Raw genomic sequence first — 60116 nt, 5'->3', positions numbered from 1 at the left:
CCAATAAGGATCTATTTAGATATGAAAATATTAAAATTCAGTTGAAAATGTCAGTTCGTATGGCTTAATGATGTATAAATATGAATTTTAAGCAAAGGTCAAAATCTAGAACGTCCAATTAACCTATGACCTTGACCTCAATTTCAAGGTCATAGACTAAACATCTCAAATAAAAAGACACTAGTTCCTTAATATGTATGGTTCATGAGTAAAATCACTTTACGCATAATTCTTAATATAAGAGGGGCGAAAACTCCCTTTTATTGTTTACGCACCCTCGCAACCAAAATTTATAAGTTACGACATGTCGCAACTAACAATTTAGTAAAAAAAAATTGTCGATATCTTATAAGGTTAATGAAAATAAGTGAAAATAAGCCAAAATCAAAATTTAGAATTTGACCTTGACCTTTGACCTTGACCTAATTTTCATTTTTTTGGACCAAGGATCTTAAATCTAAAGACCCTAGGTCTCTATCACTTATGGTTTACCAGTTAGATATGCATATCACTTATATCATATAAAAAGGGGGGATAACTCTCATATGGAGTCTCCGTATAGCTTCGGTCAAAATAAAACAGATCATCCTGAGGACTTAACGAGCAATTTGGAAAAATAAATTTGTCGGTTTTTTATACGGTTGCAAAGCCTTAGAGGACACAAGAAAAACAGTGTTCGGGGAGATAACTCTTACAAGGTGAAATTTTTTGTTACGCGGTGTCAGTTTCAGAAGCGTATTAACTGTTCGATATCATATACCATATATCTAAGCGACATCTTGTGAAACAAAAAAACAGCGAAGGAAAAAAAAGTTGGCGGAAGAAAAAAAAAAAAAAAAAAAATAATAATAATTAAAAACCAATTGTTCAAAGAACAATTGAAGGTCTTTCAACCAATAAGGATGTATTTTGATATGAAAATATAAAGATTCAGTTGAAAATGTCAGTTCCTATGGCTTTATGATGTATAAAAATGAATTTCGACCAAAGGTCAAAATCTAGAACGTCCAATTTACCTATGACCTTGACCTCAATTTCAAGGTCATAAACATAGGATCCCAATTTAAAAGACCCTAGGTCTGTATTATGTATGGTTCATGAGTAATATCACTTTACGCATAATTCTAAATATAAGAGGGGCGAAAACTCCCATTTATTGTCTACGCACCCTTGTAACCAAAATTTATAAGTAACGACATGTTGCAACTAACAATTTAGTAAAAATCATTTGTCGAAATCTTATTAAGTAATTGAAAATAAGTGAAAATAAGCAAAAATCAAAATTTAAAATTTGACCTTGACCTTTGACCTTGACCTTATTTTTATTTTTTTGGACCAAGGATCTAAAATCAAAAGACCCTAGGTCTCTATCACTTATGGTTTACCAGTTAGAAATGCATATCACTTATATCATATATAAAAGGGGGGATAACTCTCCTATGGAGTCTCCGGATAGCTTCGGTCAAAATGAAACAGAACATCCTGAGGATATAACGAGCAATTTGGAAAAATAAATTTGTCGGTTTCTTATACGGTTGCGAAGCCTTAGTGGCCACAAGAAAAACAGTGTTCGGGGAGATAACTCTTACAAGGTAAAGGTTTTTGTTACGCGGTGTCAGTTTCAGAAGCGCATTAACTGTTCGATATAATATACCAAATATCTAAGCGACATCTTGTGAAACAAAAAAACAGCGAAGGAAAAAAAAGTTGGCGGAAGAAAAAAAATAAAAAATATAAATCAATTGCTTTTAAAAAGCAATTGTAAACGGTCTTTCCCCCCCTTAGAAACATGATTGTTTGTTATGTGTGTGTGTGTGTGTGTGTTTGTTTGTTTGTGTGTGTGTGTGTTTGTTTGTTTGTTTGTGTGTTTGTTTGTTTCTGTAAGGGGTCTATATTATTCCGGGGAAGTTTCATGTTTAGTTTGGAAAGTTTTTATTTTATTTTAGGTACAGCGCGCGCGCCAGATTGAGGAGACATCACGTGACTTGGGTTTATAATAACGAAAACTTAGTCTTTTTATTTCTCTTTAGGTCGGGATGTTGAACAGACAACATGTATAGAGACGGAATGTACACAATGTAATTTCTTTTGTCATTGTAGGAAATTGACATTTTGATCACAGTTCACCAGCAGTGCATGTTTTGGATTCAATTTATTCGGTGTAACTTTAAAACACATTTAAGGACTATTTTCTGATAATGTACATTTTTCAGCACCAGTTTGTAACACAGATAAGTATTTCAATCTAGGAGCGGACATTTTATTGTAGCATTTCACTGAGATTTACGGACCTAGCAAGCAATTTTTACGGCATTGCAATTTTTTTTCTCTAGGAAAAGTCATGAGAGATATCTACACCACGTTGTTTTATGAACCTTAAGTACATGTATGCCCTGCTGACTGCAAATTTTGGGGTCGATTGGACTTGTAGTTTCCGAGTTCAACTGATAACAAACATGTGGAATTTTTTTTTCAGAAGAGATGTAAGAACAATATTAAACTGTCAATTGTTCTTGAACAATTGAGAGGTCTTTCCTTTTTTAATGTAAAATACATGTTCCAACAGACGTAGAATGTATTGAAAAGGTCAAGGTCAACCTTAAAAAGCTCGAAAACACACTAAAAATCCTTTAAATAAGGTTAAAAACACTAAATTCGCTATCTGGGACATGACCTTGACCTTTGACCTTTTGACCTTTGTCAAGGTCATTGGTCCCCAATGCCATTACTGAAGACCTTAAGGGTCTAGGACCTTTGGTTATATAGTAAAAGCTGATTTTGTCTTTTCAAAAACCTAAAACAGGGGTTATGCCCCTTATAGAAAGGTCAAATCTCTTTGGTCAAAATGTAACAAAGTTGCGCCATAATGACCCAAACATTTTCCACCATTTAAAACTTCTGTAAGTATAATGGTTTCTGAGATTATCCCATAACAAGGTGTTAGGTCAAAGGTCAAGGTCAACATACAAATTTGACCTTGAGGTATTTTTTAAAGATACATGAAATGATGATGATTGGTGAAGATCCTATGTGTCTACGACTTACGGTTTCTGAGTTTTGGTGGCCAACCGACACCGGTTAATTTTCAAAGGGGCATAACCCTACCAATGAGTCGTTGAATCTTTTCGATCCAAATGTAACGAAGAACCGGGGTCTGGTCCTGAACAAATTTCACCCTTCATTTTTTTTCTACCTATTACGGTTACGGTGTTGGAACGATAACAAGGTTTTTGGGTTTCGGAGGGATTACTCCGAACCGACAAAATATTTCGACTCACAGGGTGAGTTCCGGATAGGTATTCATGACACCGATACAAAGTGTGAACATGAAAGCGACATGGTGTACGGTTACGGAGGGAAATTTTGTCAAAGTTTGGCGGAACAAGAAGAATAATAATAATAATAATAATAATAATAATAATAATCAGAAGAAATACAGTAAGGTCTTTCCCTTTAGTAAAAGGAAAGACCTTAATAATAATAATAATAATAATTAAAAACCAATTGTTCAAAGAACAATTGAAGGTCTTTCAACCAATAAGGATCTATTTTGATATGAAAATATTAAGATTCAGTTGAAAATGTCAGTTGCTATGGCTTTATGATATGCAAATATGAATTTGGAGCAAAGGTCAAAATCTAGAACGTCCAATTAACCTATGACCTTGACCCCAATTTCAAGGCCATAAACCAAGGATCCCAAATCAAAAGACCCTAGGTCAGTAGTATGTATGGTTCATGAGTAATATCACTTTACGCATAATTCTAAATATAAGAGGGGCAAAAACTCCCGTTTATTGTCTACGCACCCTTCCAATCAAAAATTTTAAGTTACGACATGTCGCAACTAACAATTTAGTAAAAAGAATTTGTCGAAATCTTATAAAGTTAATGAGAATAAGTGAAAATAAGCCAAAATCAAAATTTAGAATTTGACCTTGACCTTTGACCTTGACCTAATTTTCATTTTTTTGGACCAAGGATCTTAAATCAAAAGACCCTAGGTCTCTATCACTTATAGTTTACCAGTTAGAAATGCATATCACTGATATCATATATAAAAGGGGGGAGAACTCTCATATGGAGTCTCCGGATAGCTTCGGTTGAAATGAAACAGAACATCCTAAGGATATAACGAGCAATTTGGATAAATAAATTTGTCGGTTTCTTATACGGTTGCTAAGGAGTAGTGGCCACAAGAAAAACAGTGTTCGGGGAGATAACTCTTACAAGGTAAAGTTTTTTGTTACGCGGTGTCAGTTTCAGAAGCGTATTAACTGTTCGATATCATTTACCTTATATCTAAGCGATATCTTGTGAAACAAAAAAACAGCGAAGGAAAAAAAAGTTGGCGGAAGAAAAAAAAAAAAAATAATAATAATAATAATAATCAGAACAAACCCTATAGGTCTTTCACCTGAAAGGTTGAAAGACCTAATAATAATAATAATAATCAGAACAAATACAATAGGTCTTTCAACAGAAAGGTTGAAAGACCTAATAATAATAATAATCAGAACGAATTCAATAGGTCTTTCAACAGAAAGGTTGAAAGACCTAATAATAATAATAATAATAATAATAATAATCAGAACGAATACAATAGGTCTTTCACCTGAAAGGTTGAAAGACCTAATAATAATAAACAAACGCAATACAGTAAGGTCTTTCCATTTAAGAAAGGAAAGACCTTAATAATCAGAACAAATACAATAGGTCTTTCAACTGAAAGGTTGAAAGACCTAATCAGAACAAACCCTATAGGTCTTTCAACCGAAAGGTTGAAAGACCTAATAATAATAATAATGATAATCAGAAGAAATCCAATAGGTCTTTCCACGGAAAAGTGGAAAGACCTAATTACGTTCCCATTGATAAAACTCAATGTTTACATTTAGTGTAAATCATGTTTTGTCTACATGCAGTCGATACTCGATGTAGGCCTTGTGTAGATTAAGTGTACACAAAACTAGGCATTTAAAACATTAGTTTCACCGTGTATATTTAAGGAAGAAACGATTTTAAATAAAATTGATACTTATAACAATTATTAATAAAGTTCTTTTCAGAAATATTTGTCTAAACTTTATATATTTATTTGTTTTATTAAGCCCTTATCAAGAAACAAAGCAGCATCATTTCTGAACACATAATTCATTTGAAGATTAAGGTCTTTCCGAATCGACTTGACTCATACAGAAGTATTTGCCACTGGTCTTTACTCAAATGACGATTCAGTCATAAATGCATTACTTAAAAAGTGTGAGGTAAATATATTGTTTGTTTAGTATCTCGGATCCGTTAAATTACACTTTAAAATAAATAACCTTACTGCTAGAAAAGTTGTCCGAAAACTTTGCATTCGGCTCTACGTAATGAACATTTAAATGACATAGAGTTTACAAGTGTGAACAAATCTTATGTACAGGTAATTAAACAAGATGTATAGATGTGAACAAATTTAATGTGAAACCAATGTCCAGTACATTAAAGTACACGGAGTTTGGTGTGAACACGGCTTAAGATGGTAATTTTTGTTTGAATAGAAGTAACTATTTAATCAGGTTGTAAACATTCGTATTTATATTCATGCAGAAAACATTGTCGTAAGATGAAAAGTCAAGTAGGAACTTACATTTATTGAGTATATTTTACAATTTAATCCTGTTGTTACTTTTTGCGTATAACTACCATATGTTTCATAATGCGAAATATATAAAAGGAGTACTTCTCAGTTCAAGCCAAAGATTAGCCAACATGAAGCTTAGTTGTATAGTCTTGGTGCTCTTCCTTGTGACCTTAGCAGCTTATATCGGTAATATTTTATTTCAATAACTTAGTTTTATTGTATGATATATATAACGGGCCTACACGAACTAAACTATCTACGATGATAACCAACTTTGGTTATTTTTTCAACAACAGGATTGTTTGTAACACAGAATGTTATTGAATGTATTTGTTCCTAAGAACATCTTACAGGTTTATAATTAATTTGCAAATATTTAGTAATATTCCGAAAATCGAGCACAAAGAGACAGTTTCGACTTGTCTATGGAATACCTAAACCATGTTCGAATTTTTGTTACACAAATATCAAATATGTTGTTTTTACCCAAAAAAAAAAGTGAATTTGAGGTTGTGCGATAAAAAAAAAGATTTACACGTTAGATTGGATAACGGTCAAATCTGTAACACGACATGACATTAGAAATATGTGAACTTCCACTAATGGCACACCTACATTGAAGCTATTAAATATTAAGGTGACATTAATATGTTATTATTAGATATTATATGAGACATTTCAGTGAGCAGTGTTGTACAGAGCAGCTAGTTCTCGAGCTAACTTTATTAAATACCAAATATGTCATCCAAAATAAAAGAAAGATGAGACGAAACACAAAAAAATAAGGGTGCGGAAATACAACAATCAAAACTGTTATGGTAATTTTTGATGCGGCGAGTTTCAACCTTAGATTTTGAACAGAACATAATAACTGGGCAGAACCTTTTTAATCTTTTAAATCATGACAGTCTTACCATGATAATATTACCTGATCTGATTGAAATATCCTGAACTGTGCCATTGATTTGTCTCAATTTTGCAAGTCACCACAGAGAACAACCACACATTTAAAGCAAACCAACGGTTAACCTAAACAGCTATATGTTCACGCTATAATGTCGTGTTCAGTTTCTCCTTCCTTATACTAGGCCCGATGAGTATGGTTTCAATTCATATATAGTTCTACATACTTTGCTTTATATGTTAATTTTGAATGAAAAAATTGGTTTTCAATAAAGTCAGCAATATGACAGTTCTTGTCCATTCGTTTTTATGTGTTTTGTCGTTTGGTTTTGCCATGTGATTATGGTCTTTCCGATTAGATTTTCCACTGAGTTAAGTACTTTTGTGGTTTTTCTTTTTACTAGCTTCAGACATTTTTTTCTTATCTTAAAACAAAAGTTGTTTTCATTATCATACATTATGCAAAAACTAAAACAACCAGTACTGTAATGAGATTCATTATTTTTGTTTACCATAAAATTAAGTTTTGTGTTTAAATTTTATTACTCAATAATACTATCCTTCACACAAGAGGAATAACATGAAATATAAGTACAATATAAATAGAAAAATTCCTTCCTTATAATTTTGATATCTTTGATAACTATATACACTTTTATCAAGAAATTGTTTGGAAGTATAATTGATTGATTAGTTTAACATGCAATATTAATCACTATTATGCTATTTTGAGGCAGTAAATTTTATTAATTGGGTTCCCGGAGTGTCAAGAGAGAACCACTAACCTTCGGTAGGAAAATTGACAATACTAGTCAATAAGGATTGGACTCGACCACTTTATCATGTGCAGGATTTTAACTCATTCCTTTGTGTTGACAGGCTAGTGATACAATAGTTCGATTACCTGGACCGCACGGTCACCAAAGCTCCGTACAAATATGAAGAGCAGTTGTAGGTTGGAGCAGTAATGAATATCAAAATTATTCTTGAAAATAAACAAGTTTTGACAGTTGTGATAAACTTAGACCAATATGATCATAAAACGATAATTGAAAAAAATGATAATGCAATAAAATCTCGATAAATCAGCTAGCTCTTTGTATACAAACATATGTAGAGAAACATAAAAAATGAAGGCAGTAATCTAAGTCATTCATTTTCAATCGATGAAAAAGTAAACCGAATGTATTCTGTTTGATTTTTATTAAATAAAACGAAATTTATAAATTCATATTGATCTTAAACATCAGTTTTAAGGGCCATTAGCTTTGCCGCCACTAGTGTGTAAAAGACATGATGTTCGTAGTGTTTTCAATCAACAGAAAAAAATAAAATTGGAATATCATAACGAAAATGTAGGAATTTATAATTATTTTGTATTGATGAATTAAATTGAATAAATAGTAAGAACATGTTTTCTTTATAAAACTATTTTATATAGATAAGACCTTTGGTTTACCCATTTGAATGGTTTTCGCTAGTAAATTTTGGGACTCTTTATACATTGTAGCTTGCTGTTCGGTGTGAGCCAAGGTTCCGTGTTGAAGGCCGTACCTTGCCCTATAATGGTTTACTTTTATAAATTGTTACTTGGATGGAGAGTTGCCTCATGGCCACTCATACCACTACTTCCTTTATCTATATACCAATATTGACAATTTAAATTTGTTTAAGTAAAAGTATACAACTACAAGTCTTTTTATGAAGTAAGAAAATAATGATTACATTGTGAACCCCGAAATTAAAATGTCTGCATGACATTGTTGACGAATTCTAAATTAAGCACACATTTATATATCTGTGAACTGTTTTATGTATTTTGTAGATGTAGGCTCATCGAGTTCTGAAGTAAGTATACTTTTTGACAATAATATAATGAATAATTCGTCCAGTAAAGATTGAACTCACAAAAATTTTGAAAAAAAATCTGCATTTTTTATTGTTTTATATTTTAAACAAAGCTATAATGGGTTTGTAACTTTTGATAGCCATACAAGTGAGAGTTTTAGATTTCTATAAAACCAGGTTTAATCACCATTTTCTACATAAGCAAATTCCTGTACCAAATCATGAATATGTCAGTTGTCATCCATTCTAATGATGTTATGGGCTTTTGATTTTGCAATTGGCTCTTTTGTTTGTATCTTTTTTATTGAACCTTATTCAGACATTGTATGTTATTAAGGATCTTTATATGAGTAAAATATTCATTATTCCTGTCAGTTTGTATATCCCTCAGCCGAGAAAACAAGTCAAAAAATATAAATACTGTCTTATCAAAGAAGGATTGCAGTTGCCGAATCCAAACTGTCGTTTCGTCATCTGTTTATACAACATCTATGAAATCTACTAAAATTATTGAATTCTATTCTTATAATAAAAAAAAGTATTTAAAAAACAAAAATTGTAATACAAACTTTTTAATGGCAATACTACATATATAATTTAAATAGTGCATAATTACGGTAGTAAGTTCATAGTTCATCAATAAAATCAAAAAAAATACCAATAGTTGATTCTTTGATTAATTTGACAAACTTATGAAAATATAATAATGGTAACAAACATGGACAGTCGAAATGGGGAAGATATTTGTTTTACTGAAATGTTAACTTGTATATACTTATTGTATAATTTGGTGCCGGCAAGAATACTCTCGTTAGGTTGCTTTATTTGTATGAAATATTATTTTTTTCATTTAATAAATTGTCTTTAACGATAATGTTGTAAAGCTGTAATATTTTAAAATTGGTCACCTCTCATCTTTGATCAGTATATTCAATATTTAGTTTATCATGGGATGTGGTTTCTTATGTAGTTTATATTAAATTGTGCTGCATTCTTTACAGTGTAGCCTGATATATTTTTTCTTCAGGAATACAAAGGTGGTTATTACCCAGGCAATGCGTACCACTATCATTCAGGTGGTAGTTATCACGGATCCGGATATCATGGAGGATATAAGGGAAAGTATTACGGAAAAGCAAAGAAATACTATTATAAATATAAAAACAGCGGAAAATACAAGTATCTAAAGAAAGCTAGAAAATACCATAGAAAGGGTTACAAGTATTATGGAGGTAGCAGTTAGACACTCTTGATAGAATGACAACTATATGAAGATGAATCTAAAGAGTACAATGGTATTGTTCAGCAACTATTCCAAATATGGTCATCTTTAATCGACAGGTTGTCATAAAAATACAAATAAACAAATATATTATATATTGTGACATTTTCGTTATTGTACCAAGGTAATTTTTGGTATTCTTGTCTGCCATTTTGGCGTATGTGCTCTGTCCATAGAGTGTCTTTAAGCCATTTTTGTTTTTCTTTGTTGAAATGGCCATTGTTATATTATAGTTTGTTTCTATGTGTGCTACATTTTAACAATGTGTTTCTGTTGTGTCGTAGTTCTCTTATGTTTGTTTCGTTTTCCTCAGTTTTAGTTTGTAACCCGGATTTATTTTTTCTCTATTGATTTATGAATTTCGATCAGCGGTATACTACTGTTGCCTTAATTAAAATAGTTGCTGTCAATGTTATGAAATTGTATGTGACTGTCATACAATTGAGATGTTAAGCTAGCTATAAAACCAGGTTTAATTCACCATGTTCTACATAAGAAAACGCATGTACAAAGTCAGGAAATGACAATTCTTTTCCAAATCGTTTGATATATTTGAGATTTTGACAATGGATAAGGGGATTCCCATTTTAAAATATTTATTTTTTGTTATCTTTCTTTATATAACTGTTGACCACTTAAACTCTTGATCCAAGACAAAATAAAATCACGATACTGAAAATAAATAGCAAATTAACAACAATTATCATTATAAATCAAACACAAATACTTCAAGAAACTGGTGTCTGCAAACTAATGAACACACATGGTTCCTCTCAATTGAATACTGATGTTTCATATGGTCATATATACAGTTGAAATATTTCAAACAAGTGAAGTATGTAGTGATAAATAAAGTTGTAAAAACATATCATAGATTAATGCAACCGTGTAAAAATTATTGAAAGGATTCTAAATTTAGATATGCAGTATTTTTTGTGTACTTAGAATACAAAACTGTTTTTAAATGGGTTGTGTGTCACACCTACGTGAATATAGGATACTGATATAGATATTTGCGGTAATGCTCTGTGTGTTTTTAAGTTATTTCAGTGCAAAGGTTTCATCTAAAAGCATCAAGCAAGAAGAGTATGATGATATAGCATAATAACAAAACAATATACATGATATATAGATGGGTTTTTTTTTATTATTAATCTGGTAACTAGAGTTTTGTTTCTGTTATCTGGTCCCTTTTCAGACACTGCTCTACAGGACAATAGAGATCTCATTTCGTCGCACGGTGTCCGTCGTAAAAACAATATTATAAGAACTTTAATTATGTTGATAACTGACAATGTTATATTTGCTTCTTGTTTTGTCTTCAGTTTCGCCTCCTGTTATGAAACATCTACCTTATGTTAGACAACAAAATATGATTCTAAGTCTATTTATAAGTTAAACAATTTTTCTTTATGTCTTTCTGTGTTATAAATATACTTATAATTTGCTATTCATAGTCTAGTATGTATACGTACTTGTCCAAACCAAAATAAAGTGTAGACATTGAATTCACTTCTTTTGATTTTGAACAGAGGTTTTTATGGTGCAAAGCAATGTCGGACCAAGGGTTGGTTGATTAACGTCTAGTGTGTGTAACAAGAAGGGTGATAACAAAGATAATCGCAATTTCTTTTCCCTCGAGTATTACAATATATACTAGTATATGAAATTGCACCAATGTGTTTTTCTTACCATTATTTATTATCATGTTTCAGTAAATTAAATACTTATTCACCATTTGTTAACTAAATTATTACAACATGTTACTGTACCAGTATATAGAGAAATTAAATAATTAGTCATTTACCTGTTTCTTCCTCTCTGCGATGTCTATCCCTTTTCTCGTATATGTCGTAGTGAAAATGTGTGTTAAATTCAGAGCTGGATGTTTTATTGAGAATCATCTAATGTTATTCAATCAATTTTATTTAATTAGTAAGACCACAAAGGAGTAGGTCCGGTAAGGGCCGATTTTGGCCTCAAATTTCAGGTTCATCTAACGAAAGATTTTGGACACTTTTTAAACACTTAAGTGTCTATTTCAATTGATTCAATTAGTAAATGTGAAAGATTTAGCTGATTAAGTCATTAAAAACCCTCCGATTCAAGCAAAAATATTAAATATCTATCAAATATACAAAAAATCGTCACTTTTCAGATGGTTTTTGTTAAAAATGAAAGTGGCCGGTTTGGTGTTTATCCTCAACCTTTATATATGTCATGTATCATCATAAAATACAATTAACATTTCAATATTATGAATGAACACGAATGCGGCCACTTTCATTTGAGACGAAAACCGTCTAAAATTTAACCAAAATGCTAAAATTGTGAAGATTTCAGTAATTTAGCATGACTTAATGATGTTAGTACCCGATATATGTGCATTGTATTGTCAAAAACAAACCATATTTGTGTAGCAGAAGCATTCTACTTTCCAATAAATAGCTAAAGGATTACATTTTCACAATTTTGCAAAACTGCTATATTTTGGGGCCAAAATGGGGTCTTACTGAACCTTCTCCTTTTGAACTTAGATTTCTTAGCTGTGCTTCATACCCTTTGTATATTGCTCCAGATTGTAAGATGTATATCTATCACTGGTTCACTATATAAATGCGCGTTTCAAATTTATAAACTTCATCAGTCGCGCTCAAACAAAAACAGTTGCATAGCAAAATTAATTATTACAAAGTTGACGGGACCTAATATTCTGAAAAATGTACCAAAATATGACATTATCGTTTGTTAATGTAGATCTTCTCGGTGTAATTGTACATCACTTGATTTATTGATTAATTTCTTTTTTTCTTTTACTCCGGGATTTCTTAATTAAGTTTTATTCAGAAAAGCACTACATGCGTTATTTTCATTTTGCCAATGGCATCTGTTATCTTAAAGTTCGTTTCTGTGTGTGATGCATTGTCGTTTTGGTTTTTTGTTGCGTAAAACACTTTTGGCACTGTCTAAGGACGGCGTGTTATCTTAATTCTGCTATCAATGACGAGTTTTTATGGAATGTGACTAACTACGAACTGTATATTATGATTTTGGAACAGTTTCATTGCAGCCTTTTCCTTTATCATGTTTATTATCGAAATGCGTTTGACTTTTTAAATGCCTAGATCGATAAGATATTTTTTTTTTCGTGTAACGGGAGTAATAAAAGATTTTCTACACGCTTCGTCGTCTTCCGTGTTCTACCAAAGTTCTGGGATACTGGATAAACTACGTAACTACAAACAGCGTTAAACTACTGTTGCCTATTGATATGTTACTGCATATATATCTGTAAGGGATATAAGCCGATAACAGTCCATTCTGTAAAATATTGGACAAGTCTGAGGCCGCAGGCCGAAGACCTGTTCAATATTTTACAGAATGGACTATGAGAGGCTTATATCTTACTTAAAACATTGTTTAACACGTCAAACAGGTAAAACAAAAGGAAAAGAAAGCAAAGATTTCTTTTCATTAAGTATAAAAATTGTTTTGTGAATAAACTTCTTTACATTAAAATATATCCTACATGTTGGCCCCTATAAACAGTAGCTCAACTTAAACAAATAGACATAAAGAAGGTACAGCTAAAGGTAAACAACATGTATTGCTACATGAAGAATAAGACACAGAGTATACGTATCATGATTTTTTCGTGTGCAAAGACAGCTCATAGTTTCCGCTCATAGTTTCCGTGAATACATTTACATGCGTTTTGCGTTTCAAAATGGATAAAGTGATGAAATTATATTCTTAATTCAAAAACGAAGAAAGAGATGTCGTTATTGGTTATGGCGTTATTCAAGCTTTGGATTAATATCGAATGTGTATTCAGAATCTATTCAGATACATTATTTCAGTATGGATTACAAAGAGGATATAGTAAAAAGCAGCTAATAATGGCAAGTTTTATATATATTATATTTCAAAATGTAGTCCTCTCCTATAAGTTTCTTGTTTCTTCTCGGGTTTTATTCTTTACAGGGTTAATGAGGGAAAAAAGAATAGCATATGAGACAGGTTCTTGTTAATCCATATCGAGTGCACTGCATTCGATTTTATTTCAAATACATAATAAGTATGAACAAACGAAGAGCTAACAACATGCAATCAGTTATATTCTTTTGTTGGAATTTTTAATAGACTGTTATTAATTACCCAAACGGTACCACCTGAATACCACCCACCCCCCTCCTTTTTCTGTTTTTTTTTTCTTTCTGCAAGGTCGTATCGCTCTTTTTCGTTTATTTGTGTATTGAGTCCCTTGTGTTTTTAAATAAATAAATTTGGTGAATTTACTGTCTTCTGATTGGTTAAAATAATTAGCTTTATTTTCAATGTTATCAATTTTTATGGCGACACGCCCACTCTAACGTTGTGTATTCATACGCAAACATCTGTGTACGTTGTTATTCGTATTAATATATATCTTTGAGCCTTATTTTTGATAGAAATTTATTTATAATGAATGGCAATAATTTATTTTGAATTTATTGAACCATAAAATTAATTTTTGACTCTTCACATTTAACATAATCCGCTTCGCGGATTATTCAATGTGAAGAGTCAAAAATTAATTTTATGGTTCAATAAATTCAAAATAAATAACAGCCATTCATTAAATGTTACCGAAACGTAATTTTGTCTCGATTTTCTTTTGAAAAAAAACTTTTATAAAATGATCACTGCGAACAACGTGCGAATCGGACACACGATTGGTTAGTTGACAGATAAAATGTGGTAATGTCATCCTTTTTTCTGCTTCCCATATTCATCGTCATTCATTAGCGAAGTGTTGCATTATATTCATATTTAAACAATCACTTAAAAAATCAACAACTTGTAAATCAACGCCAAAAACTGAAAACTCTAAAAAGTATTATAACTCCCTAGTTCATGAATGAAGTTCTAAATTCGCATATTGTATACAGGATAAGATTAAGGTTGTTGGTGGCCCTTGTATTGCGGCATGATCTATTAAATTTAAAAAGCATGACTTTATTGCTTTTTCATTTCAATTGTAGTTAAAATGATGTTAGGAAGAACAACAACAACACCAGAGGTCAATTTTGATTACCTACAGAAGGACGAGGATAAATCATTTGAAAAAAGAAATTCATAAAGGCAACAAAAACAAGACTGGCAACCAAAACAAGACTTACAACGAGCATAATCAACTTATTGAATTAGTGCAAAAAGTGACAACCCAAAAACATGAGAAAAATGGTTGTGATATAAGTATTGGTAGTGTTAAAAAGCAATTTGAAAGTGATTTTTTCCTCAAGAAACTGTTTTGATGAGTGACAAAATTATTGTATTGGAAGTTGACTTTAATAAAATGTTGTTTTTAATTGTCATTTGTTCTTTGGTTGTTTTTTTCTTTACATGATGAAAACAATTAGGGTAATTACTAGTTTTTCTATTTTAGTGATTGAACTATCATTCACCTGTTAGAATCAGTTATGCTACCTTTAGCTGTCCAATATTTTTAAGAAAGAAGAGGGCTATTCTTAAAAATATTGGACAGCTAAATGTAACATAATGGTTTCTTATAGGTAAATGATAGTCCAATCACTGAAATAAAGAACAGTTAAAACAATAGAATGACGTCACAACAATGTTTTAAATATGTATATTTAGTTTGTTTTCAGGTTCTTTTTTTGTTTATCTAATAATTGCTGGAAGTCTAAACACGTTTGGAATTTTGTATATACCCTTAGTCCTTAAGATTCTGAAACGGACTAATAGAAGCTGTTAATTCCGGCAACTAATGAGAGTGCTGTCAAATCCTTTGTTATCTCTTTTTGTAAGTAATCTATCGCTAAATTATCTAGTGATGTATGTTGATCAGGTTTAAGTGATGAAATAAATTATTTCATTATATATTTGTTTTTAAAGGAAACTATTGTTTCTTTTTGTGATCTAATGGGACCTTTTGTCAATTTTCTGGGATGAAAGTTTAGATATGAATTTAATATTTTACATTGCAAACATTTCAACTCTCGATTCATCTTATGAACTTTTTAGGACCTTTTGTCAATTTTCTGGGAGAGAAGTATACATATCGGAAAGTGATGATGATCGGGAGTTGTCTGGTATTACTGGGATATACTACAAGTGCTTATGTACGAGGAATAAAGATGTTCTATTTATCTCATGTGGTCATTACAGATAAGATGATATGGAAATAGGATTCTATTTTGAATTATTGAATATACAAAATACTAAATACATTTTTGATTGTTAAATTCGTTTAGAAAGCGTTTTGTGTGTGTATCTACTGACAAAGCAGCCAACAAAATGATCACTGTGTGATGTACGTACCAGATTGATAATCAGAAAATTACCAAACATTTGATAACTTTTATTTTATAAGCGTCTGTAGAAATAAACAACGACTGAAATGAAAGCTATGTAAGACGACCACCAGTTTCTTACTCTTTACTTACTTCCTTGATTACACAAGAAACCGTGGCATGTGTCTGTTAAACCAGTATCCGTTCGACATAAACCAACTTTTTTTTCTTCTGGATAGTAATGTGTCAATCGTTGATAAATTCTTAATTAATAATTGATCGAAATATATAGCGGCAGTATTTGTTGTTTAACTGTAAAATATTCCGGATTTTGTTAAAATAGAGTTTGTTTTCCGGAATCAGTTCAACCATCTGATTCATGTTCACAAGTTTCAAATTAACACATCGTCAAGCATGTCACAAGTGTGGTAATAACATGGTTCTTTATCCATAACCTTAAAATATAACTTTATAATGAGGGGAAAACGTTGAAGAAAAGGTCACCTAATCGAAATTATGTTTTCAAGTGAACATCAATTTGCTTATTTTATGTTTGGAAGCAAGGATAGTATTTGTTGTTTCTGCATTTAAATTAGTCATTGCAAAAAACATAATGTCGTTCAGTACATGTACTATTGATGACGTTCAAGCATGACATAAAAAGAACCGATATCGATATATAAGTGTAGGATATAGTATGATTTTATATATGAATTTTAACATTTTTATACCCTCTGTTAGTCAACTGATCGGAATAAAAAGGGGGAAAGTTAATTTAAAACGATCATAGAAGAAGCCATATGAAAAAGTATCAGCAAGATAAAAAAAATCTTAATTTTTTTAAATCAAATATTTTTCTTTCAAAATGAATTGCATAATATGATATATATAGATACTCAATTCTAGAAATGGCACGTATGTTTACTCTATGCTGCCGCCATTATCATGTAGACATCGACTAATTTCACCAAGCAATTTTTCAAGCAGTTTTTCAACAAATACTATATTGAGTAAAGGAATAACCAAAACCCCGTATTTTACCTAATACAATATATCTGAGTATTTATTTGGAGAAGGTCTTGGCTATTATCTAAACATGAATGATAGGATCTCATGCTTTAAGTACATGTATAAGTACATATTCATAGTCTATCTTGACGTCAACCTCATTTCTTCTTTCCATCTTTTATAATTGTCTTGTTTTAATGATTTTTTTCATCTTTAATTTTGAATGAACAGTGATAATTTTGTGTACACAAATTTGATGTACAATGTAGATGTTTATTGTATTCGACGGAAAGCATAAGTTATAGAAAATCAATTTAAACGACCAAATTCTAAATAAGATAGAATGTAATCGCCAAGAAAAATCATCGTGTACAAACATTCTTTTTTTAAGGTGCTGGCTTTGGACTCATGTTATCACCTTGCTCTACAGTAGTTAACTTTTATTTCCCAAAGAAAAGAAGTCTTGCCAACGGAATAATGGTGAGCTTTAGTGGTATTGAAGGTTTTTGCTTCCCATACATGTACAGATGGTTGATTGACAAATATACTCTTCATGGAGCATTTTTGTTAAGTGGAGCTTTTATGTTTTACTCATGTGTCGCAGAAGCGTTATTACTACAACCACACCAACTCGTAGAAAAACAACGATCGACTAACAGAAAAAGGATCTCTTGAATTACTTATGTACGAGAGGCAAAACAGCAAATTTTCAAAATTGGACTTTTTAAAATGCCCAAATAAACAATTTGTTTTACAGCATTATGTTTCCAATTTGGGAATTTTACGGGAAATTTGATAGCTCTTACAGGTCAAGTTCGTTCGCTTGACCTTGGAAAACAGTCTATAGTGCAAGTTTTATCAGTAAACGGCGCAACAGAAATAGTATCGAAAACATTGCTTACGTAGTTTGCAGATTTGAGCATGATTAAACAAACGAATTTACGTATGATCAGTTTTTTTGTTAGCTCATTGATTGCCTTTGGTATCCCACATCTGCCCTATAAAGAAGCACTGTTAGTCTATGCAGAACTGATGGGATGTTTTTCCTCTACCTTTTAGAGTTTAATTGGTGTGATGTTGGTTGACTGTGTAGGACTTGATTTGCAATGGGGATCGTGATTTGTGTTTCACAACCAGTTACAGGTATTTTTAATGTATTCATATTTAGTAGCTAATAATATTCATTGAAGGAAAACCAAATAAAAACATGGCTACAATTTGCATTGATATCATATTATTAGGCAAAAATTGGCCAGAAGTGCTTGCTTATTATAACTTGTAATATTACGTTTAGTTAACTATAAAATCCAGTTTATTCCACCATTTTCAACATAAGGAAGTGCCTGTACCATATGAGGAATATGACAGTTAGTATTAACTCGTTTGATGTGTTTGAGCTTTTGATTTTTCCATTTGATAAGGTACTTTCCGTTAAGTATTATCCTTGGACTTCATTTACTTCGGTGACATGATAAAGACTGCTGTCAAAATCAGGATGTCCAGCTATAAATCGCCCCATGTCTTCCACAAATAAAAACTGCTGGTCATTTAGCTCCTCAATTAAATAGTTTTAAGTGGTTTTTCATATATGGCTTGAAAATAAATGAATATGTGCGTTCCTGATGACGGTTAATCTGGATAAACACTTCTGACGTAACACTTATTACGTGTTATTTTCTAAATGAGCATGGCATGTAAATCGTATCATGCTTTATCTACCACTTTTATATTCAAGGAATTTTGCAAATAACAAGCTTCTAAATCAGTTGTCCAGTATTTAAAACTCAAAACAAAAAGTTATGTAAAACAAAAATTTCCACACATGGTGCTATCTTTCCTATTTTGGAAACTTTTATTCTTTATTCTTTATTTAGTTTATTATACATAAATTCTTTCTTATTTCTATGCTGACTTTAGACATTATTAACAATAATTTGAATATTTGAAGGATGGATAGAAGATTTAACTGGAAGCTGGGATATGTCCTTCCGATTCACTAAGTGCCATCTCCTGCATGTGTCTTCTTTTATGGCCAATGATTGAACACATGTCATGTTTTCAAAACGACCGAAAGAGTAATGTGAGTAATATTAAGAAGCTAATGAAAGAGAATAATAGTGGGGTCATTCATATGGAAGAAACTGAAGACTTGGTACTCAAAGACTGTTTTTCTTAAAGCATTGACAAAGAGTTAAATGTAACAACTATACAAACAGAAGAAGTATATTCATTATATCCTGAAAAGAATGAATCATGACGCAATTGTTTTCATGTTTTGACAAACTATATTTTGTTATTAAAAGCTACTAGAACATACATGTTTTTAATTTCATTTCGGAGTTTAGTATGACGTCCATTGTCACTGAACTAGTAAACATTTATGTTAAGGGGTCAGCTGTTGCACGCCACCTGGTGCAGGACCTTCTTGCTGCATTAAAACCCCATTGGTGGCCTTCGGTTGTTATCTGCTCTTTGTTCGGGTTGTTGTCTCTTCCCCATTTCCATTCTCATTTTTATGTAATTTCTTGTTGACATTTGTATGGATTCTGTCATCTGAAGATTTGTTTTCCACTTCAAATTAATCTAAGTTATTACATGGTGCATAACATTTATAGATCGCTGCAAAAAAAATTCATTGTTAGAAGTAAAATGTGATTATAAAAACACACTCGGTGTAAAATGCGTCAATGAGCGATTGACAAACTTGAGAGTAATGTCGAAGAGTTGGAATTAATCAAATTTTCAGCACCATGATTGGTAAACAAAATTTGTGCGTCTTGTCTATTTTTATCGTAAGTGAAAACATAAAACTACTAAGTTTGATTGCAAATTCATTTTTAGACAGGCCTGAGATACTTAAAGGGGCACTAGCTGTGAAATAAATGCATGTTTACCGATTTTAATCAAATTCTCATATTTGATTTATATCAATGTAAAACATTTAATCAAACAATTAAAAGTCTAAAATAAACAATAAACAGGGCACTGGCATAAAACAACGTAGCTTCGTTTCGTGTGTATTTTAGTCTATACGCCATCTAATTAACCATCGAGTTGACCTCTAAATTCATCCGATGACCATATAAGCGATGTAAACATAAAATCAGATATAAATAGATTAGGCAAAACTCATGCTGTTTGATTTTTCTAGGTTTAGTTAATTTTATATGATCAATGAAAAATAAATGCTTATCAACGTTACTTTATAAGAATGGTTTTTGTGGATCGAATCTGTCAATGGAATGATTTACCTTTGTTTCACTTTCAATGTTGACATTCGTTTCCTTTAAATAACTTTACACATGCAGTTCATGTGTTATCCTTCTCAAGCTAAGGGGTTAAGTTGAAGTTCACATGAATACGAATTCAATGAGGTCAAATCATTCACTTGCAAGTGAATAATTCATATTCAATATTTTGTTAGCTTATTTTGACAAAATTGAACCATACTGACTGCTAAAAGCGAATTGTGATTTCAATAACGATTGAGCAAAAAGAAATTAATAGATATTTCATATATCTCGTAGCTAGCGCCCCTGTAAGGAGAATAAAAACTAAAAAGATGAAGGGAAACAGACAAAATCATGAAATACGACTAAAGGTAAACAACAGGCTACTTAGAATAAATACAGACAGAGCAATAAAAAAGGGGAAACAAGGTAAAAAAAAATAGAGGACAAAGTAATGAATGTGACAGCACCGGAGATTAGACTATATTTTTTCGGAAACTCTTGATAAAAAAAGATCGGTAAATCACGCAATTGTCTAATGTTTAACAACTGTCAGATCCTCTACAACCACTAGTGTCAAGCTATCCAGCAATTCTCATCCTGAAATTCTCTTAAATTATAAAAAGCTATCCTGCAGTTCGTTATCCTGTATTTGCGTTTTGAAAATAACTTTATCAACAAATCATGGATTTTTGACTTTTTTTGTTAAAAAAATCAGAACGTTTCATATCTAATAAACAAATTTAGTTTAAAGATTTCTAACTCATATTTACGGTTTTGTTACCAAAAATACCAAAAATATAGACGACGATTGAAACAAAGTATTGTCTGTTAAGTCTATGGTGAGATTCGTATTAACGCCTATTTGAGCCACATTTGCAATTCATTAACCCACATAAACGGTTACAAAATGTTGAATTTTGATGTTAACATATTTTTTTTTCATGGAAAACCAACAATACAACTTCTTTTCGCCGTTTTAACAGGTGAGTCAACCGAATTTTAAACCGTCTTAACTGTTCAATTTTATAATTAACATTTAATAAATATTTTTGATTTTTGTTTCCTACTTTGTCGTTAACTTGAAACTGTGAATCGTCGAAGTTTAGATATGTTCCCTATTGCCATGTTATTACAGGGGACCTCAATATCGTCCAGGACAGAGAAGTTAAAAACTTTTTGAAAAAGAACCAAAATATCGTCCTCCATCTAAAATAGATTGGAAAGAGTGTCGTCAAGTCACCAAAGATGCTATTTCCTGGTTTTGTAAAAAGTGGTGTAAACGGGAAAAATCTGATAAAAAATCTCTTGATTCTTATCTAAATAAATGTATGAATGTTGTAGATAAGAGAATATCACATTTCGAAAAGAATTTAAAAGTAAATAATAGAGTACATAATACACCTATTTCCAGAATAAGAAATAAACTTAAAGAACTTTCAAAGTGGTTTGTGATTGTACCGGCCGACAAAGCAGCCAACAATGTGGTGGTGGTATGCCGTTAATACTACACGGACGTTCTTAAGAATGAAATTTTAAATTCATCTACATTCAAGTCCATCCGCTCCACAGAGAGTCATTTAATAAAAAAACATATCACAACCACATTAAAGCTTAAGGCTTCTTCTGAACATTTGAAGGTCCCTACTATGTATTGGCTACCTAAACTTCACAAAAAAACATTTAATTATCGTTTCATCTCGGCCTCTAGTAAGTGTTCTACAACTAATCTTTCAGTGTTCTTAACTAGTTCATTAACTACTATTAAAGAACTTATCATCAACTATTGTAATGAAATATATGAACATAGTGGCATAAACCATTTTTGGAGTGTAAAACATTCTTTTGATGTTTTAGATAAATTACGTGCTTTTGATGGTCCTTTTGATTCTGTTGACAGTTTTGATTTTTCCACTCTTTACACTACACTTCCATACCATCTTATTAAACAAAAGTTTTCCTATTTAATTAAATGGTCGTTTGGTAAAGCTAGATGCAAATATATTTGCTGCAACTTATTTACAGCCTTCTTCTCTAATGAGAAAGGTAAATATGCTAGATATACTTACTGGAGGTGTGATGAGATGATTGAAGCTGTTAATTTTCTCCTTGATAATATTCATGTACGTCCGGCAATAAAGTTTATCGACAAGTTGTAGGTATCCCCATGGGCACTAAGTGTGCCCCTTTAATAGCAGACTTGTTTTTGTACTGTTACGAATCACAGTTTATGACTAAACACAGTAAATACCCGTCGAAATTGCATTTAATTGATAAATCAATTTTTTTCGGTAATAACTGTCCTTTCCTGGATTTAGATATTTCGGTTTTAAACGGGAAACTCCACACTAAAATGTACGACAAAAGATACGATTTTTCGTTCCCTATTGTTAATTTTCCGTTTTTAGATAGTGATGTTCCTTTGGCACCATCTTACGGTGTTTATATTTCACAGCTCGTTCGCTATGCCCGTGTCTGTTGTGACGTTTTTGATTTTAACGAACGCAATCTATGTATTACTAGTAAATTATTAAACCAGGGATATCGTTACCATAAATTACTTAAAACCTTTACTAAATTTTTCCAGATGTGATGATTTGGTTTTGAAGTTTGGTTGTAGAAAACTTATTTCAAACGGGATAGCACATCCTCATTTTTACGGAAATGTTGTTAGCCGTGCCCGGAATTTTAGAAATGATCCATGTAAACTTGTCGCTCCTTTAAATAAACTTATTCTTAAAGGTTACCTATTCAACACTGTAATAAGGTCATTGAATATTGTTTTTATTGGTATAAATATTGATTTTGTTATCAGTAAATTAAAGGCTAATTAAATATCACTAGTATGTTATATACATATACATATTCATGGATCTACAATCTGTCCATACCTGTAACTTGGTATTGCACAAGGTCATGTTTTTCTCGGGCTGTTTATTACGTCTTTACACTAAATCCATTGGATGTTGGATGTGTACGGATTGATAGTTTAGTCTTAGATGCATGATATTTTTATTAGTTGTTAGTGGCTTTGAACTAGCTGTCAGATAACTGCGAGTACTCTCAGATCTGTTTATTGTGTCTTTTGTGTCGGGATGTATAAGTACCCGGCCACGTCCACTCGTATTTTTTTCTATCTGATGAGTTAAGCCTTTTTCAACTGATTTTTATAGTTCGTTCTTATGTTGTACTGTTATACCACTGTCCCAGGTTAGGGGGAGGGTTGGGATCCCGCTAACATGTTTAACCCCGCCACATTATTTATGTATGTACCTGTCCCAAGTCAGGAGCCTGTAATTCAGTGGTTGTCGTTTGTTTATGTGTTAAATATTTGTTTTTCGTTCATTTTCTTATATAGATAAGGCCGTTAGTTTTCTCGCTTGAATTGTTTTAAATTGTCTTATTGTGGCCTTTTATAGCTGACTATGCGGTATGGGCTTTGCTCATTGTTGAAGGCCGTTTGGTGACCTATAGTTGTTAATGTCTGTGTCATTTTGGTCTCTTGTGGACAGTTGTCTCATTGGCAATCATACCACTTTTTTTTTATATGTAAGTATAATTGAAATTCTCAAGTTTCACTAGCTTTTAAATATTAAGAAAATGAATTCGCGGATTTCATATATTTAACAAATGAATAACAGCCTATAACGTCTTTATTCCAATGACGGGAACCAATAAATTAGAACATTCCCTGGTTAGGTTTTAATTTTGTTTTAAACTAAGCTAATCAAATTTATTCGTTTGATTACAATATGCATAAGGTAAACCAGCATTTATACGCATAAGTCATGCATAAGTTTGGTTCTACCCAACCATTGTATAATATGGTATACAATTGCTACCATACTGATTTCGTCCGACATTAATGTAAATAAATGAAAAATTACAATAGGCAGCTTATTCGTCTTCATTGAAAACATTCTCCAATGTCTCTCTAAGTTACTATTTCTGATAAAACAAAACTTTTAAAACAACATTTTATTTCATTTCAAATATATATCACAAGTTTTTCTAACACAATAAACAATAAAACAAAGAAATATACTTAATGTTATAAAATGAGATTACACAAGTATATATTACCCTTAAAATAAGTATAAAAAACTCAGTAAAAAATTCTTGTCAAAACTCGTAAAACTGATTGTGTTGTTCTAACACATTTCATAAACAGGACAACTTTAATATGTTTTATTATGCATAAAATACAAAAAATGATACTGTTAAACAATCACGGACTTTTTATTAAAAGAATATAAATAGTAAAATAAAATAAAAATACTGAACTCTGAGGAATATTCAAAACAAAAAGTCCCTAATCAAATGGAAAAAATCAAAAGCTCAAACACAACAAACGAATGGAAAGCAACAGTCATATTTCTGACTTGGTACATGTATGTCATTATGTAGAAGGTCGTGGATTAAACTTTGACACAGGTTTTTAAGTAACACTTTACTACAGAGCAGAACCACCAAAAGCATATCATTTCACAAAACAAAGAAATAAATAAATAAAAATCAACATGAGTTGCATGTTAGCTTCCTTCATCAGCAGATTGTGCTCAAATATCATATCTCTTTGAATTCACAGTGGGAGGCAAATATTCAAATGAGCATGCAAGCCATTATTTTACCACGGAAAATTCAAAAATAGTAAAATTCTTCTGGCCTTTGGGTAAAGATTATGCACATTGATAAATATAAATACTAAGGATAAGATCTAAAAATGATGTCATTTGGTCGTTTTAACAATTTTGCACTGTAGTAAAACAAAATGTTCAATGTTTGTATGCAAGGGGTAAATAAATGGTCTCCTTCATACCTTCTAATGCTTGTTTACACATAACTTCAGTTCATTAAGTTCCACTACCACAATTCCTTTCTCTTCTTAAACTTGTGTTATTTACAGAACCAAATATATAAAAATATCTAAATGTAACAAATTCCGGCAAAACTTAATACTGACTGCAATGAGATTACATTTTTCGTCTTGAACATTTAATACACAGGGCAAGAGGGCAACTCTATAATTGTCGACTTTTCATGCATGAATTATAAATATAAAGTTAACCAGGACTTGTCAGTTATAACAGTACAAATACTGTAAACCAACTTATTTCAGGAATACTTTATTTCGTGTTTAACACTTTCTATAAAGAAAAAGATGTGGTATGATTTCCAATGAGACTATTCTCCACAAGATCCAACATGACACAGAAATTAACAACTATTGGTCACCGTACGACCTTCAATAATGAGCAAAGCCCATACCGCATAGTCTGCTATAAAAGGCCCCTAAATGACAATGTAAAACAATTCAAACGAGAAAACTAAGGGCCTAATTTATGTAGTCATTTAATTTCGGGATTTTTCGAATTCACTTGATATAGTTTAAAAAGGAAAAATGTAGGTATTTAATATTCACGAATATTAATATTCATGCAATTTTACTATTGGTGAAAGTGAGGCAAAAAAAAGTGTTCAAGAAAATTAGTTGGTTTACATTATCATGATTATATGTGATCAGTTTACAGTAGAAAATTACAACTACAATAAAGTTGTATATACACAATGACACAAACACATGGATCCCTACCATAATACCATACAAATAGGTTGTTTTTTTTTCAATTTCAAACTAATATAATATAGTGTACAAGAATCAATCTCTATTGTAAGAGCACCACACATTCCAGAAATATGAAATTATTAAAAAACAATCTGAACAAAAACTTAACAGTTTGTGTATATAAACGGAGACTTAAACAAGAATGTGTCCCAAGTACACGGATGCCCCAAGCACACTTTCATTTTTATGTTCAATATATCCTAAAATTGGGGTAAAACTCTAATTTGACATTAAAATTAGAAAGATCATATCATAAGGAACATGTGTACTAAGTTTCAAGTTGATTGGAATTCAACTTCATCAAAAACCTTGACCAAAAACTTTAACCTGAAGCGGGACGAATGGACGGACGGCCGAACGGACCCACAGACCAGAAAACATAATGCCTCTGTCGTAGGTGGGGCATAAAATATATTGCGTTAGCATAAATTGGACTATAATGTCGTTTAAAGGTTTAAAACTAATCTTGTTGTTGATTCATTGTAAAATTAAAATAACTTAACAATTTTCAATTCAATTGCAACAATGGCAGATTTTTCATCTGTAACAAAAAAAAATTTAAAAAATCATGCAATGCGCATCAAAATAAATGAATACTTGAGCTAAGTCACAACTGTAAAATATAAGTCAAATAACAAATTAAAAAAGTCGTTAAAAGGAATTAAAAAAAAGAAAAACTAGAGGCTCTAAAGAGCCTGTGTCGCTCACCTTGGTCTTTGTGAATATTAAACAATGGACACAGATGGATTCATGACAAAACTGTGTTTTGGTGATGGTGATGTGTTTGTAGATCTTACTTTACTAAACATTCTTGCTGCTTACAATTATCTCTATCTATAAGAGTACTTTCTGTGGAAAATGTTATTGAAAATCTTCAAATTTTAAGAAAATTGTTAAAAATTTACTATGAAGGGCCATAACTCCTTAGGGGGTCAATCGACTATTTTGGTCATAGTGACTTATTTTTAGTTCTTACTTTGCTGTTCATTATTGCTGTTTACAGTTTATCTCTATCTATAATAATATTCAAGATAACAAAAAAAACAGCAAAATTTCCTCAAAATTACCAATTCAGGGGCAGCAACCTAACAACCGATTATCCGATTCATCTGAAAATTTCTGGGCAGATAGATCGTGACCTGATCAACAATTTTACTTCCTGTCAGATTTGCTCTTAATGCTTTGGTTTTTGAGTTATAAGCCAAAAACTGCATTTTACCCCCATGTTCTATTTTTAGCCATGGCCGCCATCTTGGTTTGTTGGCCGAGTTACCCGACACATTTTTTTAACTAGATACCCCAATGATGATTATGGCTAAGTGTGGTTAAATTTGGCCCAGTAGTTTCAGAGGAGAAGATTTTTCTAAAAGATTACTAAGATTTACGAAAAATGGTTAAAAATTGACTATAAAGGACAATAACTCCTAGAGTGGTCAACTGACCATTTTGGTCATGTTCACTTATTTGTAGATCTTACTTTGCTGAACATTATTGCTGTTTACAGTTTATCTCTATCTATAATAATATTCAAGATAATAACCAAAAACAGCAAAATTTCCTTAAAATTATCAATTCAGGGGCAGCAACCCAACAACGGGTTGTTCGATTCATCTGAAAATTTCAGGGCAGATAGATCTTGACCTGATGAAAAATTTTATTCATGTCAGATTTGCTCTAAATGCTTTGGTTTTTGAGTTATAAGCCAAAAACTGCATTTTACCCCCTATGTTCTATTTTTAGCCATGGCGGCCATCTTGGTTGGTTGGCCGGGTCACGCCACACATTTTTTAAACTAGATACCCCAATGATGATTGTGGCCAAGTTTGGATTAATTTGTCCCAGTAGTTTCAGAGGAGAAGATTTTTGTAAAGGATAACTAAGATTTACTAAAAATGGTAAAAAATGGACTAAAAAGGGCAATAACTCCTAAAGGGGTCAACTGACCATTTCGGTCACGTTGACTTATTTGTAAATCTTACTTTGCTGAACATTATTGCTGTTTACAGTTTATCTCTATCTATAATAATATTCAAGATAATAACCAAAAACAGCTAAATTTCCTTAAAATTATCAATTCAGGGGCAGCAACCCAACAACAGGTTGTCCGATTCATCTGAAAATTTCAGGGCAGATAGATCTTGACCTGATAAACAATTTTACCCCTGTCAGATTTGCTCTAAATGCTTTGGTTTTTGAGTTATAAGCCAAAAACTGCATTTTACCCCTATGTTCTATTTTTAGCCATGGCGGCCATCTTGGTTGGTTGGCCGGGTCACGCCACACATTTTTTAAACTAGATACCCCAATGATGATTGTGGCCAAGTTTGGTTTAATTTGGCCCAGTAGTTTCAGAGGAGAAGATTTTTGTAAAAGTTAACGACGACGACGACGACGGACGACGGACGACGGGCGACGGACGCAAAGTGATGGGAAAAGCTCACTTGGCCCTTCGGGCCAGGTGAGCTAACAAGACAAGATGGTTTTCACATTATATGCAGCCAGCAGATCAATATATAGGTACTGAAGTTCCATAAAAATAAAAGGGGAAAACACTCATGATATAATTTAATATATATCTATTTAAGATATAATCTGTTTTAATATTGCACTAAATATCTCGCAAATTTCCATGTAAACAATGATCAATGATCCCTCAGTTAAGTTTAAAACCTAAGCTAACACATGCATGTTTATACTTAAACCAATACCATACCTTTTGAAAGTATAATAAATTGGTTAAGGCCTGTGGCATTTTTTATTCCGTTTACAATGATAACAACTAAATTTGAATTTAGTCTAGCTCTTACACAATGAATTTTCTCAGAATAAGGCCTATTTCATGTATGATTTTATTGTACGACTGTTTAATTTTTCATAAGCAAATTACTCGATTCTTCTTAAATTATGATGTTTTATAATATTTCCTCCAAATGTTATTTGTTCACTTTTTTTTATTTAATTGCCATATACATGATATACTGCCTCAGACATTTCATACATAATATTTTTGATAAAGATAAATAAGATATTCGTATAGGATACTTATAATAAAACGTAGCTTTCTTATACAAAATGATGCAGGAATTTGCTATAGAAACTGTGTACACTTACTTCAAAAAAATATACATAATCATAATAATTAATTTTAAGAACTGGACATAATGTCAATGTGCATCATACATTCAAGTATAACCTTGCAGCATTAAATATGTAGGACTCGGAGCAGTGATGGGGACGCTGAAGTGCAATGTTCCGACATCAGGTATATATAAATGGATGAATAATTGATGTGAGCAATTTCTAAGTTTTGTCGTAATATTTGATAAAATGAGAAGGACCCTTCTTAGAACTATTATATAAACCTACACGCTGAATCTTTTTTTTTTATTTCGCCTTGAACAGCTTATTTTCTGACTCCATACTACTGCGTGCTAATAAGTTTAAAAAAATCAAAATGTAAAGCCTTTTCTTTGACCTAAACACAAATTTAAAATTTTCCAAAGGCGAGGATATAAGGACTACCTTTGTCAAATTGTTATGGTGTTATTTCGTTTAAACAGCTCGTATATACATTTTGCGTTTTACTCAATGTCACAGGAAGACCATCGTACTTCGGCGTATAGTTATCAACAAGTTAACGTTACAATATCACCATCGCACTTCAGCGCATTAACCAGCGCACTTCAGCGCGACCATCGCGGTTTGGAGTACCATCGCAGTTCCGAGTTCTACAAATTTATTAGGAAAAACAATGCAATTGTATTTGAGTATAAACAGACATATATTGTATACCAACAGATTAAGTAATCATGAATTCCCTCTCAGTATATGTCACGTTCTTACACTGCATTACTTCGTCCTTATAAAATTCAACCTGGTTTTGTTTGGCTGAAATTCTATTTTATTTATCCTTTTATTATATGACCTAAAACATTGAGATATGAAAGGCTATTTCACTTTCCAGCATATTAAAGCATCCACTAAATGAGGAACTCATTGTACTGAAGAATTATTACCCTATATTCAAACCTACCTATCGTTTTCTTTTTTTAAAGCAAGATGCTAATAAATTGCATCTTTAGAAATAATTCGTAGTCTTATATCATTATAACTAGTTCATTGCACCTCTAAAAAGATTTCATATATGAAAAAGCATTGATTACATATGAAAAACAGTATGAAAGTACAGAGATAACATATAAATCATTGTCATTATTTATATATAATATGAAAACAGTATTAAGTATAAAGTCAAATGTAAACATACAGTTTAGTACTAGATGAGAAATAAGCATCTATTATACTTTTCCCTCTGGAATTCCTGGAACTTTGAGACATAAAGCTCACTCCCAAACTTTATGGAGTATAAGACTGAGTATTCAACCACTGGAGATCAAATAAATATTAACTAAATACTAAAAAATAGATAATAATTTCTCGGGACTTACTCGACATCAAATGGAACTACATTTAAACAATATATTTATATTTTGGATTTTCTTGATCAATTTAGATTTTCCAGGATTATCAATTCGGATTCTCTTGATCAATTTGGATTGTCTTAATCAATTTGGATTATCTTGATCACATAAAATAGTAACTGATGTAACTGATATCATTGTTTGTTATTAGGAATCATCTCACTGTAACATACTCTCACATACAAATTGCCCTATTAGAAAACCAATATCCTTGATATTACAAAGCGTCTTTCTAATTTTTTATACAATTAAGTGGCGGTATATTGATGTTAAAAAAATAATTAACCACACATTTCCCCCAAATGATTACACCACTGACGACGAAGCATAGATCCTCTATATCATGATTCCATGTAAATGCTATATGCTCGATGATAAACAATTAACAAAATTTGGAGATCAGCAAAAAAGTGTCATGAATGCTTCAAACACTGTCAATAAACCTCTGTATTTTTAATGAGACAATTAAGATATAAATGTTAAAATCAAAGTCCAAATTCGAAAAATAAATCCCTTTCAAATTTTACAAAATTGAATTCACTTTGAACTTAACCATTTTGAGGATAAACTATTTAATTAAACTTAAGGCTATTATAGATGTACAATCCCATTCACAGATTTAACAACTTAATTAAAGTTGTAAACATTTTACATAACAGTTTTTGCAATGTCACATCCATATTAACCCGCAACATCATTATAATATAGAGTACATACCTCAATGGTTTATATTGATTGAGGGTCGATACCATTTTTGATATCATAAACTTACATCATTACCCTTCATTATAACTTAAAAACAAATATCACGTGATATGACACATACATATTTTGATACGTTTTGATATGTTGCTAATAAAAGCACTTCAAATACAACATGCCTTAATGTTAAAACTAATTACAAATGGCCAAAATTGAGAATACAAGTAAATCGAAACATGAAGATTAATAGTAAATGATTTTATGATCTCTCTTTAAGGAGAACACTTTCTTCAACTTTTCCATTTACTTCCTCTACTTGTATAGTATCATCAATGATAATAGTCCCAGTGTTTTGATGACAGCACCAACAACGTTCAATCATCGGACCAGTCAAACAAAACAAGAACGCCAGAGCGCTAAGCAAGCCAGTAAAACGGAATGACATGTCCCAGCTCCCTGTAGCATCTTTCAACCAACCTACAATACAAAATATATCTTGTTTTTTTTATTCTGTTAGAACCTGAGATCAACACCGGTTATTGATGGAGCTCATGTTATTCAATCTTAAGGTTTTCAATGTTGTGTTTTGTTTGCTGATGTTTGCCTTTTAAGTTGTTTTTCGGTTATTTTAAATTGGCTTTGTCAGTTTGTTTTCGAGATGTGAGTTTGAATATCCTTTTAGTAGTTGTTTTCGAGATGTGAGTTTGAATATCCTTTTAGTAGTTGTTTCCTCCTAATTTCCAATATATCTAAGTTGGCAAAATTCTTTTATCACTTTTCAAAAACATGTTACCTCATTTTCTGCATTCTTACATGAACATTGTACGTGGTATTGTACGAAAATATGACTTTAAGCTTTGATTTGTCGAACTGTATTTTTCAAATATTTATATCATTTGGTAAGTTCAAACACTTGTATATTTAGAATTATAACTACTACAGCTCTTGTAATATTCTATTACCTTAAAGTGCACAAAAATATTAAGAATGTACTCTGAATTTCGATTTAGCACTTTGCTAAAGCTCTTGATTTAACTATCTATAAATATTTATGAATTTCGTCTTATAGAAATACTAAAATATACCTACCTATAATAGGTTGACTGATTAAGATTGAAAAGGCACTTGCCATTGACAAAAGACCGAATGCAGGAGAAAAATTAGCAAGCCCTACACAATCAACCATGAGGACACCCATCAAGCTCCAAAAAGATCCAGAGAAGACTCCCATAAGTACGGCATAACATAACACTGCTTCTTTGTATGGCAAATGCGGTATACAAAAAGCAATGATTGTACTAACAAACGAACACACCATAAATAAATGAGTACGTGTCATAATGTTCAAGTCAGCAAACCATCCTAAAAAAGCCCTAGCTACGATTTCAGATCCACCTAATAAGGACACAGATAATGCTATGTTCTGTTTTCCAAGTCCTAAAGATTGTATATGTCCAGGTAGTGCTACTAAGTTTCCGGCAAAATTGGCCGTTTGAAATAAAATAGCACAGAACAAAACTGTATATTTAGGATTGTAAAACAGATCTAATTTAAAGATTCTTTTTTTGGCTTCATTAAAACATCCATATTGTGTTTTTTCTGGTGTTTCAATCTTCTGAGGAGTAGCTAAAGCTAATTCTTCCTCTGCTTTTTGTTTCTTTTTCAATAACTGAGGTGGTTGTCGTAATAATAAACTTGCAGCACATGTATGGAAAAAAACTGCTCCAATAATAAGCAAGGCACCATGAAGTCCATATTTATCAATCAAAAATCTATACATATACGGAAATAAAAGACTTCCAAAACCACTAAAAGACACCATCAGTCCATTGGCTAAACTTCGTCTCTTTTTAAAATAAAAACTGATGATGGTAGTACAAGGAGCAAATATCAACCCGTAACCAGTACCTGTAGATAAAAAAAAACACTTTCAATATGCTGATTAAAAAAAAATCGCTCTCCCAACTATTTCAACCATTTTATGTTCATTTACTTTAAAAATATAATACAGTGATTTATAAAACATAACCAGTTGGTCTTTGAATGTATCTTCTAAGCCGTTATTCACGTACTTTTAATATACAGATATATGATATAAAAAAGAGCTTTCCCATATATCTCAAACTGTTGATGTGGAGGTATTTTTCGAATAAGATAATCATATGAGAATAGTTTCACATACAATTTTTCCTATTCCCATTTTTTAAGTCAAAACTGGTAAAGGGTCATTATTATGTAAGATTAAGGTGAAAAATGAACAGGTAGAATATAGTTAAAGCCAAAATAATTGAAATGTTAGGTAATGTGTTTTTTATTTGCTTAATCCAAAAAGATTTCGATAGAAGATCAAATAAAAAGAAAGGTGTCATGCAAATTGTTGTAGGTATTTGACGTTTGATATACAGGGATGTTATATTAGGTATTTGACGTTTGATATACAGGGATGTTATATTAGGTATTTGACGTTTGATATACAGGGATGTTGTATTAGGTATTTGACGTTTTATATACAGGGATGTTATATTAGGTATTTGACGTTTGATATACAGGGATGTTCTATTAGGTATTTGACGTTTGATATATGGAGATTTTATATCGATAACAAACCTGCAACAACTCCATAAGTCAAGAACAACATGTCCATCCTTGGAACAAAAGCACTTGCTGTATAGCCAATTAAAACCAGCACACTTCCTATACACATTATTAAGCGATATGTGTATTTTTCTCCAAGGAAGTTGGAAAATGGTCCTACAAATACATATTACAAAAACCATTTTGTTAAATAAATTTTCGTATAAAAGATACTTTTGCTGTTTTTACTTTCTTACATGATTATGATTAAATATACGCTAAATGTTTCTAAGAACAACGTATAGTTTAGGTGTCTCTTAAGGTAAACATATCGATGTTCCAAGAAAACGAGGTCATGATTAGAAGATTAAGATGGACATAAACTACGTAAAATCAGTTTAAATATCAAATACAGATGATGTTAAGGCAAGATAAGTTCTGCCAGTCGATTATTGGCATTATACAATCACTCTTTACAACAAATATAATTGAACTATTTCAACTTACAATAGGGCTTAATAATGAAAACTGACAGCTGAATTAGGATTTTTGTTTCAATATTTCAAAGTGTGGAGTATACACAAATGCAAATCATACAGTGACCTACAGTTGTTAACTTTTACGCTATTTAGTCTCAGGTAATGAGTTGTCTCATTTGCAATCATACCAGATTTTCATATTTGTTCATGAATATATATCGTATTCATTTGCAACCAATCGGTCTGTCCTTTGACTTTATGCGCACTCTTGCCTCTTTAAAAGGCCTTAAAATTACAGAACTCAAATTTACTGAATAATTCAGACAAGTATTATATGCTGTATTCGTCATGTAAACTAACCTAATCCCATGAAAAGCAATAAGCAAACACTTGATATCCATGCTGTGTTACCGGCGCCAGCTTCATAGTGTTCTAACAACTCCGTGTATAACACACCAAACGACTTCACACCTCCAGCGATGACTAGGTATATTATACCACAAACTGAAGATATATTTAATTAAAACTTTTGAGGTATACTTGTCTATTTAAAATTGGTTTCAACTCGTTCTTGTTGTCTTGGACAAAAAATATACATTTTCGGACAACATGCATGGCAGTTTCAAGACCACAAACTGTAGACAAAATATCATTTAATTAAAACTTCTGAAGGTACACTTGACTGTGTAAAATTGGTTTCAACTCGTTTTTGTGGTTTGGGACAATAAACATTTTTCGACAATATGGTAGTTTCGAGATAATAAAGGATTTCTTATTTGAGAATTAACTAGTATATTTATTGTTAATTTAAATTGCACCTGACTATTCATTCCTGTATACCCATTTGCAAAGGCTACATGCATAACTAAAACGATGAAATGTTAAAGTCATATGAACATACAGTAGTTTATCGATGTTATAATTTCATACATCCATGAAGAAAATAAAAACAGGGTAATAAGATATAAAAAAGAAGAATGTGTCCATAGAACACGGATGCCACACTCGCACTATCATTTTCTATGTTCAGTCGACCGTGAAATTGGGAAAACATCTCTTTTGAAAATTAGAAAGATCATAAAAAATGATATGATAGGGAACATGTGTACTAAGTTTCAACTTGTTCGGACTTCATAAACTACCTTGTTCGGACTTCATAAACTACCTTGACCAAATGCGTTTTCTGCAATCCACAACAATTGGTCACGAAATTAAATGAATCCACAGTATCTACCGTGTAACTTCACACTTAATAATCTATAAAAACTTATTAAGAAGTCTTAACAAATTATTTGAAACTAAATAGTAAATTACAAGATTTAATATATTGCATCAGTCGGTGAAGCATGAAATAATCCCATTTATATGTTGGGGTGAAAAATGTATATTATTTATAGCTAACCAATTTGCACCTGCCACGATTAATTATTATAGAAAGATAACAACCGTGTTGGGATAAATTGCGATACTGAAAACATTTTCAATTATTAAGAGGAAAAATATGTTTAGGAAAATTATTAAATAATTTAAAAAAAGTTAAATTTTTCTTATTTTTGTTCAACAAGAAATACTGGTGAAATTACCTCCCAATATCCTTGATTTTCATGTATTTGTTAAGATCCTGCTGTACAAACGGTTTAACCTACATTTCAAATAATTTAAGCATAACGGTAAGGTGCAGTAGGGGAGAAACACAATGACAAAACTTCAAACTATATGTGACGGGAAGAAAATAAAACAGTGTCCATGGGACACAGATGCCCCTTCTTATTAATATACACCAGACAATGTACTAATTCAAACCTGTTGACAATTTGTCTTTTTTTATGACATTAATTGTGTGTATGTTGTGATCATATATTGCTCGGGGTTTTGAGTTCTCGAATTGTTTAATAGCAAAGACTTATGAGGTTTCTCAAGAACCGGGTACGATGAATGTGGCGCCATCCAAATTCGAACTTGAAAAATGTTTGGTGGTAACAAGCATTGTGTATAAAGTGTGTCCAATTTTCGCCCCGCTTCATATCGGACAGCCTCTATTACAAGTCCTTCATATTGTATTGTTGTTGACTTGTTCTCGTCCTCAACAATTATGAGGGTTCGTGTTGTTTATTCTTTAGTTTTCTATGTTGTGTAATCTGTACTATTGTTTTTCTGTTTGTCTTTTTCATTTTTAGCCATGGCGTTGTCAGTTTGTTTTAGATTATGAGTTTGACTGTCACTCTGGTATCTTTCGTCCCTCTTTTATGACATATTTGCCACTGTATACTAAGCAACCTACGATCAAGCAATCAATCCATTATATAAATAAATTAATTGTATTTGAAATACAATCCATGGCTTTACAACCAATACAACGACCTTGCAATAGAACAGAATGATAAGACTCCAGAAAAAAATGAAAACATGTTTCTATATTATAACTTCATCATGTTCAATCATCGTTATCTGCGTATACTTTAATTTAAACCTCCAGTCTATCTTTTGGTCACAACATGTGATATCTATATTGTATTACAGTGTTAATTCTGTAAAACTTGGTAACGAAGTTTACAATTACCCAGGTATGAATGAATTGAAGAAGCAATAGACCCTACTTCCTAAATGTTCTAAAAAAATAACTGTATAACATTCCATATTCAAATTAAATTTTAGTTGCAAAAAATAAAAAGAAATTAGAACAACAATAGGAGTCGCTCAAATGTTTACAATTCTCGGCTTCTTAAGTGTGTGGTTTTAAAATACCCGGTCCCGGTATATGTTTTACAAGATTATATCACCTTACTATAAAAATAATACTTACATATTAAAACAACCCATGAGTATCCCCGGTCAACATCCGTGTTCTTCATAGTCACACAATAATTATTCAATGCATGGTTTTATCTGAAAACATAAAAAAAAAGATATGTGATTGTATATTAAAATATGAATCCAAACATCAAGCATTTATTGACTAAAATAGCAATGTTCTAAATATTGACAAACAAAATCTAAATACATACATTTTTACTTTTTGGCAAACGTACCGTATAAAAATATTCAGTCATTTCCTGTATGTAATTACTTGATAATTGGATGGCATATGTTCAGGAACATTTCTGTCAAGGAAATCAATTTTGATGTAATATGGTATTTTTTAAAGAAAATCTCAGGGTTAAGTATACAGACTACTAAACTTGTCATTTTATGGAGAATTATGTAACACAATCTTCAATATAACCTTCATTCAACCCAGGTAGATTTAAATTCATTCCTAATGTGATCATCAGCAAATCTATATAAAGTCATTTTAAGTCAAATATTAATACAAGTCTCCTATATTTCGTTCTATTTGTGTTCTTACTACACTTCTTATAAAAAAAACTTATATTTTACAGTGATGATATTTTATTGGGAATATAAGGGAAAGGTTATCATGTTTTACAGTAACGAATATTAAAATGGGTACACTAGGGAGAGGTCGTCCTGGTTTTTTTTAACAGTAATTCATGCAATTGGATGTTTCTAAGTCTGTTAAATTTAATATAATACTATGGTTAATAGCTATCAAAGGTACCAGGCTTATAATTTAATACGCCAAACGCGCGTTTCGTCAACATAAGACTCATCAGTGACGCTCAGATCAAAATAGTTATAAAGCCAAACAAGTTAAAAGTTGAAGAGCATTCGGGACCCAAAATTCCAAAAAGTTGTGCCATATACCATTAAAATATATGTTAATCACCGTTTTTACCTATACAAGAATGAGTTTTTGTGGATCGAATCAGTCAATCAAATGATGTACCTTTGTTTAACTTTCAATGTTGACATTCTTTTCCTGAACACGTATAATACATCTCTAGCTTAGGGGTTTAATTGAGGGTATCATGAATACGGATTAAATGAGATCCAATTGTTCAATTGCAAGTGAATAATTCGTCATCGCTGTTTCCTAGCTTGCGACAAAATTAAGCCATATTGGCTGCTTAAAGCGAATAATTTTTCACTATTTTACTTTAATTGATTATTTAACAAAACAAAAAACTTTTTTTTATATATCTCGTACACTATTTTTGAATATTTTAGATATTAACCTGATAACGTAATTGCAACATTCGGACGAACAGACACACAGACCAAAAACAGATTCCGCGTCTATCGAAACATAGTCTCTCATAATTCTTTTAAAGTTTGGTACATACATATATTTAATTGTTTTAACTATGTTTACTGTATAATTAATTTTATAATTGTATCTTGTTTTAATCATATTGTATGTGGTGAGAATTTAATAAACAATTAAATCTGAATCTGAATCTATCGTAATAAGGGCAAACAAATACGCTAAATATCTGAATATATATAATACAATACTATTTGTTTGCTCTGTAAAAAATATCACAGGGCATTAGACATATGAATCCAAGCTAATTAAAAAAAAGGAAAAAAAAACATTTTTGATTACCAAATTAGGTATAGCATGGATAGTGATTGAAGAGCCTTTGTTGAGCAATATATAACGATTTTTGTCGTTGTTAATTTAGAGAGGCGAAATAAAACAAAGGGATAAGTCCAAACTAACAATACCATTGCAAAAAACGACGTAAAGACAAACCACAGTTCACAAAACAAACCATAGAATACTAAAACTAGAGGCTCTAAAGAGCCTGTGTCGCTCACTTTGTTCTATGTGAATATTTAACAAAGGACACAGTAGGATTCATGACAAAATTGTGTTTTGGTGATTGTGATTTGTTTGTAGATCTTACTTTTCTAAACTTTCTTGCTGCATACAATTATATTTATCTATAATGAACTTGGCCCAGTCGTTTCAGTAAAAAAATGTTAGTGATAATTTACAAATTTTATGAAAATTGTTAAAAATTGACTATTAAGGGCAATTACTCCTTAGGGGGTCAATTGACCATTTTGGTCATGTTGACTTATTTTTTTTTGTCTTACTTTGCTGTACATTATTGCTGTTGACAGTTTATCTCTATCTATAATAATAACAAAAAACGGAAACATTTCCTTAAAATTACCAATTCAGGGTCAGTAACCTAACAACCAGTTATCCGATTCATCTGAAAATTCCAGGGCAGATAGATGTGGACAACATTTTACCCCTATGTTCTATCTTTAGCCATGGCGGCCATCTTGGTTGGTTGGCCGAGTCACAGGACACATTTTTTAAACTAGAAACCCCAATGATGATTGTGGCCAAGTTTGGTTTAATTTGGCCCAGAAGTTTAAGAGAAGAAGATTTTTCTAAAAGAATACTAAGATTTACGAAAAATGGTTAAAATTGACTATAAAGGGCAACAACTCCAAAAGGGGTCAACTGACCATTTTGGTCATGTTCACTTATTTGTAAATCTTACTTTGCTGAACATTATTGTTGTTTACAGTTTATCTCTATGTATAATAATATTCAAGATAATAACCAACCAGATGCTCCGCAGGGCGCAGCTTTATACGACCCCCCCCCCCCCCCCACCACCACCACCACCACCACCATTTTTTTCACATCCCCCTTTCCCTTTTTCCAAAACTGACCTCAATTCAAATTTATAACAATAACTACTCATTTAAATACATCAAAAAATATTAAAATGTAACAAAAGGTGCTTGTTATCACTGAATGGTAAAGATTGTTTTAATTTATCAGTTGGTAGTAAAAGTGAATATACATTGTATATTGAATAAAACAATGATTTAAGTTGATTCAACTACTATTCTGGACAAAGAAAGATAACTCCAATTGAAAATTTCTTGCTATTGCACAATATTGTGCAATTAGATATTTCTTGCTATTGCCCAATACTGTGCAATTGAAAATATTTGCTATTGCACAATACTGTGCAATTGAAGATTTCTTGCTATTGCGCAATACTGTGCAATTGAAAATTTCTTGCTAAGGCACAATACTGTGCAATTGAAGATCTCTTGCTATTGCTGAATACTGTGCAATTGAAAATTTCTTGCTATTGAACATACTTAATATAATAATTTTGGATCCTGATTTGAACCAACTTGAAAACTGGGCCCATAATCAAAAATCTAAGTACATGTTTAGATTCAGCATATCAAAAAAGCCCAAGAATTGTTTAAATCAAACTTAGTTTAATTTTTGACCCTTTGGACTTTAATGTAGACCAATTTGAAAACGGGACCAAAAATTAAGAATCTACTTACACAGTTAGATTTGGCATATCAAAGAACCCCAATTATTCAATTTTTGATGAAATCAAACAAAGTTTAATTTTGGACCCTGATTTGGACCAACTTGAAAACTGGGCCAATAATCAAAAATCTAAGTACATTTTTAGATTCAGCATATCAAAGAACCCCAAGGATTCAATTTTTGTTAAAATCAAACTAAGTTTAATTTTGGACCCTTTGGACCTTAATGTAGACAAATTTGAAAACGGGACCAAAAATAAAGAATCTACATACACAGTTAGATTCGGCATATCAAAGAACCCTAATTATTCAATTTTCGATGAAATCAAACACAGTTCAATTTTGGACCCTTTGGGCCACTTATTCCTAAACTGTTGGGACCAAAACTCCCAAAATCAAACCCAACCTTCCTTTTATGGTCATAAACCTTGTGTTTAAATTTCTTAGATTTCTATTTACTTATACTAAATGGTGCGAAAACCAAGAATAATGCTTATTTGGACCCCTTTTTGGACCCTAATTCCTAAACTGTTGGAATCAAAACTCCCAAAATCAATACCAACCTTCCTTTTGTGGTCATAAACCTTGTCTCAAAATTTCATAGATTTCTATTTACTTAAACTAAAGTTATAGTGCGAAAACCAAGAAAATGCTTATTTGGGCCCTTTTTGGCCCCTAATTCCTAAAATGTTGGGACAAAAACTCAAAAAATCAATCCCAACCTTCCTTTTGTGGTCATAAACCTTGTTTTAAAATTTCATAGATTTCTATTCACTTTTACTAAAGTTAGAGTGCGAAAACTAAAAGTATTCGGACGACGACGACGACGACGCAGACGACGACTCCAACGTGATACCAATATACGACCAAAAAATTTTCAATTTTTGCGGTCGTATAAAGAACAGCAAAATTTCCTTAAAATTACCAATTTAGTGGCAGCAACCCAACAACAGATTCTCTGATTCATCTGAAAATTTCAGGGCAGATTGACCTTGACCTGATAAACAATTTTACTCCATGTCAGATTTACTCTAAATGCTTTGGTTTCAGAGATATTAGCCAAAATCTACATTTTACCCCTATGTTCTATTTTTAGCCATGACGGCCATCTTGGTTGGTTGGCCGGGTCACCGGACACATTTTTTAAACTAGATACCCCAATGATGATTGTAGCCAAGTTTGGTTAAATGTGACCCAGTAGTTTCAGAGATGAAGATTTTTGTAAAAGTTAACAGACGACGCCGGACGACGACGCCGGACGACGACGCCGGACGACGGAGGCAAAGTGATGAGAAAAGCTCACTTGGCCCTTCGGACCAGGTGAGCTAAAGAAACTGAGCAACACAAACCCCAATGCAATTAAAACCCTGGTGGTTTATCTCCTCAAGGATAAGCAGATATGTCCACCCGTCGTTTAATGTGTAACCGCAAATCCGGCAACTTTAAGTTAGAGCACATTTTAGGACAGGATTGTGGTTTCGATAATAGGAATCAATGTAGTTTGTGAAACAGTTATTTTATAGCTCGTGGTTTATTATCTCCTTGTAATCAGCCATCCTCTATCAGAGAAATCATAATGGGAAATGCAAAGTCTGTTATCGTCTTTACTTAGGCACTAAGACCATTTTGGGTTATTTTAGTTTGATTTGTCATTTTTTTTTGTGATATTAACTTTAAAACGATTATTGTCAGGGCTTGGTCGATCAACTTTCATTATCGATGATAACCAGTTGATACAGTTGCAGATATCTACATATCATTATTAAGATTATTAGACACTGACATGAAGATCTTCTATCCAACACAACCGATGAAGGGCCCTATTATGTTTTCCGACAAACCCAACGATACCCGGCCGTATTCAGTTCAATAAACACATGCAGACGCGGGTCAAAAAGATCTTTGGTTCATGGAAACTGTACTGTATTGGTATCTGTTGTTATAGAGAAGTCTGTGGTCACATCCAAGGCTAAACTTATGCTCAACAGATACTAGTAAACAGAAACTAATCTGGCACATTGATTCACATGAGCTCGTTTAATGTGTAAGAGAATGGTTTTACTGTCTGCAGCGGTCGCTATCATATATAGGTATTTTATATAGAATATCGATAATTAACTTGACCAGTGGTTGGTTCAGCTGTAACAACTGAGATGTCTATGATGGAATGAGACACATGTATCCGATGTCAGTTTACGTCTTATCTAGGTGTTATTCTTTAGAGTTTGTTAACTATTCGTGATTAGGTCTGTTTCAAAAATTAAGGGATACATTAAGGTTTAACTTTCTGTCTGGCTGCTTCATCTTTCTCTGAACCAATATTGTCGTAGTTCACTATGACGTCATAGTTCATTAGTCGACATTTAGGTTGAGTGATGATATCAGTTACTCAGCTACTATAATGATAGGTGAACTACATGTGTGAATACAATTATTGTAAAGTTTGCATGTGTAGGGTCGGTCCCTGGCCTTGACCTCATTTCTTCATGGATATTTGATACTATTAAAGTAATACAACATTGAAAGTAAAATAAGTAATTTAGGCACCAATCTATATGAAATTGGAATTTTCTGCTTTTTTCAAGCATCCAGAATTTTAAAAAGTTAGAACAAATCAGCTCCATTAGGAAAAGGGCATACAAAACATTGTATGAACAGAACAACCAAAAAAACCTTGAAAGTCAACCTTTTGGAAGGAATTATTTGAAATAAAAAAAATCTGTAAAAAGCAAATAAGTCTTAAATAAACGCAACAGTAGTATACCGCTTGTCGAAAGTCATATCGATTTAGGGACAACAAATCCGGGTTACAAACTAAAACCGAGGGATACACATCAACTATAAGATGAAAACAACGAAACAACAGAAATACATAAATGCCACAACAAACCAAACAACAATGTAACACACACAGAAGCGAACTATAAGAAAACAACTGCCATTTTCCTGACTTGGTACAGGACATTTTAAGATTAAATGGTGGGTTAACATGGTTAAACCTGGTTTTGTGGTTAGCCAAACTTCATGCTTTTTTGGCAATGTCAAATAAGATTTTAAAAACAAGTATATAGTGCAATATTCATCAAGTAGACAGAAATCGTTGTTTCATTTACTCTAGATCTTAATTGGTTTTGTTCTCATTGACATTTTTCTAAGATGGTGTGCATTCAATGCTGGTAATTTCCAATGCAAACATTTCTACCAAACTTATAGTTTTCTAGATTATACGCAAAAAAAAACGATATTTAGTCAAAATTTGTTTTGAAAGGCAATGTAGGAATCATCACAAAGTTTTTGTCATACTGGCATTTAAATCTTGTAAATGGTTTACATGTTTGCTCTGTGCAAATTTGATCTATCTATTACAGTTAAAATATTTAAACAGGCAAATAGTTTTTAAGACATAACCAGATACTCCGCAGGGCGCAGCTTTATACGACCGCAGAGATCGAATCCTGAACAGTTGGGGCAAGTATGGACACAACATTTAAGCTTGATACAGCTCTGAATTTGGATTGTGATTAAATAGTTTATACAACATAGGTTTCTGACACAGAATGAATGTGGTCTAAAAACTTAAACTTAATCAAAGAGCAGATTGTTCTGAAGGATACGATTGCCATTGTTTTCATTGACACATGTATACATGTAGCTGGATAATATTATTTTCAAAACTAATTCAACTGCACATGTAAAATGTAATTTACGTAACTGAATAGTTACAAAATAGCCAATCCCGGATACAAGTGTATGAACAATGTACTTAGGCCTATTGTGTTTTATTTTTGTACCATTAATTCCAAGTTTACTTTCCACAGTAGTCACTGAAACTCAGAGTGATAGAAGGTATTTCACATCGTATCTTATCACCTATTTTCCTACGTTAATTCTAGGAAGAACCCTTATTCATAACTTAAATATTTCATTTCCTTTGGGTCAGTGGTCATGTCTCCTTTCCGTACACATTCCTCGGTTTAAATTGCGATCATTTTTAATATAATACGACGTTTATCGACAGAACGAGTTAATTTTTCTCGACGTGTTTTGATTCAGAATTGACGTAAGTTGCTTCCTGACGGGAAACGATAATATGGAAGACTCTATTTCGTCTGAAAGGGTGTTGAGTTACACCTTTACGATGTGGACTACATTTATTTTAATTTAAATGATGCATATGATTTAAAATTATCCAACAACAATAACCCTTAATAGCAGAGATACATAGAAAGGATCACATGAGTTTTAAATTAATCAATTGAGTGGGGACTCCTGAGCAACCATTCAATCTTGTACCCCTTGGAGTCAAGAAAACTTTACGCATGCGCATAATTACCTAAACAAACCCTGGAGCAAGAAAGTATATTAAATGTTATATTAAACGACCTAGACGGTTCTCTATTTCTTTATAGAAGTATCAGTTTCATAACAGTGACATATAAGAAAAACTCCACTTCAGTTCTTATGTGACAGAAATAGATTTATCAGAATTCAGAGAACTCTCGCATTTTTATCAAAATTGGGGAATTCCCTCTCACGTGTTTCTAAATTTATAAAAACACTAATTATAAATACTGCTTAATTCTGATATTCCGTGTTGTTAAAAACACGCATATAAGTCAAGGGAAATATCAAACATGAAGATTATGAAAAGAACATTATAGGAAAGTTGATTAAGTTCAATCCTTTGTTTTTTTTACATTTTAAAGCAAGGCAATCATAAGAATCTGAGATGTTTCTTAATGTTTAGAATAAAGCGGTTGACGAGAGGGCAAGGCCCTGAGTCAATGGTATAAGTCTACAGATTGCTTGAAAGCAGTCGTATCCCAAAAACTTAAAAATTTTAAATAGGACATTTACCTTTTATGGTCCAATATCCCAAATCTAAATGCATGGTAAGATTCAACATATCATATAACCCCAAGAGTTCAATTTTTTATGAAATCAAATAATGTTCAATTTTAGACCCTTAAGACCTCATTGTGGACCAATTTGATAACCGGCGCAAAATATTAAAAATCTAAATACATGGTAATAGATTCAGCATATTGAAGAACCCCATATAATCAATTTTTGTTAAAATCAAACAAAGTTTAATTTTGGACCCGGATTTGGACCAACTTGAAAACTGGGCCCATAATCAAAAATCTAAGTACATGTTTAGATTTAGCATATCAAAGAACCCCAAGAATTCAATTTTTGTTAAAACAAAACTTAGTTTTAGTTTAATTTTGGACCCTTTGGACCTTAATGTAGACGGATTTGAAAACAGGACCAAAAATTAAGAACCTAAAAACACAGTTAGATTTGGCATATCAAAGAACCCCAATAATTCATTTTTTGATGAAATCAAACAAAGTTTAATTTTGGCCCCTTTTGGCCCCTAAATCCTTAACTGTTGGGACCAAAACTCCCAAAACCAATCCCAACCTTCCTTTTGTGGTTATTAACCTTATCTTCAATTTTCATAGATTTCTGTTTAGTTATACTAAAGTTATTGTACGAAAACCAAGAAAAATGCTTATTTGGGCCCTTTTTAGCCCCTAATTCCTAAACTTTTAGGACCAAAACTCCCAAAATCAATCCTAGCCTTCCTTTTATGGTCATAAACCTTGTGTTTAAATTTCATAGATTTCTATTTACTTATTCTAAAGTTATATAAACCAAATGTCTTCGGACGATGACGACGACGCCAACGTCATACCAATATACGACCAAAACTTTTTTGCGGTCGTATAAAAATTAGTACAAAATTATCATTAATGGTCAATAAGTCATATAAATAATCATCCAATGATTCAGTCATACTGCCATTATTATGGATCTTTTTACTGTCTACAGTTTCTTATTAGTCATTCAATAGTTTCAATCATTTCAGCATTTTTTTTCAAATCTGGTTTTGCTTACCTATGTTTGTGTAGTGTTTTATCTATTTATTAAAATTAACAAGAATTAGTTAAGAATTAGTCAAAAATTAGAAAAATTGTCCCGATAATAGCCTAAGAACAAAAAATAGTCCAAAGTTTGGATGAAATTGATCTTGTAGATGAAGAGAAAAAAAAACAATTAAAACTATGGACCATAGGACCAAGCAAACCATTAATTTATAAACATGATAAAGAAATAAACATGTGAAAAAATCATCATCAAGTAGAAAAAAAATCAACCAAAATCAATCTAATTATGTTTATATATTTTATTTAAGATTTTCCAGTGTTTGAAGTTCCATTAGATGCTATTTTTAAATTTCTGGCATCTTGAGGTATCAGATTTGGTATACCATTAATAATTGGATATGCTACTTGAATCTCATCACAAACCAGCTCATTATTATCTTTGTCATACCTGCAAAGAGAACAGGACAGTTTGTAATGACAATCAATAACACTCCACATTTATTTGCCCATTTTATTTTCTTATTTGATGCATTTAAACAATAAGCATCTATTATTTTTTTAAATGAAATGCATTTCCTGATAGTATTCAATAACTGAACTACTGTTGACATTTTCTGTCATGGTTTTAACATGTTTGGGTTTAGGTTGACAAAACAATTTGACAGAATCATAATTCTTGTGCGACTAAAAAAAGAATAATGAATAATTGTATGTAACAAGATGGTTTTTGAAACAGATTTGGCCCTGCAAAATTCATCAAAATTAAAACTTTACATGATACCATTACTCATATGCTTTAACTAAAGAAGAAAAGCTTTACAGGAACTATAGGCTCTCAAGAGCCTGTATCGCTCACCTGATTTACTTGGGTTTTTGAAATCATATAAAAAAAGATATAATTTGGCTACAAAGTATCAACAATTGGCAAGCACCTCAAAAGGAAAGGAACAAACATGTTTGGTTTCATTCAATTCAGTGGTTCTCTAAAAATAGAAATTTGTATGCATTTCCCCTAGGGTCCTATGTTAAACTAAGTCCAAGGCTGGCGGCCATCTTGGATGATGAATCAGCTACAAAGTAACAATACTTGGTCAGTACCTCATAAGGAACATTCGTGCTATGTTTGGTTTCATTCCACTCAGTGGTTCTCTAAAAGAAGATATTTGTATGCATTTCCCATAGGGTCCTATATTAAACTAAGTCCCCTGCTGTCGGCCATCTTGGATGATGGATCAGCTACAAAGTAACAACACTTGGTCAGTACCTCATAAGGAACATTCATGCCATGTTTGGTTTTATTCCATTCAGTGGTTCTCTAAAAGAAATCATTTGTGTGCATTTCCCATAGGGTCCTATGTTAAACTAAGTCCCCCCCTGGCGGCCATCTTGGATGATGGATCAGCTACAAAGTAACAACACTTGGTCAGCACCTCATAAGGAACATTCATGCTATGTTTGATTTCATTCCATTCAGTGGTTCTCTAAAAGAAGTCATTTGTATGCATTTCCCATAGGGTCCTATATTAAACTCACTTGGCCCTTTGGGCCAGGTGAGCAAAAAATGAAAATATGCTATGCCTTAATGACCAAATTTTATTGTTATGTCATTCCCAAGATTAGACATATTTGTAAGAACATTCTGGCACAAACACCACCCATTTAATTATATAACTACACTATATACAACTATTCAGATATCTTTTTTGGTGACAGTTGTTCTTTTCCAAACGAACGTATGAAGGAACAAACTAACAAACGAAATGAATAAATGAATGAATGAATATTTAGTCCCTCCATGTATATGAAGATTTTATATACAAAAAGAAAACAGGTAAATATTTACACAATAAACATATAAAACAAAATATTATAAATTTTGAGATAAATACACAATGAAAAAATATATACATATTTAGATAGACACATAGTACACAGATACACTTTACCTGTATACACAACAGAAAATGTGTTTAAATCAATGTCTATTCAAAATTCAAAATTCAACTGTTTTCAAATAATATATGCATGTCTGAATTTTTTAAACATAGGGTAAACATGTTTTACTATGTAATACATCATTCAGGACCAAACTATAGGACCGAGATCCTATAATACTGTATTTTTAACAGCTCCTAAAAGTAGTTCTTGTTCCTTGTTCTGGTACTTACCGTAATGCAATGTCAGGTTATATTAGTGTGTATACTAGTCCAGGGACACTTTGTTTATTGTCCTCATACAAAATGTACTAACATGACTAACGTTATATTGGGATAGGACACTTTTCATTAAACATACAAGCTCTTACCTTAATTTAGTTTTTGATAATGGACACACAACAAACTCTAGCATAGATTCATCAAATTCTGTAGTTGAAGTTGCCTCTCTGTAACCATTTAAAAGACATGATGATGTGGAAAACTTTGATTGAACACCAATTATGTTGTGTGTGAAGACTTTTCCTATAAATACAGAGTACAATGATTTTGTAATGAACAAAAGCTTTACAGCCATGGCAGCAGAATATATATCTTTTGAGAAAAATAATGAACTAAAAACAAATTTAATCAAATTAACCATGATAACATGTCTCTCTTGCTTTCTGGCAAAATAAAAAAAGAATGTTATAAACTGTTATTTAATGAATAAATATATAATAAACAGATGATAAATATAAGAGTGGATTATGTACAAGCCGTCAATGACCTAATATGGTATATGCACAGCCATTAAATTTTACATGAGGTTTCACCATAGGTTGTTCCCATTAAAAATTTACTGACTGTGCACATAGGTCGCCAACATTAACATGCTGCATCGATGGACTATGGAAAATAAGTATCCTATAGACTGTGGTCGAGTGGTGTAGAGCTCTGGACATGAGGATAAGCAATTGGTGTTGTAGTGTATCAAAGGTGTGAGTTGGAATCCCACTGAGCATGCTGAGGGACAGACAAAAATTTGTCAGCAGAAAACTCTAACACTGTTGGGTGTAATTATAAAACATCTGAATAATAGTCAACGATTTTTTCCACTAGGGCGCTGGATCTTTTCGAGTAAAGATACATGTACACAATAAATAAATTATATAAACGCCTAAAAAGTGTACACAACAACACCAATAACAAAAAAAACAATCATATTATTTACTGATAAAGGATATTTATTAATAATTACATTTATAGTTCCTTTTTTTGTTATTGTTGTTGTGTACAATTTTTATATATATATATTAGTACGACGTTAGATAAAAACTGACATGGAAAGGTAACACCCGGCCACCGAAAGCTTCATTTTTATGAAGCCCAGGTGATCGTGTGGTCTAGAGCACTGGTTACAGTGCAGTCGATTTGGTGTCACGATATCTCAGTAGTATGGGTTCGAATCCCGGCAAGGGAAAAACTAAAAATGTTAAATTTACAGATCTAACATTGTTGGGTCGATGTTTAAACGAGTTGTATATAATGTTAGATGTGTAAATTTGCTTTCACAAGTTATTTTGTTCTTCCCTCGCCAGGATTCAAACCAATGCTTCTGAGATATCATGACACCAAATCGCCTGCACTGTAACCGGCGCGCTAAACCACATGACCAACATGACCAACTGGGCTTCATATATATATATATATAAACTAGTCTAAATTGAAAAATATGTTCAAACCTATGATTGCGTTGGATAAAAACCGCAATTTTTATACGTGTGCATGTAAAACAAATTTCGTTGTAGAAGGGTCTAAATACAGGCAATATAGGAAAGGTGTACTGACATAAGTGGTCTCTAAACACATTAACTGCAAATGGAGCTTTGTTAGTAGAAGCCATATTAATTATGTGTATCAGTGAGAAAAACGTAAAAGCATAAAAATATAGTATATATACCAATACACATAATTAACAGCGCCTGGTGATGTTTCATAGCCTGACTGGTTTCGGTCCAAAAAGGACCTTCATCACAGGCAGAATGGTGGATTAATATTTGCACCCTATTTATATATTATGGTAACCGGCGGTTGTCAATTAACCGGCGGTTCAGATAAACCGGCTGTTAAGTTAACCAGCGGTTCAGATTTAACCAGCAGTTCAGAGGGTCTAAATACAGCACAAACAACATTTTCCAAAAGACCAAAAAAGTGAAGAAGTATATTTAAACAAAATGCATTTAACTAACTACATTTTATAATGCTCTAAATTTTCAAGTGACTGTGATCATATATATACATATATACATGTAAATATATACAACCTGTCTAAACATCAACTGAAAAATGTCAGATCTGTAAATTTGCTTTCGCAATTTTTGTTCTTCCCTTGCCGGGATTCGAACCCATGCTACTGAGATATCGTAACATCAAATCGCCTGCACTGTAACCAGCACTCTAGACCAGACGACCACCTGGGCTTCATAAAAATGAAGCTTTCGGTGGCTGGGTGTTACCTTCCATGTCAGTTTTTTTTAATTTAGTGTCGTACTACAGTACATAATATATAAGACAAAATATATATTAGTGCATGACGATAAAATGTGCCCTTTTTTTAGACGCTAAAATTTTTTAAAAAGTAATGGTAATAATAATTATATGCGACTAATGAAGAATCAGGGTAAAATTTTAACCAATTTGACTCTAACGGTAGCCAAAAACTACTGTTTGACCCCATACTTTACAGGGCATTACTACCCTCTTTTAATTTAAGAAAATAAAATAAGAATAGCCTTGCATCTTAATCATAATTAAATGTATTTGGACTATTATCATGATTATTGCTCTAGATTTTCAAGTGACTGTGATCAGGAACTATAATGCTCTAAATTTTCAAGTGACTGTGATCATGGTGATATGGGACTATTATTTATTGCTCTAGATACCATGTATGAGGGTTGTAATGGGGGTACCTTCATGAAGAATAACGTTAAGTTTTCATGGCAAATGACTTTAACAGTAATTTTTGGTGCATTATAAACAATAAAATGAACTTTCTTTTAACGATAAAAATATTGACTAATTTTGTAGGATCACCTTAAATTTGTTCTAAAAATAACATTAACAATGACAATTTGGGACCTCTTTCGAATCACAGTAAGGATATTTTGACTAATCAAGGTACAATTTTAACTATTCGTTTGATGTGTTTGAACTTTTGATTTTGCCATTTGATTTGGGAATTTCCTTATTGAATTTTCTTTGGAGTTCAGTATTTTTGTGATTTTACTTATTAATATATATATCTTTGAGCCTTATTTTTGATAGAAATTTATTTATAATGAATGGCAATAATTTGTTTTGAATTTATTGAACCTTAAAATTAATTTTTGACTCTTCACATTGAACATAATCTGCGAAATGGTTCAATAAATTCAAAATAAATATAAATTCAAAATAAATAACAGCCATTCATTAATTGTTAATGTATTCTATATGCACTTTGAATTACTCTTTGGGGGTAGCTCTTTTATTTTTGTCTTGTAGTCTTATGAAAATAAAAGATATAATTTCTACACTGTCTAGACTCAAAGTAGCTGCGGAACCGTAGCTCTTAGGTCCTTATGTTATTTTTTGACTATTTGCAGACCCCGCAAATAGTCAAAAATAACATAAGGATCTATAAGAGCTACGGTTCCGCAGCTAGACTCAAAGTAGTCCGAGATTACTCTGACGTCCAACGGCTGTTTTGTCAGACAAGCTGGGGCCGTGGGACGTCAGAGCTCGCCCCATATCAAAAAGTGGATATTTGCCCACCCAAAGTAGATGCGCTGCTTCGTCACTTCTGGTGCCGACTGACAACCTTGGAATTATATAAATCAGGCATCAATCTGTTCATTTTTCATTTATCTCTACATTTATGTAAGTTTCACCTACCTGCCAACCTTTATTTTCTCATCATTAGACAGTTTTCACAGTGACCCATCGATTTCTGCATTTTGCCTTTCATTTTCAAAGATTATCACGTGACCACAAGAAAACAGTGATGATTTATGCAAATGACCATAATGTAACACCTCGTTCATTTACGATGCAAGTTATCTAAATGTCCTAGAGCTTCCAACTGGAACGTGGTCAGAACTAAATGCTTCATACCTATCTCCTGTAAAGGAGGTGAAAAATCATGGTTGGCTACTAAATGTTAATCATCGATCTCCTACAAAGGAGGTGAAAAAATATAAATATTTGCATATTCTCGTAACTTGACGTCCATTTGAAAGTGAAAGTCAAAATGCCGAAATCGATGGGTCACTGTGAAAACTGTCTAATAATGAGAAAATAAAAGGTTGACAGGTAGGTGAAACTTACATAAATGAAGAGATAAATGAAAAATGAACACATTGATCATGTTGATGCCCGATTTATATAATTTCAAGGCCGTCAGTCGGCACCAGAAGCGACGAAGCAGCGCATCTATTTTGGGTGGGCAAATATCCACTTTTTGATATGGGACGAGCTCTGACGTCCCATGGTCCCAGCTTGTCTGGCAAAACAGCCGTTGGACGTCAGAGTAATCTAGGACTAGACTCAAAGTAGTCCAAATAATTATGACGTCGTGTAAGGCGTCAAAGAAAAAAAATTATAATAACCTTTCAAGAGTCATAATTATTTGGACTAGACTCAAAGATGCCAACTGTGATGTAATGCACGATGTATAATGTATATATGCATTTGTTTCAGGATTAAATAAAGCATTTGCATAGCTCATGTTGATGATAATGATTAATTTAAACTTAGAAAGTTGTCCTATTGTTATGACTTATTTATTACCTAATCTTGATGAAAGATGTCTTATGTTTGTTGACATACTAGATTTCAAGTGTGCCTGGTATCCACCCTTATGGCTAACCGCAAATCAGTTCAATATTAAACAATTCAGCGATCTATCTAAATACCATTACAGATCTACAATAATGATTGGATCAAAGAGAGACAACTCGATTACTATTTTCAGATCTGGTAATGTATCCGAATGAATACGGAGCGTCTTTTTACCACAGAACACCACAGAATACCACAGAACACCACAGAATACCACAGAACACTAAAAATATACCACAGAACACTTAAAATATGCCACAGAACATAAAAACAAACAACAAAACAACTTAAAATATGCAACATAATGAATATGTGATTTATGTAACAGCAATGTGCTAGGAGACGAGTTTCATTATATGGGTCATTTTCAAAAAATGTGGATATTTCAGTTGTGAAATAACAATACAAAAAAATATTCAATTTTCAACTTTAATATATGAAATTGAATAGTTTAACAACAATACAGCCTGAAATAAAAATATGCAATCTTAAATGCTACTACAAAAATATTTTAAAAAATTACATAGAAACAAGTATGGGACATATGTCAACTACATAACGGATTTAGTTTCGGTCCCTAATTTTTTTTTAATAATATTTACATTTTGCTTGATAGAGTGGGGCGCTCATATTCGCCGTGGACACAATTTCGCCGTTTTATGATTTTGAGGTGTAAAAACTTCAAAGGATGGTTGAAATGGAAGAAGTATGCCGTTAAATTATATTTTTATAAAAAATATGAGGTACGTACTGAAACCCGGACCGGACCGGACTCCGGACCCGGACTTTGGTATGAAACCCGGACCCGGACCCGGACTGGCCGCCGGACCCGGACTGAATGCCGGACCCGGACTGGGTAAAAATTATGAATTTTCTTAGAATCACCTTTTCTTTTTTTTATTCAGGAGAAGGAAGATAATTTTTTGAGAACTGTAACACAGTACATTATAATAATGATAAGATAATCAAATTTTGCTCTTACTCTTGTATAGTCTAGAAGAGAAGACAAGCATGCAAGTTAGCCTTGCAATGATTTTGTATCTTCAATTTACAGTTGTGCAATTACTTTAAAAAAAAAATCATACATACAGTATGAATGTTTACAAATGACTTTTAAAAACATGGAAATACTTTTTTTAAAATTATAGGGAGAAAGTGGATTTTCTTAGAAATATTTTTTCCTTTTTTTATTAAAACTATTCAGAAGGAAGTTAACTTTGGCAGAAATAAACAAGATGCATTACATGTATAATAATTATGAAAATGAATCAGACCTGTATAACCGGCCCCATATTCTGCTATATACCGTGACAGTAGTTTATATGGGCAGCAGTGACGCGATGCATGAACACGCATTACGTAATTGTGTACTATACGTTCTTTAAAGTCCAATAGGAAATCGCTCAATAACTCTTGGCAATAATTCCGTTAGTCATACTGATAATCAAATTAGGGAAGGACCGAATCATAAACAAATGTATTACATAAAAGTGTTATGAACAAAATGATATTTTGAAAACTGTTGAACTATGAAATGATTTTAATTTTTTTTTTTTTATTTATAATCCCATACATGTATTTGAATCATAAACTTAGAAAAAAAACCAGTTTAAAAACGACTGACTATATATAGTTGGCAGTAGTCCTTTTGTGACAGTTAAGGTTTTTCAAGGGTATCATTTGCGCCATTTTTTCTTTCAAATATATATATCAATTGCGCCAATATTCGGAAATTATTTGCACCAGTTTACTTGTGACAAATTTGTATCATATATAATAACGATAAACAAATATTTGATGATAGTGCGTTGGTTTCACCATCTGTAAGTGCTAAAATCCCATCTACCGAAAGACGTACAACTAATGGAGCAGAGGCATTCTACAATAATTATAATGAACTGTTTATGGATCCCATCCGTCAATATTTGTGTTTTTTGATAAAATAGGCAAGCGACAAGCTACTACATATATTAAATTGCGAAATACTAATGCAGCAGCAGTAAGAAGTAAACATGTTTCAGAGTAAATGGGGAATGTGTCCATGGGACACAGACGATGCACCCGCTTGCATATCATATAACATTTTCATTATTCATTTGTAACGGAGTATAACAACTCCGGGATCCAGAACGGTTTCAGTGACGCTACCAAAATTCGAACTTATCTCTGTGTTGTGGTACTAAGCATTGTGTATAAATTTCCTAACATTTGGTAAAGTCAAGCCTTCATGTACGTAAGAGAACGGAAACGAAAATTTCAGCATTTTTTCCATTTGTAAAAGAACATAACTCTAGAATGGTTTAAATGACACCTACAAAATTTAAACTTGATCTGTGTTTTGTGGTCACAAGCATTGTGTATACACAGTGTGTGAACGAAACTGTACGGTTTTCTCATTAGTTTAAACATATTTTATTGTCTAGATATACAATAGTATTGGATTCCAGTTATAACAACTTAAGATAATCCTCTCCAAATAAGTACAATCTACAAAGTTTCAAGATGACAGCAATTATATATTTCAGTATAGTTTGAAAAATATATACAATAAATATATTATGTTTAAACAATAACAACTGGATACGAGTACACTTTAAAATACAGTAATATTAAGCAAAGAATCTTTTGTGTATGGCGAATCACGATAACTATGTACATTTCTGAAAAGGATTGTGTTTTGTTCAACAGTAATTTCGTCTGTTCAAAATAAAATATGTTCTATGAATATATAACATCTAAGTTTTGAAAGTTTTCTAATATTTTTGTCTTTTGGGAGACTGTCAAGCATGGCTCCGACATTTGAAAAATAAGTTGCTTGGTTGAAACTTTGATGAACTCTAATATTACTTAATGACGTTTCTGCTTCAAATTTTGGTAGCTAAATCATTCTAATCTCTATGTAAATATGAAACAATTAGATAATAAAGATATTTTCATCCAAACGTTTTTCTTCTTATGGTGGAGCTCCGAGTAAAACGATTGAAACTGTCTCACAACAGCGATCAAAAATGTCAAATAAACATCGTAAAACCAATCGTTTCTATCAGAATTTTCACGTGTACCTTTTCTGATATATAGTCTCATCTGTCTGAAAGTTTCAAAGCCATTGTCCCGGAAGAATTCCAAATATATTCCTTTTCTCTATGTCAGATATTTTTATTGACTGTACAATCGCTTGCAAATCTACTGTACAATCACTTGGAGCTTTCATACACAATCGATTAACCAAAGTTTTATTAAAAACATAGCATATGCATTTCATTGGTTGTTCCTTGTCTGTCCTATAATATCCATCTATGGTGTTTGAAATGAAAATTAATTTATTACACACAGGTATAGAAAACTTCAAGCTAGTGCGGGGTCATGTCAGGTCACAGGCCGGACTCACCTGTTCAAGATTGTGTATTGCATGGTTGATTGCTGCTTTAGTGTCTTTTATTGATCATTCCGATCATAATCAAATAATTACAGAAATAGACAAATAAATGAAGAAAAAAGAAAAAGGAAAAATGGAAATGCAATCTTTCAATTAAACACTTAATTCAGTATATGTATATATAACTCGTATACTCCCAGTCCGGGGTTATTTCAGGTCATGCACGGTCCGGACTCGCCTAGTATTATTTCGTTGATTCTCGGATAAAAGTCCTTTGTTAATTTTTCCGATGACAATTTGATCAGCAAAAAGTTAAATGAATAAAAATAAAAAAATATTTCAATCAAATAATGTGTGAAGTTTTATATCTCTATCAATGTCTATTAATATATAATAGAATACACCGAGTCCGGGGTTACTTCAGGTCACCATCTGGACTCGATTACTACGACCAACGTTTGATTATTTCGTTAAATCTCGGATAAATGTCTTTTACATTTCCTATGTATTACAGGTTTAATCAAATGTTCCGTCAACATACTTTACGACAATAAACAGTTTACATACAGTTAGTCGTCGTAATGCAATACACGCAGGTATAGTAAACTTCAAGCTAGTCCGGGGTCATGTCAGGTCACAGTCCGGACTCACCTGTTCAAGAATGTGTATTACATTGTTGAACGCCCTTAAGTGTCGTTTATTGATTTTTCCGATGACAATCGAATAACTAAAGAAATAGAGAAATGAATAAAGGAAAAGTAAAAAGCAAAAAGGGGAAAAAAATCTTTCGATTAAACAAATAATTTAGTATATTTATATACAATCCGTATACTCCTGGTCCGGGGTTATATCAGGTCACAGTCCGGACTCGCCTAATATTAATTTGTTGATTCTAAGGCAAACGTCTTTTATTAATGTTTCCGACGACAATACAATAAGGAAAAAGTTGAATGAATAAAAATGAATAAGTTCGTCTCATCAAATAATGTGTGAAGTTTTGTATCTCTATCGATGTCTATAGTTTGCGAATACACCTAGTCCGGGGTCACTTCAGGTCACCATATTGACTCGCCTATTACATTTCATTTTTTCGTTAAATGTCGGACAAATATCTTATAACTTTCTTATGTATTACATGCTTGATCAAATGTCCCGTCAATATACTTTACGACAATAAACAGTTTACATACAGTTAGTCGTCGTAATGCAATACACGCAGGTATAGTAAACTTCAAGCTAGTCCGGGGTCATGTCAGGTCACAGTCCGGACTCACCTGTTCAAGAATGTGTATTACATTGTTGAACGCCCTTAAGTGTCGTTTATTGATTTTTCCGATGACAATCGAATAACTAAAGAAATAGAGAAATGAATAAAGCAAAAGTAAAAAGCAAAAAGGGGGAAAAAAATCTTTCAATTAAACAAATAATTTAGTATATTTATATACAATCCGTATACTCCTGGTCCGGGGTTATATCAGGTCACAGTCCGGACTCGCCTAATATTAATTTGTTGATTCTAAGGCAAACGTCTTTTATTAATGTTTCCGACGACAATACAATAAGGAAAAAGTTGAATGAATAAAAATGAATAAGTTCGTCTCATCAAATAATGTGTGAAGTTTTGTATCTCTATCGATGTCTATAGTTTGCGAATACACCTAGTCCGGGGTCACTTCAGGTCACCATCCGGACTCGCCTATTACATTTCATTTTTTCGTTAAATGTCGGACAAATATCTTATAACTTTCTTATGTATTACATGCTTGATCAAATGTCCCGTCAATATACTTTACGACAATAAACAGTTTACATACAGTTAGTCGTCGTAATGCAATACACGCAGGTATAGTAAACTTCAAGCTAGTCCGGGGTCATGTCAGGTCACAGTCCGGACTCACCTGTTCAAGATTGTGTATTACATGGATGATCTATCGCCGCTTAAATTTTATTGGAGAAACTCCAACTTTGTATCATCCAATCAGGAGCCGCAGAAGATTTTATTCAGAGTACCATCTTGGGGTAAAAAATATCCCGGTCAACGTATATGGCCTTGTAAACTTTTGCCACTCATTATATATAACACAAAATTATTTCTGTATATCATACCAAAGGAATACTATTGATACGGAGATTACGAGTGAATAATTCATAAGCGATGTATCTTAGTATATTTTGACAATGGCTGCTAAAATAAAATTATTTCACTATATTGAACATTTTTATTTATTATTTCATTATATCTCGGAGCTAATGCCCCTTTAATTCTAACTTATATACATGCTTGATTATGATTGCTAGTGTAGTCTTTGACACCCTTTGCGTGAAACATTGGATTGTTGAATTATTTTAATAGACTTTGTGATGACAATCAAATGAGCAAGTAAATCTTTTTTTTTTATTATTATTTTACGACAGAAAAAAATGGAGTAATTAAAATAACATGAAATTTGAAAAAAAAGGCAGGACAAGAGTTTTGAGTAAAATAAAATCAAATGGTAGCTCCCTTATTTAAACACCGAATTACCAATAGCCTTAATGTAATGTATTTTGTAAGTAATTCCTGGTTGTGTCTTCTTTTTTCTTTTTCTTTCAATTAAACCAATATCCTAAAGCGAGTGTAAACCTTTGTCAATAATTTATTCTGAGGAACAGTATTAGAGATCATAAGAATTTAGAGAAACAATTAAAAGTCATAAGAATTCGGAGGAACAATATAAGTCTTAGAGATTATAATAACTTGGAGGAACAATAAATTATAAAAAGTCACAAGGCTTCTGAGGAACAGCAAGAGATCATAAGAATTCGGATGAACAATCAAAAGGCATATAAGAATTCGGAGGAACAATAAAAAGTCATAAGAATTCTGAGGAACAATAAGATATAAGAATTTGGAGGAACAATAAGATATCATAAGAGTTCGGAGGAACAATAAGATATCATAAGAATTCGGAAGAACAATAAGAGATCATAGGAATTCTTATGATACTAGTTGACAATTCATAATATATGTACAATTGGCTAACGAAAGAGGTTTATATTGATGAATAGTTTAGTGACATTCACCTGCAATTTACCTGTGCACAATCGGCGCAAATGAAAGATCGAAAGGTATAGAGAAATACATATTTACAATATATACAATATTCAATAATTACAATTTGTACAAGACATGTTACAAAAATAATTACCGTAATAGGGGTGGCGTCACACTAGATAAAGCCAGGAGTTCACACAGATTTATTTATAGTTTTGATAAATTTGCAGAGTTTAATCAACTTTACCTTCTTTTTTGATGACATTAATAATTTATACTTTAAAATATTTGGCTTTGTGTAGCTATACTTTTCTATGTAATTTTTCCTCTCCTTTTAAAAAAATTGGCATTCCAAAATAAAATAAAGTTATAAGACAGAAAAGTCCTAATAATTTCAAAATCTATTTATACAGTTTCTTAGAGAAATATAAACACACCGGCGAATTATTTAGAAAAGTAGGAATTCTATTTTTCCCTTAATGTCTTGAAGAAGAAAACAATACTAAAAAAAATATAACCTCAAATGTTTCAAACTATTGCGCTTTACTCTTCCTATGAAAAGAATTTAATTTGCTTTCATTAATAATAAAAAGATTTTATTAATTTCCATAAAACAATAACAACAAAGGAATTAATATTATCTCTTTCTTACTTTACTTTACTCTTTTTTGTTCAATTTTACGCTCGGAATGTGGATTGTTTTTAATTTATATATAATGTAACTTATAATATGACAGTAATCTTAAAAAAAATCAAAGTGGTAAAAAACCCACAGTCCGGGTCCGGCATACA

At 32.0% G+C, this 60116-nt stretch overlaps 3 protein-coding genes across 5 annotated transcripts in view; 2 read left to right on the top strand and 1 right to left on the bottom strand.

The window, feature by feature from the left end:
- Positions 1-11170, top strand: part of LOC139523083 (uncharacterized) — a 98064-nt gene extending 86894 nt beyond the window's left edge. The window contains exons 1-4 of one of the 2 annotated variants that reach the window (XM_071316848.1): positions 5708-5815; positions 8358-8380; positions 9408-10067; positions 10133-11170. In XM_071316848.1, the coding sequence (XP_071172949.1) occupies positions 5758-5815; positions 8358-8380; positions 9408-9623 (297 nt within the window). In that variant the 5' untranslated portion in view covers positions 5708-5757 and the 3' untranslated portion in view covers positions 9624-10067; positions 10133-11170. Of the gene's footprint in view, positions 1-5707; positions 5816-8357; positions 8381-9407 lie in introns of those variants that run through there. The other variant, XM_071316847.1, reaches the window with a different exon arrangement.
- Positions 11171-15676: 4506 nt separating this feature from the next.
- On the top strand, positions 15677-17859 carry LOC139524955 (monocarboxylate transporter 13-like). The gene is made up of 2 exons (XM_071320129.1): positions 15677-15845; positions 17358-17859. Exons 1-2 carry the CDS (start codon positions 15677-15679, stop codon positions 17639-17641), a joined length of 453 nt encoding a protein of 150 aa, XP_071176230.1. The 3' UTR covers positions 17642-17859.
- A 12002-nt stretch (positions 17860-29861) lies between these two features.
- Positions 29862-48554, bottom strand: LOC139523082 (monocarboxylate transporter 14-like). Of its 2 annotated transcripts, none has more exons than XM_071316845.1 (6): positions 48423-48554; positions 36862-36944; positions 34419-34562; positions 33613-33756; positions 32095-32913; positions 29862-31482 (listed from the first exon to the last, which is right to left on the bottom strand). In XM_071316845.1, the coding sequence occupies exons 2-6, from the start codon at positions 36908-36910 to the stop codon at positions 31265-31267; spliced, it is 1374 nt and encodes a 457-aa protein (XP_071172946.1). In that variant the 5' UTR covers positions 36911-36944; positions 48423-48554; the 3' UTR covers positions 29862-31264. The 2 variants fall into 2 exon arrangements, with proteins under 2 accessions (XP_071172946.1, XP_071172947.1); XM_071316846.1 differs by lacking the exon at positions 48423-48554 and adding an exon at positions 37088-37225.
- Positions 48555-60116: the final 11562 nt, after the last annotated feature.

The sequence above is a fragment of the Mytilus edulis genome, chromosome 5 (assembly GCF_963676685.1).
Source record: "Mytilus edulis chromosome 5, xbMytEdul2.2, whole genome shotgun sequence".
NCBI classification, from domain to species: Eukaryota; Metazoa; Mollusca; class Bivalvia; order Mytilida; family Mytilidae; genus Mytilus; species Mytilus edulis.
This window is presented reverse-complemented; position numbering and strand designations above follow the sequence as displayed.

Excerpts from the sequence above, each read along its gene's own strand:
- LOC139524955 (XM_071320129.1), top strand. The coding sequence starts at position 15,677 with ATGAACTTTTTAGGACCTTTTGTCAATTTTCTGGGAGAGAAGTATACA. Across the intron at positions 15,846-17,357 it reads CATTACAGATAAGATGATAT|GTGCTGGCTTTGGACTCATG; the intron begins GGAAATAGGATT and ends TCTTTTTTTAAG.
- LOC139523082 (XM_071316845.1), bottom strand. The coding sequence starts at position 36,910 with ATGAAGAACACGGATGTTGACCGGGGATACTCATGGGTTGTTTTAATA. Across the intron at positions 34,563-36,861 it reads CTCATGGGTTGTTTTAATAT|TTTGTGGTATAATATACCTA; the intron begins GTAAGTATTATT and ends ATATATCTTCAG. Across the intron at positions 32,914-33,612 it reads GACTTATGGAGTTGTTGCAG|GTACTGGTTACGGGTTGATA; the intron begins GTTTGTTATCGA and ends TTTTATCTACAG.